At 34.1% G+C, this 55000-nt stretch overlaps 5 protein-coding genes across 5 annotated transcripts in view; all 5 read right to left on the bottom strand.

Annotated features, from left to right (window-relative positions):
- Positions 1–9793: 9793 nt before the first annotated feature.
- On the bottom strand, positions 9794–13141 carry LOC137644334 (uncharacterized). The gene is made up of 6 exons (XM_068377325.1): positions 13096–13141; positions 11714–11788; positions 11121–11267; positions 10820–10920; positions 10363–10521; positions 9794–9895 (listed from the first exon to the last, which is right to left on the bottom strand). Exons 2-6 carry the CDS (start codon positions 11778–11780, stop codon positions 9839–9841), a joined length of 531 nt encoding a protein of 176 aa, XP_068233426.1. The 5' UTR covers positions 11781–11788; positions 13096–13141; the 3' UTR covers positions 9794–9838.
- An 8622-nt stretch (positions 13142–21763) lies between these two features.
- On the bottom strand, positions 21764–25259 carry LOC137644327 (uncharacterized). The gene is made up of 6 exons (XM_068377318.1): positions 25195–25259; positions 23813–23887; positions 23224–23370; positions 22924–23024; positions 22422–22580; positions 21764–21954 (listed from the first exon to the last, which is right to left on the bottom strand). Exons 2-6 carry the CDS (start codon positions 23877–23879, stop codon positions 21898–21900), a joined length of 531 nt encoding a protein of 176 aa, XP_068233419.1. The 5' UTR covers positions 23880–23887; positions 25195–25259; the 3' UTR covers positions 21764–21897.
- Positions 25260–34517: 9258 nt separating this feature from the next.
- On the bottom strand, positions 34518–37337 carry LOC137644318 (uncharacterized). The gene is made up of 5 exons (XM_068377310.1): positions 37278–37337; positions 35945–36019; positions 35347–35493; positions 35047–35147; positions 34518–34703 (listed from the first exon to the last, which is right to left on the bottom strand). The coding sequence occupies exons 2-5, from the start codon at positions 36009–36011 to the stop codon at positions 34533–34535; spliced, it is 486 nt and encodes a 161-aa protein (XP_068233411.1). The 5' UTR covers positions 36012–36019; positions 37278–37337; the 3' UTR covers positions 34518–34532.
- Positions 37338–44601: 7264 nt separating this feature from the next.
- LOC137638536 (uncharacterized) lies at positions 44602–48106 on the bottom strand. The gene is made up of 6 exons (XM_068370668.1): positions 47968–48106; positions 46694–46768; positions 46097–46243; positions 45787–45887; positions 45284–45448; positions 44602–44816 (listed from the first exon to the last, which is right to left on the bottom strand). The coding sequence occupies exons 1-6, from the start codon at positions 48104–48106 to the stop codon at positions 44760–44762; spliced, it is 684 nt and encodes a 227-aa protein (XP_068226769.1). The 3' UTR covers positions 44602–44759.
- Positions 48107–53846: 5740 nt separating this feature from the next.
- The window catches only part of LOC137644306 (uncharacterized), a 34018-nt gene continuing 32864 nt past the window's right edge, over positions 53847–55000 (bottom strand). Inside the window, exons 5-6 of the mRNA XM_068377297.1 lie at positions 54529–54693; positions 53847–54061 (exon numbers count right to left, since the gene is read on the bottom strand). Coding sequence (XP_068233398.1) covers positions 54005–54061; positions 54529–54693 — 222 coding nt within the window. The 3' untranslated portion in view covers positions 53847–54004. The remainder of the gene's footprint in view (positions 54062–54528; positions 54694–55000) is intronic.

Here is a 55000-nt window from a genome sequence, read left to right as displayed (position 1 = left end):
CATCTGGACAGGGGCTGTCTCAGTTTTCACCAGCTGCCCTACTGAGACAGACGTCGAGAGGGACCAGCCACGGGAGTTGTTGCTGTCCGGGGGCAAGGCAGTCAGCTTCCTCTCTGCCCAGGCCCTCACTTAGTGGGCGAACTGGATCCTGCGCTGAAGAAATTCCATCCTGACCCGGCTCCCCAAGAAGATTCCATATAGTGAAGCCTGTCTTCTCAGGAACTCTCCAGCGCCGGGAGAGTCCCTCTTCCCAGAGGACTTAGTTGCTGACACCCTCTAGAAGTGGCGTAAGACTAACAAAGATGCCTTTCTTCACAGGGCCACCACGGGGAAGCCTGCTTGCTCTCGCCCCAGAGACTCCCGTCCTAGGCCGCCGTACCGGTCCCAGCTCGCCCAGCTTAAGGCAGAACCTACAACGAGTGGATGGACGTCAACAACATGGCCCTCCTTGGGGTCCCCCCTCTGCTGTCACCTCCTCCTGCACCAGACCTCCATCAGTCGAAGACCCCGCTAAGGCCGTTTCTCCAAGAGGAGATAGGAAGAGATGCTCGCCATCCCTTCAGATTCCACAGGTTGGGGGTTGCATCTCACAGAAGTAGTGGAACTGGGCTAAACACGGGGCCGACCCTTGGATGGTTCAAGTCCTGAGGGAATGCTTCTGTATCCTCTTCCAGGGCGACTTTCCTCCCCTCATCAAAGGGCGGGACGCCCCCTCCCTCCAGCAAAAGGATCAGCTACGGAGGGGAGCACTGGAAGAGGACGTGGAAGAGATGTTGCGAAAGGGGCCCCTGCAAAAGGTGAATGGTTAGACACTAGGCATTTTCAGTCGCCTCTTCTTAGTGGAGAAGCCCATGGGCGGCTGGAGGCTAGTGATAGACCTTTCTTTCCTCAATGCGTTCATCCACAGGACATCCTCCAGAATGGAGACACCACGAACTGTCCTGGCAGCCATCAGAGAAAGGGATTACATGCTGGCCTCGAACCTGAAAGATGCTTATTTCCAGATTCTGGTACATCCTGCCAGCAGGAAATTCCTCCGAGTCAAGTGGGGGAATGACATCCTCCAGCTCCAGACCCTCAGATGTCCCCGTCAACGAGAATGGTGTACTTGGGGAGGGAAATGTGCACAGTGCACAGTGGAAGCCAGGGCATTTCCCGCCAAGGAATGTCTCGACCGCCTGGACGAAGTCGCTACACTGTTCCTGAGGGGCGATGCAAAACCCTTGGTAGATTGGCAAAGACTAGTGGGGCACCTAGTGTCCCTGGAGAAGCTGATGCTGCATGGCAGGCTCAAGATCCACCCAGTCCAGTGGGACCTAAAGTCCAAGTAGGGTTCAACCAACAAGTTCTTCCCATCCCACTCAACCAGGGAGGCACTCCTGTGGTGGACAGACCGGGCTAACAACTAGAAAGGTGTCTCACTGCGGGACCCTCCTCCAGAGCTGCTCTTATTCACGGATGCTTCCAAGGAAGGATGGAGATCACACCTACTCCAGGAGACCCGGTCGGGAACCTGGACCCCCGAGGAGAAGGCTCTCCATATCTATGAGCTGGAACTTCGAGCCGTCCAGAGAGCACTCCAGTCATTTGAATGTCTAATACAAGGGAGGGGGTAGCTCTCATGTGCGACACTGCTACAGTGGTTGCATACATCAGGAAGTAGGGGGCCTCAATTCTTGGGCACTGTACAGTCTGATCTCAGAGATCCTGGGATGGGCCACAGAGAGAGGGTTGTCAGTGACAGCGAGGTTCATCCCAGGGGAAAGGAATGTGGTGGTGGATGACCTAAGCAGAAGAGGCCAGGTCCTAAGCACAGAACGGTCCCTGCACCTGGACATGGCAAGTCACCTGATTAATATGTGGGGCTCCCCCTTCCTAGATCTATTTTCAATAAGACTCAACGCTAAGCTCCCTGTATTCGTTACTCTGGTGCCAGACCTGACAGCAGTCATGGAGGATGCCTTCCAGCACCCGTGGTACGTCCTGGACGCCTATGCTTTCCCCCCCTTCAGCCTGCTCCATCAAGTCTTGAATAGGTTGAGGGAAGCAAAAGGAGCAAAGCTTACCCTGGTGGCTCCGTGGTGGCCGGACAGGAAGTGGTTTAGGGACCTGCTGGAACTAGCGAATGAAGAACCATGGCCTCTTCCTCTCAGGGAAGACCTCCTGAGGCAGCCCCACTTCAAAAGGTTTCACGACATGCTGGAAAATCTCTCCCTTTGTGGTTGGAGGTTATCCAGCGTCTCCTGAGTTGAGAGGGCTTCTCCCGGAGGGCAGTGTCGCAGATGACGGGCTATCTAAGGGCATCGTCGACAGCCATTTACCAAACGAAATGGGCCTTGTATGGGAAGTGGTGCCAGAAGAAAGACATCAGGCCCCTCAAAGCATCCATCCCGCAGATAGCTGACTTCCTGCTGCACCCCAGGTTGGATGTAGGCCTCTCGATCCTAGCTGTGAAGGGATACCGAGCAGCGTTAGGCCAAGTATTTGCTCTCAAGGGGTTGAATTTAGGAGCATCAAGACAACGGACCATGCTCATCAGGAGCTTTGAACAGGCCTGTCCTCCACAGCTTCTGAAGCTCCTATAGTGGGACCTGTCCAGGGTGTTGGAGTTCCTGAAGGGACCCCCTTCCTTTGTAGCTAAGACCCAGAACTCTGCGGTAGTTGATCCCCGGTTCCAGGAGTTTTTGGTTCCCTGTATTCCTTAGTCGGACCTTGAAAAAGACCTGCTTCTGTACCCTGTTCGAGTCCTGAGGAAGTACCTGACCAGAACTGCTAGGCTGAGGCCAGCTATCAAGAGCCTGGTTGTCTCTACTGGCAAGGTGAAGAAACCAGAGACAATCAGGAGGGTCTATGGTGCGGCAGGAGTCGACCGTCCAAAATCTACGAAGCCCCACGGAATTTGGGGCATTGGAACCTCTTTAGTCTTCCAAAAACATGGCAGTCGCTCAGGTACTGAAAGCAGGAGTCTAGAAACGCCAGTCTACGTTCACTTCACAATATCTGCAGGACTGCACATTCAGGTCATTCGGTGTCTCCAAAATTGGCTCCATCGTGGCTGCACAACAATGGATTTAACCATGACTGGAACCCTGGTTGAGTGGTAGCGTTTCATATACCCTATCCCCTCTCCCCTCTTCAAGCCCTGACGAAGCATCTGACGGGAATGGTGTTACGAGCCTAGTCTGCATCCCTGTAGGGGAGGTGTTCTTGTTGGTGGGTCATATCTTATTGTTTCCGTTGGCCTCCTTATTCATTTCTCCCCCTTTCCACCTGTTTCCCATTCTCACTTCTTAAGTATGAATCTCCAAAGGAAGTTCCGAGTAAATATATCGCAACAGAATAAATAACAAATTTTAAATAATTTGTAGTTTTCCTGGCTATACTTACGAGGAACTTCCGTTTCACTGCCCGCCTGTCCGTCCCCTCATGGTTCATGGGTGGAAATTTAGAGGATTTCTTCTTCAGATTCGTACTGGCGATTATTCCCGGCCTTGACCCGGGTCGGGTGATTGTAGGAATTGTGAGTACTGCTAGATGTATGATATTGGGGGAGAACTAGGGAGGCCTATTGGGAAATTCTGGTCAGTATGGGGGCTAACGCCCCAGATCTCCTAAGAAAGATCCTTGTAAGTATAGCTAGGAAAAATACAAATTACTTCAAATTTGTTATATATATACACAATATATTTATACATATATAATCTTATGCATATATATAATTATATATATATATATATATATATATATATATATATATATATATATATATATATATATATATATAATGTCAAATATTAAAAAAAAAATTAGTTACGAATCCATGGTAAGCATTTCTATAAATTAAAATATTTGGTAATCGAGTTCATTGTTTCTTTATATTAGAAGATAGAAGACAGGAGAAAATTTCTGGTGTGTGGTTGTGTTTCCCTTGTTTATATATATATATATATATATATATATATATATATATATATATATATATATATATATATATATATATATATATATATATTCGCTTTGTGCTATTCTCCAAGGATCAGGAAGATATAGCATTTATGATTGTTGTGATATGGGCTGAATTGAAGAAGGCGCCCTGTTACAAAGTAGACGTAGGCGTCTCCGCTTACGCGTGCGCCACCTAGTGGCGACTTAAAACTGCTGGTACCCCAATGAAGCTGCCTCGTTGATTGCTGTGATCTATGATTTTTAAAATGAAATTGGCAGTTAAAAGCCAATTTCATAGGGGTAATTTTATTGAAATAAAAGTTATGTGTTGTCATATCCATTAACTTTATTTCAGAAAATTATTCTGCATCTCTAAAGCAACTGCCCTTGTAACTATTTACTACCCTCTTTTCTGTAAATGACTTTTAAAATTTGGTTGGTTTCTTTCCATATCAAATTTACTCTTTAGAAAGTGAATTCGATTTAATGTATATCAGAAGATTGATGCAAAGAGATTATAGTCATCTTTAGATTTTACTTCTTGAACCAAGTAATTTTTGCTAAACTCATTTTTTTTTTTTTAATGACAAAGTGCTATTCCTATTCATTCATTCTATTATGTTTTACCCTGTTCGATTATTTCATATTATGTTTGTAACTCGGCAAGATGGTTCTTTTAGAATATATCATTTGTGACTACACAGTAAGTTAGTCCTTTAGTAGTTATGTTGTCGGCGCATTGCATTCGGAACCTTGAAATTCATTTTATCCTTATCGTCTCCGTAATAATTTTGTTTTTTGTCGTGTCAGTTTTGGATTGTATTGTGCATTTACAGTCATTCTTTTATTTTATTTTTCTCATGTGACTTCCATTCTGTCAGTATTTTGTTCTATTTAAAGTCATGGTTCCTAAGAGTATTTTAGATGATTACTTATTTGATTTATCTTGGCCATTTTCATCTGTATTGTTTATTTATAATAAGACAATTGCTTCTGGCACTACCACTACTGTATGTAGATAGTCTATAAGGGTTGATTTATGAGGCTGTTATCCAAATGAATATGTTTTTTTTATAACATGCCTTCACATTTTCCAAAACGTCAAGTGGGAATTTTCCTGTTCTGCAGTGTGATTTAACAAATGTACTGAACTTTGATGGTCACTACCTTCAATTGTCCCATTGTTTCAGTCTCGCAGAGAGAGAGAGAGAGAGAGAGAGAGAGAGAGAGAGAGAGAGAGAGAGAGAGAGAGAGACGGGGGTTTTTGGGAATGTCACAGAGAACAGAAAAAATATAAAAATCCAGAAGTAGTAAGTGGACGAAAATGATTACTTTTGGCTTCCTGCTCCCGTTGTTTTTTTGGTATACTCCCAGGATGTAATACTTACGTCATTCGTATGAAAGGATTAAAGGCGTTGTAATGATTTGCAAATTCACTATTGTTCGCCTTTTAATTAACTTTATTATGTATGGGAGTCTTTTCCCATGTTCCTGAATGTTATATTCGTTCATTTTAAAAGAATATCTTATCACATGAAGAATAATTGGTTGACTTGCAGGTCAACCTAGTGTGACAGTTTCCTTGGAAGTGAGACTGTTGCTTTTAGTTTTCTGTCACATTTCTGAGAGGTTGTTTATTGTAGGTGGTTTTGTACGTTCTTATTTATAAGAAAAAAAATCAAACGTCAGTCTCTGTCCTTCAGATGCGGTCTATGAATTGTTGAATGTTGAAATAAAGGGCGGAAGTATGGGCAATATTTCACATTCTGAAATAGATGTTACCTTTGTAGTATGACAATAGACTTCGTTGTCGGTCGCCATCTTTTCTGAGCATCAGAGTTAAATGACCGGAAGTGTGCGTCCGTTACTTGACGCCCCATATGGCGCCTTCCAGCATGACTTGCATATGTGAAAATGGAAGGGAGAAAGGTAATAAATATTTAATCAGAAATGTCCCAGTCCAATGACTCGTAGTGGAAACTGTTTTGTATCCTGAAGCTTTTTCTAACGAAAGGCTTCGTTAAGATTATACTTGGATTATGTGTAGCTCTTTTTGATGATTCGTTTAATTTGCATAAACTTGTATTTACAGTTATTAAAGATGAAGTTGAAATAATCCGATTATTTCTTTCAAATTAAGTAACACTCGTAGTATAATTTTGTCGCCCCATGTGTATGGGATATTGTCATTTTTATACGGTTTACAGCTAAATAATTCCCAATACTGGATTCTCTAACAACGTTTGCTGTCTGCATTACTGTAAGGGCACTTATTCAACTACGGTATTGCATGATTTTACTACATTTGTATTAGTTTTGTAACATATCCTTAATGGCCTTAGATTTACAATGTTGGCGATATACAGAGAGAGAGAGAGAGAGAGAGAGAGAGAGAGAGAGAGAGAGAGAGAGAGAGAGAGAGAGATTGGTAGGCCAAGCATACTGACTGATTTCACTTATGTGTTTTTGATGGTACTCGTTTGGGCAGATGGCCGTTAAATTTCCCACTTAGATATTACTGGTGTAAAATCATCTTAATAGACTTTAAATTACAGCACCAAAGAAGAGTATAACATAAGTGATAGTGATTAGACAGTGTACGTGTGTGAAGTTAATTTCTGAACAGGTTTTTAATACTTCCATGCTAAAACCTTACTACTATATTTTTCAAACATACCATTAGATTCAGTAGAAGTCAAGCTCTTAGGAAACGTATGGTGTTTTTCTCTTCCTTGATTGTCTAGTACTCCTGACAGTGAGGCATTTGTTGCACCTTAAAAAAAAAGAAATAGATAACAGATAATTGACGCTCGAGGTGACGATGGCAGATTCATCCTTACCAAGAGTTTTTGGCAGGGTGTTTTGTACTATGCTAGCGGTATTTTTTAATATATTTCAGAAGCAGAAAGATATTTAACTTTTATAAGGACATCTTCGCTTTAATGGTTTTAAATTAAATTTCCCTTTTTCCGTTTATATATAACAAAGGATATCGGCGTCAATGACCTTCGATATCAGGATGCCAGAAAACTTTAAATCAATCAAGCAGTCTGTTCAAACCTCTTTTAAAGATTATTTTGAAATTTCTGGACGAAAACTTTCTTTGTCCTATTATTGTGGTCAGTTTTGAATATTACTCTCATGCCTAGTCTTTTAAAGTCCATGTACTGCATAGTATTCTCGATTGCTCGATCCAATTAAATAGCAGAATCAATGGAATTTCAGAAGTTCAGACTTTGTGGACAGTGTGTCTATATTGTTATTCATCTTTTCATGTTCTAATTCTTGTTATTTCTCTCTTACAGTTTGGGCTTCTCGTTACTCTCAGCAATGTGCTGTTTTTATTGTCGGTCTCTTGGTTTGTAGCGTTGTTTTTCAAATAAGGTTTCATCTTGGCAAATAATAATACCATTAATAATGATAATTATAATTCAAGATGACTCAAATATATTGTGACCAAAAATCAAAATGTTTGCTATTATAGAAAATTAGTACTAAGGAGATCACGTGATGATATAATGTAACTTCGTTACTCTCTTGAGTATAATGAATAACGAAGTTAAATTCTGAAATTTCTGTTTCCCAACAAAAGAAGAAAACATATTTTCTTGTGCGGAATAGATAAGAAACGACACTTGGTGTCCGGTATGGAAAAAATTTAAAACAAACATATTCTTTCATACACAGCAATTCGGAAGGAGTAGAAATGATATGTAATTTTTTTTTCTATGAAAGGGAAAATTAAAGTTTTATACATTGACCCTTTCTGTTTGGAAACAGAATTAAACCACGACTGCTTCGATGGAATTTTCAGATATAAAAAACAATACGAATAATTTACGTACATTTTTATATAAAAAAATACTTGATGGAATTCATACGTATTTCATTAGATTGTGACATATTGGGGTTCACATTCAAGGAACTATATTTCGACGGAAAATGTTAAAAAATAATTATATTTTGGTAAAGGGAGGAATATATGGCATTTACTTATGATTCCACTGGACAGGAAAGCTGCCTTGTGGGTGTTCGAATATTATTTTGGATTTCAGTGATCAGTATCCTGTGCTGAAGATTCATAGTGATTTTATAAGAAATACTTGAGATGCCTGACATTATTTTGCTGGGGCTCTCGTCTCTCTATGTTAATGGCAGCCAGTTTCCTTGGATGGAAAAGTAATGCACACGTTGACCTTTGGGACGTTGGTTGTGTTCACGCGAAGTTCAAGGATGATCCATTTTTGGTCTATTGTTTGTGTGGATCATTTGATTCAGGTAATGTTAATTTTCCTTCTATATAATAGTGATTTTGTGTGTCGTATGAGGCTATGAACGATGAGATCTATTCTCTTCCCCAAAATACAGTTGGTTTTATTTCTTTCCATTAACATTTATGAAATTCGATCTAACCGCTCTTTCTCTTTACTACGTTTTGGAAGAAATATTGAATATCAATACGATGATAAATGCTTTCCTCCTCAGAACCCTTACTGTTTTGTCTCCCCAAGTACACTTTACCATTCACGTGGACCATAAACAGGTTGTTGAGTTTTTGTTTTGCATCTTGGTATATTTTTCATCATTTTTCATTTTTGTACAGAATGTCCAAAATTTATATCAAAACTAATTTGACTTGGACATTCTTGAGATTCATTTGTGTATGCAAAAGGAGAAGAACGTGTTTCCCCTAGTCTTGATGCCTTTTCGAGCATAACCTTTTCCAACATCATCTTTAGACCGCTATTAAGTTTCTTAATCAAGTTATTAAGCATAAGATGATGAGGCGCAAGTTTTCAGACTTTCCGGTGAAATGTACTGTACTTACTAATAACCTTTATTATCTGAATTGAAATGTAAACACATCCCAGGAAAAAAATTCTGTATGCACACCCTACAGATTATTTGTAATAGACCGACGGAAACCCTTCATTTCAATAGGCTGCAATGTAATGCTTTTGTTAAGGTAAGGTTCATCGTCGAACATTGCTAGTTTACACTTACTTTTCTTATTGGTCATAGGTTCCAAAGGTTTTACTAATGCCACGACTACTCACTTAAAGTGAGGTTATACTCATTTTTCCTCAGTACAGTTTATTGACAAATATCACATGTTTGATAGTGATGCTTAATGGTATCAAATGTATCGGTAAATTGACGAAAATGGACATTGAAGTTGGTTGATTTAGGATTCCTTTCGAAACTCAGCAAGGTTATGATAATATACATTATATTCAATTTTAGCGAAAACATTTAAATCTTTTCAAACCAAGTGCCTCAGCTACTGTCTTTTTCTAATGATCCCTAACAATAATTATTAGAAATTGTATTATTTTGTATATATTAACAATCCACAATAATGCTGGAAATTAAATTTATTGCAAAGAGAACGTGATTTAATTTTCAAGAGTATAAAATGATTGATAGTATCTACTGTATATAGTTTAATTTCTTATGTAAAAATGAAATTTATCCATGAATCAGCATATAGTTTCAAGTGTAAAGAAAATGATTCTTCATTTATTTTCCCATTCCTTCAAACCTGTTTATTAACAGATTTAATTTAATTAAGATTATTAAGAAAATATTTATTTGGAAAATATCTGTTAGTATTATTTTGCCAGGCAGCTGTTGCATCTACTTGCAATGGTACAAATTTGCTTTTTGTCGTTTATGTATGTTGAAGGATCCGAGTGTTTTTTCATTCCCATATCTGTTCTGGTTTGAAAAGGATAATCGAAAGTCTTACAGGTAGTAATGCCAAAATTTAATGAGATATAAATTGTTTTTCATTTAAAATATTTTTCAACTTCCAATGAGCATCTAATATAGAAATTCTAGATTAAAATGGCCATAGTTGTAATGTCGCTGATTCTTGTGGGAGAGATCCTCACTATGCAGCCAAGGCATCCACGCAGGCAGATGACATGCATTTGATGAATTCGCGCATCTGTTGAAAGAAAACAAATTGAAATGCAGCATATATTCGTATTTCCTTTAGGAATACTTTGTTTTGTCTAAGTATTAGATAAAAGAAGTTTATTCGTTGATTTCACAATTATATAATGATTATAAAGTAACATTTTGGTTTTAATATATGAAATATTACCCTGGGTTATTTACTAGAGTACTTCGACTTATTATAAAGTCAAAGCCATTGCGCTTTTAAGATTAATGGACCATCGGTGTTAAGGTTATTTTTTCTTCAAAGTCCCGACGTGAGTTATTTTCATTATTTGATTTGATTACATAGTTTAATATATCATCATATCTAGGTTGATGAGAAATCGAAAGTTAAATTTATGATCTTAAAGATTAAGTTTACTCTGATGCCTAATCTAGAATCAATAAACGTAAGGTAATGACAAAGTAACAGATTTAGTGAGTGAGAAAGTGGGACTTCTCTTATCCATTTACCTGGAGTTGATCTCCTCCATTGTCTGTGATACATGTTGGCACAGCATCGACGATGGTCTGAACTTGAGCCGATGTAATTTCATCTCCTTTGTTGGCATTGATCTTTTCGGTCAACTCAGATTGCATGGCAGTAACGCTGATTTGTCCTGCATCGTCCATCTGAAACAAGTCGAGCAATTGACTGACTAAATCTGAAGGGATCCAGTCATTCCATTATCAAATATCAGCATCGTTGGACTTTCGTGGATGTGATGTGCTTCTTAAATGCTAGAAGTTTTGTAGGGAATCTGTTGGGGAAGGAGGTGGAATTCTACTATCCTTCTATTTTCCTTCATGGTTCACGTAGAAGCTCTGTGACGACTTAATTTCGAAAGCAATTTGAATTTTTTTTTTTTTTTTCAAAAGAGGTCGATCAAACTTCTAAAAACCTTAATGATCATATGAGCCAAATACTTACTATTCCTGATATGCGGAGCATGTTGTTTCTCACACAATCCTTGAATTCTTGTGGCATGTTTTCAAGTAGATGATGAGGATGACGGTGGTTTTTGCCATTTCCTGGAATATAGAAGTGTTTTTTTTATTTATTTATTTCTGTATAAGCTTTATACTAATGCCACAACAACAGTGGAGCTGAGTGCTGACATATTGATAGGATGAGCTTATGAAACTTTAGCGTATTTGTTTATCAGGTCTTTGCATCATATCCTACTGGTGTTTATTTATTTTCTAACACAAAAGGAAAAACAATAGTTTACCTGATTCAGTGGGGACTGTGGTGGATAGCTCTGTCTCACAGGCTGCAATGGCTTCAGTCATAGGGCCTCCCGTTTCTGCTGTTTCTCTTGGAGGCTTCATGAGTTTGCGGCACTTGCATTCAGTGCTGTTAGGAGGGCAAGGTCGGTCTGAAATGGCACATTTAATTTTGTTTAGAAAGTTTCATAGATACTAAAACGAACAGAGAGAGAGAGAGAGAGAGAGAGAGAGAGAGAGAGAGAGAGAGAGAGAGAGAGAAGTGTGTTACAGTCTTAGAATGAAAATATAGATAAAGAATTGGATTCATGAAATACAAATGTAAGGGACTGTTACCTGATTAGGAACCTAAGGATTGCGACTTATCATATTGAGATTTATTCATTTGTTATGTAATTATTTTTTTTAAAGATTTCATAAAAAAATACAATTAAATCGTCTTATTGGAATATGAAGGTTAAATGGTGAAATAAAATTATTTAGTTGACAAAAGAATTTTGATTTTACGTTTTTATAGAAAGAAACTCTCATCATCACGAGGTATAGATAAAGATGAAAGAATCTCGTTTTGGTTGAATAAAAGAAGTGGCTTCATTACCATGTCCGCCTGGATGAGCGTTAACGCTCACAGCCACCAAAAGCACTAGAGCCACTGCCACTTTCATCTTGGAAACTGAAAAAGAAGGAACATACATTTTAATTCATTATAACATCCATGATAAATAAAGTAAAGATTTTTTTTTTTTTTTGCAGATAAATTGTAAATCTATAAATAAACAGAATTTTTATATTCCTCAGAAAATGTTTACTTCTAATCATTAGTACATAATATGTATTGATTGTTATATTATATCCATGGATCATGGACCCTATAAACAGGTAAATTACGTTGCCTCTCTCAATTGTTTTTTTGAAGAGCGAATGTTCGGCACCTGCACAGAACCAGTACAAAAAGAGGGACGATTCAGTGGCAAAAGCCCTCCACTGGAGCCTGTGCAAGAAACCTCAGCTACCTTGCAGTAATAAGTGGTACGAGCATCAACTCGAGGGAGTGATAGAAAACGATCAGGCAAAGATCCTCTGGGACTCTGGTATCAGAACAGATAGGGTGATACGGGCAAATAGACCAGACGTGACGTTGATTGACAAAATCAAGAAGAAAGTATCACTCATTGATGTTGCAGTACCATGGGACTCCATAGTTAAAGAGAAAAAGAGGTAAAAAATGGATAAGTATCAAGAACTGAAAATAGAAATAAGAAGGATATGGGATATGCCAGTGGAAATTGTAACCCCTAGGCACGATCCCAAGATCCCTGAAAAGGAATCTAGATAAACTAAAGACTTAAGTATCTTCAGGACTCGTGCAGAAGTGTGTGATCCTAAAAACGGCGGACATAATAAGAAAAGTGATGAACTCCTAAGGTGGCAGGATGCTACCCGGAACCCTACATTATAAATACCACCCAGTTGAAATGACTGTGATAGAAAAAGAACAATAATAATAAAAGTTATAATAAAGATAATAATGATAATAATATGAATGTTATTGAGACAATTGTGGCATTATCCAAGATATTAGAGATCACAAAGCAATCATTCAAAGATAGAGAGAGATTACTAAGGGGTGTTTTAAAAGTGAAGAGTGTATTTCCCTTTTATCAAGAGTTAAGACAAATAAAAGATCTATAATTATTTACTTGGCCGAAAAATTAGAGTTAGTGTTCCGAATTGCATGATATATATCAGTTCATGTTATATTGTTCATGAGCTCCAAATATATGATTTTAACCTTTTAAGAGTAGTGGAGCTATGGTGGATTTCGGTTGATATCGATTTCAGAGAGGAACCTTGGAAACACAATTCGGAATTCTTCGAACGTTTGCTGGAAATTAAAACTTGAACAGCAATAAAGAAACAATAGAGTACGTTAGATTACTTTCTGCTGCTTCAGTAAAATCATAGTTAACATCACTTTACCTGATGTTGCTGGAACTTCTTGGGTTGGGACAGATCTCGTTCCTTCCAAAGACTGGTGTAACAAGGATGGGTTGCGAAGGACTTTATATACCTGGTAGAGTCATTATCTTTTCTACTAGGCCTGGCACTGCGCATGCGCGTTTGGTTGGGAGGGGAGGTTGGGGGGGGGGGGAGTGGGGCCAACGGAAAAACAAAGAGAGGTGGGGGATAATGGCATGTACTTTGTCCATAGTCATCGGAAGCTCTTAAGGGTAAACTGCAATATCATTGATGCATCATTCGTCACCATTTATTATATGCAGTTTTTTTTTGTATTTTTAGAACAACTTGATAAAAGTGTTTAAGTTCGAATGTTTGCGTCATGTAATTACTTTATTTATGTGTGTGTGTATATATATATATATATATATATATATATATATATATATATATATATTTATATGTATATATATATTTATATGTATATATATATTTATATGTATATATATATATTATATATATATAATAATATATATATATATATATATATATATTTATATATATATATTTATATTTATATTATATGTATTATATATACACACACACATACATATATATATATATATATATATATATATATATATATATATATATATATATTTATATTTATAATATATATATACATATACACATATTTATGTATGTAATCCATTATTGGTCTACTGCAGAACAAAGGCCTTAGCCATGCCCTTCCACTTGCGTCTGTTTAGGGTCATTCTTTGCCAGTCTATACCCGCAAATTTTATTAGTTCCTCAATCTATTGTCTTGTCTTCCTATCCTTGCTTCTTTTGCAATCCATAGGGACCCATCGTGTTATTCTTAATGTCCATCTATTATCTTTCATTCTTATCATATGTCCATTTCGTTTTCTTACATGTTTGATTATCCTCTACTTTAGTTTGCTCTCGTATTCATATTTGTTTTTTTTTTTCTGTTAGTCCCATCAGTATTGTTTCCAAAGCTCTTTGAGTTGAAAATAGTGTATGCTCTAAGGCATCAGTAAGGCTCCAAGTTTCTGATGCATAAGTTAATACTGGTAGGACCATCTGATTAAATACTTTTCATTTCAGAGAAAATAGCAATTTACTTTTCATAATCTCATTTTGTTTACCAAAAGCTCTCCATTCCATGTTTATTCCTTTTTCAGTTTCGGTCCTTAGGAAACACGTACATTCATTAATAGTCTCTAGAGATTCGTCTTTAACCCTCATTTGTTGTCTCTCTACATTTCCATTGAACACAATCTCAGTTTTACTCATTCATTTTTAGTCTTACAGCTCTGCTATCTCTATTCAAATCTTCTATTATCTTCTGGAATTCCTCAATAAATCACTATATAATGTAAAACTATGTCATTTGCAAATCTCTTAAGTTGTTAAGTTATTCACCATTAATTATGATATCCTACATTTTCCAAATCTGAATTCTTCAAAACAACCGGAATTTTCTCATATCTGTAAAGATAATTAGAATGTTTAAATATAAGATTTGTCTTTTTCTTGTCTTTGAAGGGCTTTCATTACTGCTGAAGTTTTCACAGAATCAAATACTTTCTCATAGTCTATAAATGCCATGCATAGTGGTTTGTCATATTCTTTTTGATTTTATAATTAGCTGGTTAATTGCATGGATATTGTCAGTTGTTGAATACCTGCCTCTAAAGCCGGCCTGCTCTCTCTTTGTAAATATTTTATATATTACTGAGAGTAGACTTATTGGGTGGTATTTTTTTCGTGTCTTTTGTGTCTCCCTTTTTGTGAATTAGTATAATTATAATGTTTATCTCAGGTATAGTTATAGAGCATTCTTGTATACATTTTTTGTAAAGTTCAGCCAGTTTTACTACTATGAAATCTCCTCCATCTATTATTATTATATTTAATTTTAGGCCATCTTCTCCTGTGGCTTTACCTTTTTTTCATGCCTTTTAATGCTTTCTTTTCTTCTTCTACTGTTACTTTTGGTACTGCCTCAGGTGTTTAATTATTTTTATTGGCAAAGTTATTTCTTATATCACTATTGTATATCATTGTATAGAAGTCCTCTGCAATTTATATTACTGCATCTATTTTTCTGATAATATTTCCATATTCATCCTTTAAAGCAAATATCTGTTGGTACCCTGTTCTTTTCAGTAACTTGATGCTTCTTCCTTTCTTCAGGGTTTACTTATTTTTAGTATGTTTGTGTTTACTAATGTCTTGGGTTTTTAATTTCATTGTTTTGAATAGTTCTGCTAATCCTATTTCATCTGTCTTGTATTTTACCCTCTTTTCAAATCTTTTCTTTATTAGGTTTTTATTCTTTTCTGATTAGTTTCCTTGGTATTATATAAGAATTTTTCCTCCTTCTTTTTCTGTTGATTCCAATACAAATTTTGTTAAATTAATGTTCATTGATTTTTTTTACTTGCTTGTATTGCAAAAAGGTGTTCATGATCTTTAGATTGTATTTTTACAGCAAACTATATATATATATATATATATATATATATATATATATATATATACAGTATATATAATATATATATATATATATATATATATATATATATATATATATATCTTGAAGTGGTACATTATCCACATAACTTCTCGGTCCTTTGCTCTTTTTGGCACGCTTGTGCCTAATGAGCACCAACTAATGAATAATATTCCAGTTTCCAGAGCATTATTTAATATGACTCATTATTTAAAAAGTAAGGACATACTAACGCGTTAATCCATTGAAAGAGATATAAGGTTAATTTGACACACACACACACACATATATATATATATATATATATATATATATATATATATATATATATATATATATATATATAATGCTTTTTATTCCTAAATATGTACAGTAGGTAGAATAAAGTGGCCGCTTTTATCTGACATGTGCGCAATTTCTTATTAATACAGTCACTTTGTGGAGGAGTAATTTTCATTTATTTTTATTTTTTGTTTTTTGCCAAATCCTGAGAGAGAGAGAGAGAGAGAGAGAGAGAGAGAGAGAGAGAGAGAGAGAGAGAGAGAGAGAGAGAGAGAGAGAGAGAGATAGTGTATTGATTGTTTGTTGTGAGAAACACTGTTGGTATAAATGCGATTGTTTGTTTATGTTTTTAGTTAGGTTACGACAGAGGTGAATGTCTTGGGTGAATGGCTTTTTTTATCTGACTGCAGCAAGAGGCAGTAGTGTGAATGTTGGATTACTAGTTACTATTATTTTTCTTTACCAGCGAGGAAGTGATTAATTATTTATTTTGAACCGTAATTCCTCCTTATAGTACTTATTCCTTTGGAGAGACTTTCTTTGAATGTGAATTTGATTGTTGACGACCTGGCTTATAATAAAGAAGTTGACACAACTGCTCAGATTTAGATGATTGTTGATGACCCGGACCGAATTTACTTCAGATTGCTGTTGATGATGATGATGATGATGACGATGATATGTAGGACCTCAATCAGGGAGGTAGTTGTGGCAAATTGCCACACAGTGGATTTTTAACCACAAAGCTGTGCTCGTGTGCCGTAAAGACAGTCCGGCTTGGGTGTGGCGACAGTGTTGGTGTCCCATATTTATAAACTCACGCATTTTGTGTTGGGGTGCACGTAAATTTTAAGGTTTGTTAGGTGGTTTTTTGTTTATTTGAATGTTACGGTTTTTTGTATATTTAGTATTAAAGTTTTTGATTAGCTTTAAGTGATATTATTTTGATTGTGGATGGTTTATTTATTTTTAGTTTGTAAGAAATATAGTATTAAGGTTATGGATAGTTTTTATGTCCTTTTTGTTCAAGAGTCCCGCTGCTGATAACGTAAGGGGAAAGTTTGTGTTGAGGAGACTATTGTCACTTACAGTGATTCAAGGGTGTTGGGGTTGTCCTTGCAACATCCCGCCACAACTACATATACTCTGACTGCTACGTGTAAATGAAAGTTAGAAATAAATGAAGACGCTTTCAGCCTCCTTGGTAAGACTCAGACTAAATATAGCGGGGACATGTGAAGAATAAATCTACTAAAACATCTCAACTTTTACTCCCGTATTGTGGTCGGGAACCTTTCATGTTTTGTGTCTTTGTATCAAGATGATTTCAGCACCAGAAGATAATATAATGTAGATTCTACAGCTCTTATTACTTGCTGCCAGCCGCAGGGGGAAAGTAGTGGTCCTATTTCACATTCTGAAATATATGTTAATTTAATGTTCGAAGGCGTCCGCCATTTTTTCGGAACATTAGAGTTAAGGACTGGAAGTGTGTGTCCGTGACTTTATTCCCATATGAGCCCCTTTGCATGACTTGCGTTTATAGACAATAGGAAGAGAGATGGTGGTTAGGAGACACTTGATCAGAAATGATGTCGCAGTCCACTGACTTTTAGTGGGACCTGTTATGTAACCCGAGATTTTTTTTTTTTTTTTTTAACCAAAATCATAGTTAAGATTATACTTGGATTAGGTATAACTCTTCTTTGTGACGATTCATTTTATTTGCACCAACTTGTATTTACAGTTATTAAAGATGAAGTTAGAAGTATCAGATTATTTAATTTTAATTTATTACCCGAAATATAATCAATTCTCACATTATATATTGGATTTTTGTTATCCTTTTACAGTTTCCAGTCAAATAATTCCAAATATGGGATTCTCTAACAACGTTCATTGTCTCTATTGTTGTATGGGCACTTACTCGGCTATAGGGCATTACATACTTTACTTAATTTTTATCAGTTATGTAACATATCCTTAATGTGGTCTGTATGCAAAGAGAAGAGAGAGAGAGAGAGAGAGAGAGAGAGAGAGAGAGAGAGAGAGAGAGGGAGAGAGAGAGAGAGAGATTGGTAGGCCAAGCATACAGACTGATTTCACTTATGTGTTTTTGATAGTACTCGTTTGGGCAGATGGCCGTTAAATTTCCCACTTAGATATTACTGGTGTAAAATCATGTTAATATACATTTAATTAGAGTACCAAAGAAGAGTATTATATAAGTGAGAGTGATTAGACAGTGTACGTGTGTGACGTTAATTTTTTTCTTAACAGGTTTATAAGACTTCCATGGTAAAACCTTACTACTATATTTTTCAAACATACCATTAGATTCAGTAGAAGTCAAGATCTTAGGAAACGTATGGTGTTTTTCCTTTCTTGTTTAGTACTCCTGACAGTGAGGCATTTGTTGCACCTTTAAAAAAAAGAAATAAACAGATAATTGACGCTCGAAGTGACGATGGCAGATTCAACCTTACCAAGAGGTTTTGGCAGGATGTGTTGTACTATGCTAGCGGTATTTTTTAGATATATTTCAGAAGCAAGTCTTCTTAAAGCTATTTAACTTTTATTAGGAGATCTTCACTTTTATGGTTTCAAATTGAATTTCCTTTTTTCCGTTTATCTATAACAAAGGATATCGGTGTCAATGACCTTCAGGATGCCAGAAAACTCCAAATCAATCAAGCTGGCAGTTTAAAACACAAAGCTGGTTTAAAGATTATTTTGGACTTTCTGGAGGAAAATTTTCATTATCCTCCTATTGTGCCCTGTTTTGAATATTAATCTTATGCCTGGTCTTTTAAAGTCCCTGTACTGCAGAGTATTCTCGATTGCTCGGTCCAATCAAATAGTAGAATTAATGGAATTTCAGAAGTTCCGACTATGAGGACATTGTATTTTTATTCTTTTTATTCATATTTTCATTTCCTAATTCTTATTTCTCACTTAAAGTTTGTTCTTTCCGCAATGTGCTGTTTTTATTGTCGGGCTCATGATTTGTAACGTTGTTTTTCAAATGAGGTTGCATCTTGGCAAATAATAATACCATTAATAATGATAATTAGAATTCAAGATGACTCAAATATATTGTACCAAAAATCAAAATGTTCGCTATTATAGAAAATTAGGACTAAGGAGATCACGTGATGATATAATGTAACTTCGTTACTCCGTTGAGTATAATGAATAACGAAGTTAAATTCTGAAATTTCTGTTTCCCAACAAAAGAAGAAAACATATTTTCTTGTGCGGAATTGATAAGAAAGGACACTTGGCGTCCGGTATGGAAAAGATGTTAAACATAAACATGTTCTTTCATACACAACAATTCGGAAGGAGTACAAATGAAATGTATTTTTTTCCTATGAAAGGGAAAATTAAAGTTTTATACATTTACCCTCTCTGTTTGGAAAAACTGAATTACACCACGACTGCTTCGATGGAAATGTCAGATATAAAATACAATACGAATAATTTATGCACATTTTTATATACAAAATACTTAATGGAATGCATATGTATTTCATTAGATTGTGACATATTAGGGTTTATATTCAAGGAACTATATTTTAACGGAAAAATATAAAAAAAATTGTGTTTTTTGGTAGAAGGAGGCATACATGGCATTTGTTTATGATTCCACTACACTGGTAAGTAGCGTTGTGTGTGTTCAAATATTTTGGATTTCAGTGATCAGTATCCTTTGCTGAAGAGTCATCTTGATTTTATGCAAAATACTTGAGATGACTGACAGTATTATGTTTGGGCCCTCGTCTCTCTATGTTAATGGCAGCCAATTCCCTTGGATGGAAAAGTAATGCCCACGTTGACCTTTGAGACGTTGGTTGTGTTCACGCGAAGTTCAAGGATGATCAAATCTTGCTCTATTGTTTGTGTGGATCATTTGATTCAGGTAATGTTAATTTTCCTTCCATGTAATAGTGATTTTGTGTCTCGTTTGAGGCTATGAATAATGAGATCCATTTCTTCCCCAAAAATACAGTTAATTTTATTGCTTTCCATTAGCATTTATACAATTCGATCTAAAGGCTCTTTCTCTTTACTACTTTTAAGAAGAAATATTGAATGTCAATACAGTGATTAATGCTTTCTTCCTCAGAACCCTTACTGTTTTGTCTCCCCAAGTACACTTTACCATTCACGTGGACCATAAACAGGTGGTTGAGTTTTTGTTTTGCATCTTGGTATATTTTTCATCATTTTTCATTTTTGTACAGAATGTCCAAAATTTATATCAAAACTAATTTGACTTGGACATTCTTGAGATTCATTTGTGTATGCAAAAGGAGAAGAACGTGTTTCCCCTAGTCTTGATGCCTTTTCGAGCATAACCTTTTCCAACATCATCTTTAGACCGCTATTAAGTTTCTTAATCAAGTTATTAAGCATAAGATGATGAGGCGCAAGTTTTCAGACTTTCCGGTGAAATGTACTGTACTTACTAATAACCTTTATTATCTGAATTGAAATGTAAACACATCCCAGGAAAAGAATTCTGTATGCACACCCTACAGATTATTTGCAATAGACTGACGGAAACCCTTCATTTCAATAGACTGCAATGTAATTCTTTTGTTAAGGTAAGGTTCATCGTCGAACATTGCTAGTTTACACTTACTTTTCTTATTGGTCATAGGTTCCAAAGGTTTTACTAATGCCACGACTACTCACTTAAAGTGAGGTTATACTCATTTTTCCTCAGTACAGTTTATTGACAAATATCACATGTTTGATAGTGATGCTTAATGGTATCAAATGTATCGGTAAATTGACGAAAATGGACATTGAAGTTGGTTGATTTAGGATTCCTTTTGAACCTCAGCAAGTTTATGATAAGATACATTATATTCAATTTCAGTGAAAACATTTAAATCTTTTCAAACCAAGTGCCTCAGCTACTGTCTTTTTCTAATGATCCCTAACAATAATTATTAGAAATTGTATTATTTTGTATATATTAACAATCTACAATAATGCTGGAAATTAAATTTATTACAAAGAGAACGCGATTTAATTTTCAAGAGTATAAAATGATTGATAATTTCTATATAGTTTAATTTCTTATGTAAAAATGAAATTTATCCATGAATCAGCAGTTAGATTCAAGTGTAAAGAAAATGATTCATCATTTATTTTCCCATTCCTTAATTTCTTATGTAAAAATGAAATTTATCCATGAATCAGCAGTTAGTTTCAAGTGTAAAGAAAATGATTCTTCATTTATTTTCCCATTCCTTAATTTCTTATGTAAAAATGAAATTTATCCATGAATCAGCAGTTAGTTTCAAGTGTAAAGAAAATGATTCATCATTTATTTTCCCATTCCTTAATTTCTTATGTAAAAATGAAATTTATCCATGAATCAGCAGTTAGTTTCAAGTGTAAAGAAAATGATTCTTCATTTATTTTCCCATTCCTTAATTTCTTATGTAAAAATGAAATTTATCCATGAATCAGCAGTTAGTTTCAAGTGTAAAGAAAATGATTCATCATTTATTTTCCCATTCCTTAATTTCTTATGTAAAAATGAAATTTATCCATGAATCAGCAGTTAGTTTCAAGTGTAAAGAAAATGATTCTTCATTTATTTTCCCATTCCTTCAAACCTGTTTATTAACAGATTTAATATAATTAAGATTATTAAGAAAATATTTATTTGGAAAATATCTGTTAGTATTATTTTGCCAGGCATCTGTTGCATCTTCTTGCAATGGTACAAATTTGCTTTTTGTCATTTATGTATGTTGAAGGATCCGAGTGTTTTTTCATTCCCATATCTGTTCTGGTTTGAAAAGGATAATCGAAAGTCTTACATGTAGTAATGCCAAAATTTAATGAGATATAAATTGTTTTTCATTTAAAATATTTTTCAACTTCCAATGAGCATCTAATATAGAAATTCTAGATTAACACATAAGACCAAATGGCCATAGTTATAATGTCGCTGATTCTTGTGGGAGAGATCCTCACTATGCAGCCAAGGCATCCACGCAGGCAGATGACATGCATTTGATGAATTCGCGCATCTGTTGAAAGAAAACAAATTGAAATACAGCATATATTAGTATTTCCTTCAGGAATACTTTGTTTTGTCTAAGTAATTGATAAAAGAAGTTTAATCGTTGATTTCACAATGACATAATGATTATAAAGTAACATTTTGGTTTTAATATATGAAATATTACCCTGGGTTTTTTTACTAGAGTACTTCGACTTATTACATAGTCAAAGCCATTGCTCTTTAAAGATTAATGGACCATCGGTGTTGAGGTTATTTTTCTTCAAAGTCCCGACGTGAGTTATTTTCATTATTTGATTTGATTACATAGTTTAATATATCATCATATCTAGGTTGATGAGAAATCGAAAGTTAAGTTTATGATCTCAAATATTAAGTTTACTGTGATTCCTATTCTAGAATCAATGAACGTAAGATAATGACAAAGTAACAGATTTAGTGAGTGAGAAAGTGGGACTTCTCTTATCCATTTACCTGGAGTTGATCTCCTCCATTGTCTGTGATACATGTTGGCACAGCATCGACGATGGTCTGAACTTGAGCCGATGTAATTTCATCTCCTTTGTTGGCATTGATCTTTTCGGTCAACTCAGATTGCATGGCAGTAACGCTGATTTGTCCTGCATCGTCCATCTGAAACAAGTCGAGCAATTGACTGATTAAATCTGAAGGGATACAGCCATTCCGTTATCAAATATCAGCATCGTTGGACTTTCGTGGATGTGATGTGCTTTTAAATGCTAGAAGTTTTGTAGGGAATCTGTTGGGGAAGGAGGTGGAATTCTACTATCTTTCTATTTTCCTTTATGTTTTACGTAGAAGCTCTGTGACGACTTAATATCGAAAGCAATCACTTGCAATTCGATTTTTTTCTATTTTTTATTTTTTTTATTTATTTATTTATTTATTTTTTTTTGTCAAAAGAAGTCGATCAAACTTCCAAATACCTTAATGATCCATTGAGCCAAATACTTACTATTCCTGATATGCGGAGCATGTTGTCTCTCACACAATCCTTGAATTCTTGTGGCATGTTTTCTAGTAGATGATGAGGATGACGGTGGTTTTTGCCATTTCCTGGAATATGGAAGTATTTTATTTATTTATTTATTTCTATATAATCTGTATAATGTCACAACAACAGTGGTCAACTGATTGCTGACATATTGATAGGATGATCTTATGAAACTTTAGCATATTTGTTTATCAGGTCTTTGCATCATATCTTACTGGCGTGTATTTATTTTCTAACACAAAAGGAAAAACAATAGTTTACCTGATCCAGTGGGGACTTGGGTGGATAGCTCTGTCTCACAGGCTGAAATGGCTTCAGTCATAGGGCCTCCCGTTTCTGGTGTTTCTTTTGGAGGCTTCATGAGTTTGCGGCACTTGCATTCAGTGCTGTTAGGAGGGCAAGGCCGGTCTGAAATGCCACATTTGATTATGTTTAGAATTTTTTATAGATACTAAATTGAACAGAGAGAGAGAGAGAGAGAGAGAGAGAGAGAAAGAGAGAGAGAGAGAGAGAGAGAGTTACTGTCTTAGAATGAAAATATAGACAAAGAATTGGATTCATGAAATACAAATGTAAGGAAGTATTACCTAAGGATTGCAACTTCTCATATTGAGATTCATTCATTTATTATATAATTCTTTTTAGAGATTTCAGAAAAAAGACAATTAAATCATCTTATTGGAAAATGAAGGATTTTTATCCAGGTTAAATGGTGAAATAAAATTATTTAGTTGACAAAAAAATTTTAATTTTACGTTTTTATAGAAAGGAACTCTCATCATCATTATCGAGGTACAAATAAAGGTGAAATAAACTAGTTTTGGTTCACTAAAAGAAGTGGCTTCATTACCATGTCCGCCTGGATGAGCGTTAACGCTCACAGCCACCAAAAGCACAAGAGCCACTGCCACTTTCATCCTGGAAACTGAAAAAAAAAGGAACATACATTTTAAGTCATTATAACAACCATGATAAATAAAGTAAAGATTTTTTTGCAGATAAATTGTAGATCTATAAATAAACAGAATTTCATATTCCTTAGAAAATGTTTACTTCTAATCATTAGTTCATAATATGTATTGATTTTTATATTATATCCATGGATTATGGACCTTATAAACAGGTAAATTACGTTGCCTCTCAATTGTTTTTTGAAGAGTGAATGTCCGGCACCTGCACAGAACCAGTACAAAAAATGGCATGATCCAATGGCAAAAGCTCTCCACTGGAGCCTGTGCAAGAAACCTCAGCTACCTTACAGTAATAAGTGGTACGAGCATAAACCCGAGGGAGTGATAGAAAACGATCAGGCAAAGATCCTCTGGGACTCGGAACAGATAGGGTGAAACGGGCAAATAGACCAGACGTGACGTTGATTGACAAAATCAAGAAGAAAGTATCTCTCATTGATGTTGCAGTACCATGGGACTCCATAGTTAAAGAGAAAAAGAGGGGAATAAATGGATAAGTATCAAGAACTGAAAATAGAAATAAGAAGGATATGTGATATGCCAGTGGAAATTGTAACCCCTAATCATAGGAGCACTAGGCACGATCCCAAGATCCCTGAAAAGGAATCTAGATAAACTAAAGACTAGAGTATCTCCAGGACTCGTGCAGAAGAGAGTGATCCTGAAAACGGCGGACATAATAAGAAAAGTGAGGCACTCCTAAGGAGGCAGGATGCAACCCAGAACCCTACATTATAAATACCACCCAGTTGGAATGACTGTGATAGAAAAAGAATAATAACAATAAAAATAATACTAAAGATAATAATGATAATAATATGAATGTTATTGAGTCAATTGTGGCATTATCCAAGATATTAGAGATCACATAGCATTCATTCAAAGCCAGAGAGAGAGATTACTAAGGGGTATTTTAAAAGTGAAGAGTGTATTTCCCTTTTATCAAGAGTTGAAACAAATAAAAGATCTATAATTAATTTCTTGGCCGAAAAATTAGAGTTACTGTTCCGAATTGCATGATATATATCAGTTCATTTTATATTGTTCGTGACTTCCAAATATATGATTTTAACCTTCTAAGAGTAGTGGAGCTATGGTGGATTTCGGTTGATATCGATTTGAGAGAGGAACCTTCGAAACACAATTCGGAATTCTTTGAACCTTTGCTGGAAATTAAAACTTGAACAGCAATAAAGAAACAATAGAGTACGTTAGATTACTTTCTGCTGCTTCAGTAAAATCATAGTTAACATCACTTTACCTGATATTGCTGGAACTTCTTGGGTTGGTTTGTTACAGATCTCGTTCCTTCCAAAGACTGGTGTAACAAGGATGGGTTGCGAAGGACTTTATATACCTGGTAGAGTCATTATCTTTTCTACTACGCCTGGCACTGCGCATGCGTGTTTGGTAGGGAAAAGGGGGGGGGGGGGAGTGGGGCCAACGGAAAGACAAAGAGAGGTGGGGGATAATGGCATGTAGTTTGTCCATAGCCATCGGAAGCTCTTAAGGGTAAACTGCAATATCATTGATGCATCATTCGTCACCATTTATTATATGCAGTTTTTCTTGTATTTTTAGAACGACTTGATAAAAATGTTTGATTTCGAATGTTTGCGTCATATAATTACTTTATTTATGTGTGTATGTATGTATAATATTATATGTATCTATACATATACACATTTTTTGTATGTAATCCATTATTGGTCTACTGCAGAACAAAGGCCTTAGCCATACCCTTCCACTTGCGTCTGTTTAGGGTCATTCTTTGCCAGTCTATACCTGCAAATTTTCTTAGTTCCTCAATCTATTGTCTTCTCTTCCTATCCTTGCTTCTTTTGCAATCCATAGGGACCCATTGTGTTATTCTTAATGTCCATCTATTATCTTTCATTCTTTTTATATATATCCATTTCTTTTTCTTGCATGTTAGATTATCCTCTACTTTAGTTTGCTCTCGTATTCATATTTTTTTTTTCTGTTAGTCCCATCAGTATTGTTTCCAAAGCTCTTTGAGTTGTAAATAGTGTTTGCTCAAAGGCTTCAGTAAGGCTCCAAGTTTCTGATGCATAAGTTAATACTGGTAGGACCTTCTGATTAAATACTTTTCATTTTAGAGAAAATAGCAATTTACTTTTCATAATCTCATTTTGTTTACCAAAAGCTCTCTATCCCGTGTTTATTCCTTTTTTACTTTCGGTCCTTAGGAAACATTTACCGTGTCTTGAGTACGTATATTCATTAATAGTCTTTAGAGATTCGTCTTTAACCCTCATTTGTTGTCTCTCTACATTTTCATTGCACACAATCTCAGTTTTACTCATTCATTTTTAGTCTTACAGCTCTGCTATCTCTATTCAAATCTTCTATTATCTTCTGGAATTCCTCAATAAATCACAATATAATGTAAAACTATGTCATTTGCAAATCTCCTAACTTGTTAAGTTATTCACCATTAATTATGATATCCTACATTTTCCAAATCTGAATTCCTCAAAACAACCGGAATTTTCTCATATCTGTAAAGAGGATTAGAATGTTTAAATATAAGATTTGTCTTTTTCTTGTCTTTGAAGGGCTTTCATTACTGCTGAAGTTTTCACAGAATCAAATACTTTCTCATAGTCTATAAATGCCATGCATAGTGGTTTGTCATATTCTTTTTGATTTTCTAATTAGCTGGTTAATTACTTGGATATTGTCAATTGTTTTATATATTACTGAGAGTAGACTTATTGGGTGGTATTTTTTTCGTGTCTTTTGTGTCTCCCTTTTTATGAATTAGTGTAATTATAATGTTTATCTCAGGTATAGTTATAGAGCATTCTTGTATACATTTTTTGTAAAGTTCAGCCAGTTTTACTACTATGAAATCTCCTCCATCTATTATTATTATATTTAATGTTAGGCCATCTTCTCCTGTGGCTTTACCTTTTTTTCATGCCATTTAATGCTTTCTTTTCTTCTCTTACTGTTACCTTTGGTATTGCCTCAGGTGTTTAATTATTTTTATTGGCAAACTTATTTATTATATCACTATTGTATATCATTTTATAGAAGTCCTCTGCAATTTATATTACTGCATCTATTTAACTGATATTTCCATATTCATCCTTTAAAGCAAATATCTGTTGGCACCCTGTTCCAAGTCTTCTTTTCAGTAACTCTATGCTTCTTCCTTTCTTCAGGGTTTACTTATTTTTAGTATGTTTGTGTTTACTAATGTCTTGGGTTTTTAATTTTATTGTTTTGAATAGTTCTGCTAATTCTATTTCATCTGTCTTGTATTTTCCCCTCTTTTCAAATCTTTTCTTTATTAGGTTTTTGGTCTTTTCTGATTAGTTTCCTTGGTATTATATAAGAATTTTTCCTCCTACTTTTTGTGTTGATTCCAATACAAATTTTGTTAAATTAATGTTCTTTGATGTTTTTTACTTGTTTGTATTGTAAAAAGGTGTTAATGATCTTTAGATTGTATTTTTACAGCAAACTATATATATATATATATATATATATATATATATATATATATATATATATATATATATACATATATATATATATATATATATATATATATATATATATATACATATATATATATACACACATATATATATATATATATATATATATATATATATATATATACATATATATATATATGATAAATTTTTGCACATTTGAACGTGTTTCTTTCATATTTCAAATAAGCCATATATATTAATACATTAAAGTCTGGATTCTCTTAACGACCTCGGGATCAGAGCCCCAGGCGGAACCGCCCAAAGTCTATAATATCGGAACGGCGGGGATTTGAACCCTCGTCCAGGATATCTCTATGCCAGTGACAATACCATATATTAATACATTAAAGTCTGGATTCTCTTAACGACCTCAGGATCAGAGCCCCAGGCGGAACCGCCCAAAGACTATAATATCGGACCGGCGGGGATTTGAACCCTCGTCCAGGATATCTGTATGCCAGTGACCATACCACTCAGTGGTATGGTCACTGGCATACAGATATCCTGGACGAGGGTTCGAAACCCCGCCGGTCCGATATTATAGCCCAAAGACTATAATATCGGACTGGCGGGGATTTGAACCCTCGTCCAGGATATCTCTATGCCAGTGACCATACCACTCAGTGGTATTGTCACTGGCATACAGATATCTTAGACGAGGGTTCAAATCCCCGCCGGTCCGATATTATAGTCTTTGGGCGGTTCCGCCTGGGGCTCTGATCCCGAGGTCGTTAAGAGAATCCAGACTTTAATGTATTAATATATATGGCTTATTTGAAATATATATATATATATATATATATATATATATATATATATATATATATATATATATATATATATATATATATATATATATCTTGAAGTGGTACAATATCCACATAACTTCTCGGTCCTTTGCTCTTTTTGGCACGCTTGTGCCTAATGAGCACCAATTAATGAATAATATTCCAGATTCCAGAGCATTATTTAATATGACTCATTATTTAAAAAGTAAGGACATACTAATGCGTTAATCCATTGAAAGAGATATAAGGTTAATTTGACACACACACACACACATATATATATATATATATATATATATATATATATATATATATATATATATATGTATGTATATATATAATGCTTTTTATTCCTGAATATGTACAGTAGGTAGAATCAAGTAGCCGCTTTTATCTGACATGTGCGCAATTTGTTATTAATAGTCACTTTGTGGAGGAGTAATTTTCATTTATTTTTATTTTTTGTTTTTTGCCAAATCCTCAGAGAGAGAGAGAGAGAGAGAGAGAGAGAGAGAGAGAGAGAGAGAGAGAGAGAGAGAGAGAGAGAGAGAGAGAGAGAGTGTATTGATTGTTTGTTGTGAGAAAGACTGTTGGTATAAATGCGATTGTTTGTTTATGTTTTTAGTTAGGTTACGACAGAGGTGAATGTCTTGGGTGAATGGCTTTTTTTATCTGACTGCAGCAAGAGGCAGTAGTGTGAATGTTGGATTACTAGTTACTATTATTTTTCTTTACCAGCGAGGAAGTGATTAATTATTTATTTTGAACCGTAATTCCTCCTTATAGTACTTATTCCTTTGGAGAGACTTTCTTTGAATGTGAATTTGATTGTTGACGACCTGGCTTATAATAAGGAAGTTGACACGACTGCTCAGATTTAGATGATTGTTGATGACCCAGACCGAATTTACTTCAGATTGCTGTTGATGATGATGATGATGATGATGATATCTAGGACCTCAATCAGGGAGGTAGTTGTGGCAAATTGCCACACAGTGGATTTTTAACCACAAAGCTGTGGTAGTGTGTCGACAGTGTTGGTGTCCCATAATATTTATAAACACACGCCTTTTGTGTTGGGGTGCACGTAAATTTTAAGATTTGTTAGGTGGGTTTTTTGTTTATTTGAATGTTACGTTTTTTTGTATATTTAGTATTAAAGTTTTTGATTAGCTTTAAGTGATATTATTTTGATTGTGGATGGTTTATTTATTTTTAGTTTGTAAGAAATATAGTATTAAGGTTATGGATTGTTTTTATGTCCTTTTTGTCCAAGAGTCCCGCTGCTGATAACGTAAGGGGAAAGTTTGTGTTGAGGAGACTATTGTCACTTAAAGTGATTCAAGGGTGTTGGGGTTGTCCTTGCAACATCCCGCTACAACTTCATATACCCTGACTGCTACGTGTAAATGAAAGTTAGAAATAAATGAAGAAGCTTTCAGCCTCCTTGGCAAGACTCAGACTTAATATAGCGGGGACATGTGAAGAATAAATCTACTAAAACATCTCAACTTTTACTCCCGTATTGTGGTCTGGAACCTTTCATTTTTTGTGTCTTTTTATCAAGATGATTTCAGCACCAGAAGATAATATAATGTAGATTCTACAGCTCTTATTACTTGCTGCCAGCCGCAGGGGGAAAGTAGTGGTCCTATTTCACATTCTGAAATATATGTTAATTTAATGTTCGAAGGCGTCCGCCATGTTTTCGGAACATTAGAGTTAAGGACCGGAAGTGTGTGTCCGTGACTTTATTCCCATATGAGCCCCATTGCATGACTTGCGTTTATAGACAATAGGAAAGAGATGGTGGTTTGGAGACACTTGATCAGAAATGATGTCGCAGTCCATTGAGTTTTAGTGGGACCTGTTATGTAACCCGAGTTTTTTTTTTTTTTTTTTTTACCAAAATCATAGTTAAGATTTTACTTGGATTAGGTGTAACTCTTCTTTGTGATGATTCATTTTATTTGCACCAACTTGTATTTACAGTTATTAAAGGTGAAGTTAGAAGTATCGGATTATGAAATTTTAATTTAGTACCTGAAATATAATCAATTCTCCCATTATATATTGGAATTTAATCATCCTTTTACGGTTTCCAGTCAAATAACCACCAATACGGGGTTTTCTAACAACGTTCGTTGTCTGTATTGTTGTATGGGCACTTGCTCGGCTATACGGCATTACATACTTTACTTGATTTTTATCAGTTATGTAACATATCCTTAATTTGGTCTGTATGCAGAGAGAGAGAGAGAGAGAGAGAGAGAGAGAGAGAGAGAGAGAGAGAGAGAGAGAGAGAGAGATTGGTAGGCCAAGCATACTGACTGATTTCACTTATGTGTTTTTGATAGTACTCGTTTGGGCAGATGGCCGTTAAATTTCCCACTTAGATATTACTGGTGTAAAATCATGTTAATATCCATTTAATTAGAGTACCAAAGAAGAGTATTACATAAGTGATAGTGATTAGACAGTGTACGTGTGTGAAGTTAATTTCTGAGCAGGTTTTTAATACTTCCATGGTAAAACTTTACTACTATATTTTTCAAACATACCATTAGATTCAGTAGAAGTCAAGCTCTTAGGAATTGTATGTTGTTTTTCTCTTCCTTGATTGTCTAGTACTCCTGACAGTGAGGCATTTGTTGCACCTTAAAAAAAAAGAAATAGATAACTGATGATTGACGCTCGAGGTGACGAGGGCAGGTTCATCCTTACCAAGAGTTTTTGCAGGATGTGTTTTACTATGCTAGCGGTATTTTTAGATATATTTCAGAAGCAGGTCTTCTTAAAGCTATTTAACTATTATTAGGAGATCTTCACTTTTATGGTTTCAAATTGAATTTCCTTTTTTCCGTTTACCTATAACAAAGGATATCGGCGTCAATGACCTTCGATTTCAGGATGCCAGAAAACTCCAAATCAAGCAAGCTGGCAGTTTAAAACACAAAGTTGGTTTAAAGATTATTTTGAACTTTCTGGAGGAAAATTTTCATTATCCTCCTATTGTGCCCTGTTTTGAAGATTACTCTCATGCCTGGTCTTTTAAAGTCCCTGTACTGCAGAGTATTCTCGATTGCTCCGTCCAATCAAATAGTAGAATTAATGGAATTTCAGAAGTTCAGACTATGAGGACATTGTATTCTTATTCTTGTTATTCATATTTTCATTTCCTAATTCTTATTTCTCACTTAAAGTTTGTTCTTTCCGCAATGTGCTGTTTTTATTGTCGGGCTCATGATTTGTAACGTTGTTTTTCAAATGAGGTTGCATCTTGGCAAGTAATAATACCATTAAAAATGATAATCAGAATTCAAGATGACTCAAATATATTGTACCAAAAATCAAAATGTTTGCTATTATAGAAAATTAGTACTAAGGAGATCACGTGATGATATAATGTAACTTCGTTACTCTCTTGAGTATAATGAATAACGAAGTTAAAGTCTGAAATTTTCTGTTTCCCAGCAAAAGAAGAAAATCTATTTTCTTGTGCGGAATAGATAAGAAAGGACACTTGGCGTCCGGTATGGAAAAGATGTAAAACATAAACATGTTCTTTCATACATAAAAATTCGGAAGGAGTAAAAATTATATGTATTTTTTTTTTGTATGAAAGGGGAAATTAAAGTTTTATACATTGACCCTTTCTGTTTGGAAACAGAAGTAAACCACGACTGCTTCGATGGAAATTTCAGATATAAAAATCAATACGAATAATTTACTTCCATTTTTATATACAAAATACTTAATGGAGTTCATACGTATTTCACTAGATTGTGACATATTAGGGTTCACATTCAAGGAACTATATTTCGATGGAAAATGGAAAGGGAGGAATATATGGCATTTACTTATGATTCCACTGGACTGGAAAGCTGCCTTGTGGGTGTTCGAATGTTATTTTCGATTTCAGGGATCAGTATCCTGTGCTGAAGATTCATAGTGATTTTATAAGAAATACTTGAGATGCCTGACATTATTTTGCAGGGGCTCTCGTCTCTTTATGTTAATGGCAGCCAGTTCCCTTGGATGGAAAAGTAATGTACACGTTGACCTTTGGGACGTTGGTTGTGTTCACATGAAGTTCAAGGATGATCAAGTTTTGCTCTATTGTTTTCGTGGATCATTTGATTCAGGTAATGCTAATTTTCCTCCTATGTAATAGTGATTTTGTGTCTCGTATGAGGCTATGAACGATGAGATCCATTTCCTTCCCAAGAATACAGTTGGTTTTATTTCTTTCCATTAACATTTATACAATTCGATCTAACGGCTCTTTCTCTTTACTACGTTTTGGAAGAAATATTGAATATCAATACGATGATAAATGCTTTCCTCCTCAGAACCCTTACTGTTTTGTCTCCCCAAGTACACTTTACCATTCACGTGGACCATAAACAGGTGGTTGAGTTTTTGTTTTGTATCTTGGTATATTTTTCATCATTTTTCATTTTTGTACAGAATGTCCAAAATTTATATCAAAACTAATTTGACTTGGACTTTCTTGAGATTCATTTGTGTATGCTAAAGGAAAAGAACGTGTTTCCCCTCGCCTTGATGCCGTTTCGAACATAACCTTTTCCAACATCATCTTTAGACCGCTATTAAGTTTCTTAATCAAGTTATTAAGCATAAGATGATGAGGCGCAAGTTTTCAGACTTTTCGGTGAAATGTACTGTACTTACTAATAACCATTATTATCTGAATTGAAATGTAAACATATCCCAGGAAAAGAATTCTGTATGCACACCCTACAGATTATTTGCAATAGACTGACGGAAACCCTTCATTTCAATAGACTGCAATGTAATTCTTTTGTTAAGGTAAGGTTCATCGTCGAACATTGCTAGTTTACACTTAATTTTGTTATTGGTCTTAGGTTCCAAAGGTTTTACTAATGCCACGACTACTCACTTAAAGTGAGGTTATACTCATTTTTCCTCAGTACAGTTTATTGACAAATATCACATGTTTGATAGTGATGCTTAATGGTATCAAATGTATCGGTAAATTGACGAAAATGGACATTGAAGTTGGTTGATTTAGGATTCCTTTCGAAACTCAGCAAGGTTATGATAAGATACATTATATTCAATTTCAGCGAAAACATTTAAATCTTTTCAAACCAAGTGCCTCAGCTACTGTCTTTTTCTAATGATCCCTAACAATAATTATTAGAAATTGTATTATTTTGTATATATTAACAATCTACAATAATGCTGGAAATTAAATTTATTACAAAGAGAACGTGATTTAATTTTCAAGAGTATAAAATGATTGATAGTATCTACTGTATATAGTTTAATTTCTTATGTAAAAATGAAATTTATCCATGAATCAGCAGTTAGATTCAAGTGTAAAGAAAATGATTCATCATTTATTTTCCCATTCCTTCAAACCTGTTTATTAACAGATTTAATGTAATTAAGATTATTAAGAAAATATTTATTTGGAAAATATCTGTTAGTATTATTTTGCCAGGCATCTGTTGCATCTACTTGCAATGGTACAAATTTGCTTTTTGTCGTTTATGTATGTTGAAGGATCCGAGTGTTTTTTCATTCCCATATCTGTTCTGGTTTGAAAAGGATAATCGAAAGTCTTACATGTAGTAATGCCAAAATTTAATGAGATATAAATTGTTTTTCATTTAAAATATTTTTCAACTTCCAATGAGCATCTAATATAGAAATTCTAGATTAACACAAGACCAAATGGCCATAGTTGTAATGTCGCTGATTCTTGTGGGAGAGTTCCTCACTATGCAGCCAAGGCATCCACGCAGGCAGATGACATGCATTTGATGAATTGCGCATCTGTTGAAAGAAAACAAATTGAAATGCAGCATATATTCGTATTTCCTTTAGGAATACTTTGTTTTGTCTAAGTAATAGATAAAAGAAGTTTATTCGTTGATTTCACAATTACATAATGATTATAAAGTAACATTTTGGTTTTAATATATGAAATATTACCCTGGGTTATTTACTAGAGTACTTCGACTTATTATAAAGTCAAAGCCATTGCGCTTTAAAGATTAATGGACCATCGGTGTTAAGGTTTTTTTTTCTTCAAAGTCCCGACGTGAGTTATTTTCATTATTTGATTTGATTACATAGTTTAATATATCATGATATCTAGGTTGATGAGAAATCGAAAGTTAAGTTTATGATCTTAAATATTAAGTTTACTCTGATGCCTATTCTGAAATCAATGAACGTAAGGTAATGACAAAGTAACAGATTTAGTGAGTGAGAAAGTGGGACTTCTCTTATCCATTTACCTGGAGTTGATCTCCTCCATTGTCTGTGATACATGTTGGCACAGCATCGACGATGGTCTGAACTTGAGCCGATGTAATTTCATCTCCTTTGTTGGCATTGATCTTTTCGGTCAACTCAGATTGCATGGCAGTAACGCTGATTTGTCCTGCATCGTCCATCTGAAACGAGTCGAGCAATTGACTGATTAAATCTGAAGGGATCCAGTCATTCCATTATCAAATATCAGCATCGTTGGACTTTCGTGGATGTGATTTTTAAATGCTAGAAGTTTTGTAGGGAATCTGTTGGGGAAGGAGGTGGAATTCTACTATCTTTCTATTTTCCTTCATGTTTTACGTAGAAGCTCTGTGACGACTTAATATCGAAAGCAATCACTTGCAATTTTATTTTTTTTTTATTTTTCATTTTGATTATTTATTTATTTATTTATTTTTTTCTTTTGTCAAAAGAAGTCGATCAAACTTCCAAATACCTTAATGATCCATTGAGCCAAATACTTACTATTCCTGATATGCGGAGCATGTTGTCTCTCACACAATCCTTGAATTCTTGTGGCATGTTTTCAAGTAGATGATGAGGATGACGGTGGTTTTTGCCATTTCCTGGAATATGGAAGTGGTTTTTTATTTATTTATTTCTGTATAATCTGTATACTAATGTTACAACAACAGTGGAGCTGAGTACTGACATATTGATAGGATGATCTTATGAAACTTTAGCGTATCTGTTTATCAGGTCTTTGCATCATATCCTTCTGATTTTTATTTATTTGCTAACGCAAAAGGAAAAACAATAGTTTACCTGATTCAGTGGGGACTGTGGTGGATAGCTCTGTCTCACAGGCTGCAATGGCTTCAGTCATAGGGCCTCCCGTTTCTGGTGTTTCTTTTGGAGGCTTCATGAGTTTGCGGCACTTGCATTCAGTGCTGTTAGGAGGGCAAGGCCGGTCTGAAATGCCACATTTGATTATGTTTAGAATTTTTTATAGATACTAAATTGAACAGAGAGAGAGAGAGAGAGAGAGAGAGAGAGAGAGAGAGAGAGAGAGAGAGAGTGTGTGTGTGAGTTGCTGTCTTAGAATGAAAATATAGACAAAGAATTGAATTCATGAAATACAAATGTAAGGAAGTATTACCTAAGGATTGCAACTTCTCATATTGAGATTCATTCATTTGTTATATAATTTTTTTTTAGAGATTTCAGGAAAAAGACAATTAAATCATCTTATTGGAAAATGAAGGATTTTTATCCAGGTTAAATGGTGAAATAAAATTATTTAGTTGACAAAAGAATTTTGATTTTACGTTTTTATAGAAAGGAACTCTCATCATCATTACCGAGGTATAAATAAAGGTGAAATAAACTAGTTTTGGTTCAATAAAAGAAGTGGCTTCATTACCATGTCCGCCTGGATGAGCGTTAACGCTCACAGCCACCAAAAGCACAAGAGCCACTGCCACTTTCATCCTGGAAACTGAAAAAGAAGGAACATACATTTTAAATCATTATAACAACCATGATAAATAAATATTTTTTTGCAGATAAATTGTAAATCTATAAAAAATAGAATTGAGATATTCCTTAGAAAATGTTTACTTCTAATCATTAGTACATAATATGTCCATGGATTATGGACCCTATAAGCAGGTAAATTACGTTGCCTCTCTCAATTATTTTTTTTTTTTTTTGAAGAGCGAATGTCTGGCACCTGCACAGAACCAGTACAAAAAATGGCATGATTCAGTGGCAAAAGCCCTCCACTGGAGCCTGTGCAAGAAACCTCAACTACCTTGCAGTAATAAGTAGTAAGAGCATAAACCCGAGGGAGTGATAGTAAACGATCAGGCAAAGATCCTCTGGGACTCTGGTATCAGAACAGATAGGGTGATACGGGCAAATAGACCAGACGTGACGTTGATTGACAAAATCAAGATGTTGCAGTACCATGGGACTCCAGAGTTAAAGAGAAAAAGAGGGAAAAAAATGGATAAGTATCAAGACTTGAAAATAGAAATAAGAATGATAGGATATGCCAGTGGAAATTGTACCCATAATCATAGGAACGATCCCAAGATCCCTGAAAAGGAATCTAGATAAACTAAAGACTGGAGTATCTCCAGGACTCGTGCAGAAAAGTGTGATCCTAAAAACGGCGGACATAATAAGAAAAGTGACGCACTCCTAAGGAGGCAGGATGCAACCCGGAACCCTACATTATAAATACCACCCAGTTGAAATGACTGTGATAGAAAAAGAATAATAATAATATAAATAATAATAATGATAAAAATATGAATGTTATTGAGTCAATTGTGGCATTATCCAAGATATTAGAGATCACACAGCATTCATTCAAAGCCAAAGAGAGATTACTAAGGGGTGTTTTAAAAGTGAAGAGTGTATTTCCCTTTTATCAAGATTTAAGACAAATAAAAGATCTATAATTGATTACTTGGCCGAAAAATTAGAGTTAGTGTTCCGAATTGCATGATATATATCAGTTCATGTTATATTGTTCATGAGCTTCAAAAATATAATTTTAACCTTCAAAGAGTAGTGGAGCTATGGTGGATTTTGGTTGATATCGATTTAAGTGAGGAACCTTAGAAACACAATTCGGAATTCTTCGAACCTTTGCTGGAAATTAAAACTTGAACAGCAATGAAGAAACAATAGAGTACGTTAGATTACTTTCTGCTGCTTCAGTAAAATCATAGTTAACATCACTTTACCTGATGTTGCTGGAACTTCTTGGGTTGGGACAGATCTCGTTCCTTCCAAAGACTGGTGTAACAAGGATGGGTTGCGAAGGACTTTATATACCTGGTAGAGTCATTATCTTTTCTACTACGCCTGGCACTGCGCATGCGTGTTTGGTAGGGAGGAGGGGGGGGGGAGTGGGACCAACGGAAAGACAAAGAGAGGTGGGGAATAATGGCATGTACTTTGTCCATAGCCATCGGAAGCTCTTAAGGGTAAACTGCAATATCATTGATGCATCATTCGTCACCATTTATTATATGCAGTTTTTCTTGTATTTTTAAAACGACTTGATAAAAAATTTGAGTTCGAATGTTTGGGTCATATAATTACTTTATTTATGTGTATATATATATATATATATATTTATATTATATATATATATTATATAATGTATAAATATATATATATTATATGTATATATATATATATATATATATATATATATATATATATAATATATAATATATATTTATATATATATATATTATATATATGTGTATTTTATATTATATACATATATGAATATGTATATATAATATATATATATATATATATATATATATATATATATATATATATACAAATACACATATTCATGTATGTAATCCATTATTGGTCAACTGTAGAACAAAGGCCTTAGCCATGCCCTTCCACTTGCGTCTGTTTAGGGTCATTCTTTGCCATTCTATACCTGCAAATTTTCTTAGTTCCTCAATCTATTGTCTTCTCTTCCTATCCTTGCTTCTTTTGCAATCCATAGGGACCCATCGTGTAATTCTTAATGTTCATCTATTATCTTTCATTCTCATTATATATCCATTTCTTTTTCTTGCATGTTAGATTATCCTCTACTTTAGTTTGCTCTCGTGTTCATATTTTTTCTTTACTGTTAGTTCCATCATTATTGTTTCCAAAGCTCTTTGAGTTGTAAATAGTGTATGCTCTAAGGCTTCAGTAAAGCTCCAAGTTTCTGATGTATAAGTTAATACTGGTAGGATCATCTGATTCAATACTTTTCATTGTAGAGAAGGAGGTAATTTACTTTTCATAATCTCATTTTGTTTACCAAATGCTCTCCATCCCATGTTTATCCCTTTTTTAGTTTCGATCCTTAGGAAACATTTACCGTGTCTTGAGTACGTATATTCATTTATAGTTTCTAGAGATTCTTTTTTAACCCTCATTTGTTGTCTCTCTCCATTTTCATTGAACACAATATCAGTTTTACTCATATTCATTTTTAGTCTTACAGCTCTGCTATCTCTATTCAAATCTTCTATTATCTTCTGGAATTCCTCAATAAATCACTATATAATATAAAACTATGTCATTTGCAAATCTCTAAATTGTTAAGGTATTCACCATTAATGTTGATATCCTACATTTTCCAAATCTGAATTCTTTAAAACAATCGGAATTTTCTCATATCTGTAAATATAATTAGAATGTTTAAATATAAGATTTGTCTTTTTCTTATCTTTGAAGGGCTTTCATTACTGCTGAAGTTTTCACAGAATCAAATACTTTCTCATAGTCTATAAATGCCATGCATTGTGGTTTGTCATATTCTTTTTGATTTTCTAATTAGCTGGTTAATTACTTGGATATTGTCAATTGTTGAATACCTGCTTCTAAAGCCGGCCTGCTCTCTCTTTGTAAATATTTTATATATCACTGAGAGTAGACTTATTGGGTGGTATTTTTTTCGTGTCTTTTGTGTCTCCCTTTTTTTTGAATTAGTATAATGATGATGTTTATCTCAGGTATAGGTATAGAGCATTCTTGCATATATTTTGTGAAAAGTTCAGCCAGTTTTACTGCTATGAAATCTCCTCCATCTATTATTATTATATTTATTGTTAGGCCATCTTCTCCTGTGGCTTTACCTTTTTTCATGCCTCTTAAGATTTGTCTTTTTACTTCTCCTACTGTTACTTTTGATACTGCCTCAGGTGTTTAATTATTTTTATTGGCAAAGTTTTTTCTTATACCACTATTGTATATCATTGTATAGAAGTCCTCTGCAATTTATATTACTGCATTTATTTTGCTTATAATGTTTCCATTTTCATCTTTTAAAGCAAATATCTGCAAGAACCTTGTTCCAAGTCTTCTTTTCAGTAACTCAATGCTTCTTCCTTTCTTCAGGGTTTACTTATTTTTAGTATGTTTATGTTTACTAATGTCTTGGTGTTTTAGTTTGTTTATTGGTTTGGATAGTTCTGCTAATTTTATTTCATCTCTCTTAGCTTTTACCCTCATTTCCAATCTTTTCTTTATTAGGTTTTTGGTCTTTTCTGGTTAGTTTCCTTGGTATTATTTAAGAATTTTTCCATCTACGTCTTGAGCTGATTCCAATACAAATTTTGTTAAATTAATGTTAATTGATTATTATTACTTGCTTGCATTGAAAAAAGGTGTTCATGACCTTTAGATTGTATTTTTATTGCAAACTTTATACATATATATATATATATATATATATATATATATATATATATATATATATATATATCTTGAAGTGGTACAATATCCACATAACTTCTCGGTCCTTTGCTCTTTTTGGCACGCTTGTGCCTAATGAGCACCAATTAATGAATAATATTCCAGTTTCCAGAGCACTATTTAATATGACATTCATTATTTAAGAACTAAGGACATATGCGCTAATCCATTGAAAAAGATACAAGGTTAATTTAACATATATATATATATATATATATATATATATATATATATATATATATATATATATATATATATATATATTCCAAATTGTTTTATTTGCCACTATAGCTTAAACATTCCGGCTTTTACTGGATAATGCTTTTTATGCCTAAATATGTACAGTAGGTAGAATTCAAGTGGCCGCTTTTATCTGATAAGTACGCATTTTCTTATTATCACAGTGACTCCATATACTCTGACTGCTATGTGTAAATGAAAGTTAGGTTTTAATGAAGAAACTTTCAGCCTCCTTGGCAAGACTCAGACTAAATATAGCGGGGACATGTGAAGAATAAATCCACTAAAACATCTCAACTTTTACTCCCGTGTTGTGGTCTGGAACCTTTCATGTTTTGTGTCTTTGTATCAAGATGATTTTAGCACCAGAAGATAATATAATGTAGATTCTGCAGCTCTTATTACTTGCTGCCAGCCGCAGGGGGAAAGTAATGGTCCTATTTCACATTCTGAAATATATGTTAATTTAGTGTTCGTAGTGCGCCCGCCATCTTTTCGGAACATTAGAGTTAAGGGCCGGAAGTGTGTGTCCGTGACTTTATTCCCATATGAGCCCCTTTGCATGACTTGCGTCTATAGACAATAGGAAGAGAGATGGTGGTTAGGAGACACTTGATCAGAAATGATGTCGCAGTCCATTGACTTTTAGTGGGACCTGTTATGTAACCTGAGTTTTTTTTTTTTTTAACCAAAATCATAGTTAAGATTTTACTTGGATTAGGTATAACTCTTCCCTGTGATGAATCATTTTATTTGCACCAACTTGTATTTACAGTTATTAAAGATGAAGTTAGAAGTATCGGATTATTTAATTTTAATTTATTACCCGAAATATAATCAATTCTACCATTATATATTGGATTTTTGTTATCCTTTTACAGTTTCCAGTCAAATAATTCCAAATACGGGATTCTCCAACAACGTTCATTGTCTGTATTGTTGTATGGGCACTTACTCGGCTATACGGCATTACATACTTTACTTAATTTTTATCAGTTATGTAACATATCCTTAATGTGGTCTGTATGCAAAGAGAGAGAGAGAGAGAGAGAGAGAGAGAGAGAGAGAGAGAGAGAGAGAGATTGGTAGGCCAAGCATACAGACTGATTTCACTTATGTGTTTTTGATAGTACTCGTTTGGGCAGATGGCCGTTAGTTATTACTGGTGTAAAATCATGTTAATATACATTTAATTAGAGTACCAAAGAAGAGTATTACATAAGCGATAGTGATTAGACAGTGTACGTGTGTGACGTTAATTTTTTTCTTAACAGGTTTATAAGACTTCCATGGTAAAACCTTACTACTATATTTTTCAAACATACCATTAGATTCAGTAGAAGTCAAGCTCTTAGGAAACGTATGGTGTTTTTCTCTTCCTTGATTGTTTAGTACTCCTGACAGTGAAGCATTTGTTGCACCTTAAAAAAAAAAGAAATAGATAACAGATAATTGACGCTCGAGGTGACGATGGCAGATTCATCCTTACCAAGAGTTTTTGCAGGATGAGTTTTATTATGCTAGCAGTATTTTTAGATATATTTCAGAAGCAGGTCTTCTTAAAGCTATTTAACTTTTATTAGGAGATCTTCACTGTTATGGGTTCAAATTTAATTTCCTTCTTTCCGTTTATCTATGATAAAGGATATCGGCGTCAATGACCTTCGATTTCAGGGTGCCAGAAAACTCCAAATCAATCAAGCTGGCAGTTTGAAACACAAAGCTGGTTTAAAGATTACTTTGAACTTTCTGGAGGGAAATTTTCATTATCCTCCGATTGTGTCCTGTTTTGAATATTAATCTTATGCCTGGTCTTTTAAAGTCCCTGTACTGCAGAGTATTCTCGATTGCTCGGTCCAATCAAGTAGTAGAATTGATGGAATTTCAGAAGTTCAGACTATGAGGACATTGTATTTTTATTCTTTTTATTCATATTTTCATTTCCTAATTCTTATTTCCCACTTAAAGTTTGTTCTTTTCGTTACTCTCCGCAATGTGCTGTTTTTATTGTCGGGCTCATGATTTGTAACGTTGTTTTTCAAATGAGGTTGCATCTTGGCAAGTAATAGTACCATTAATAATGATAATTAGAATTCAAGATGACTCAAATATATTGTACCAAAAATCAAAATGTTTGCTATTATAGAAAATTAGGACTAAGGAGATCACGTGATGATATAATGTAACTTCGTTACTCTGTTGAGTATAATGAATAACGAAGTTAAAGTCTGAAATTTCTGTTTCCCAACAAAAGAAGAAAACATATTTTCTTGTGCAGAATAGATAAGAAAGGACACTTGGCGTCCGGTATGGAAAAGATGTTAAACATAAACATGTTCTTTCATACATAACGATTCGGAAGGAGTACAAATGAAATGTATTTTTTTCCTATGAAAGGGAAAATTAAAGTATCATACATCGACCCTTTCTGAAACAGAAGTAAACCACGACTGCTTCGATGGAAATTTCAGATATAAAAAACAATACGAATAATTTACGTACATTTTTATATACAAAATACTTAATGGAATTCATACGTATTTCAATAGATTTTAACATATTAGGGTTTACATTCATGGAACTATATTTCGACTGAAATTTTTTTGGAAATAATTATTTTTGGTAAAAGGAGGTATATATTGCATTTACTTATGATTCCACGGCACTTGTAAGCGGCGTTGTGGATGTTCAAATGTCATTTTCGATTTTGGTGATCAGTATCCTGTGCTGAAGATTCATAGTGATTTTATAAGAAATACTTGAGATGCCTGACATTATTTTGCAGGGGCTCTCGTCTCTCTATGTTAATGGCAGCCAGTTCCCTTGGACTGAAAAGTAATGCACACGTTGACCTTTGGGACGTTGGTTGTGTTCACGCGAAGTTGTAGGATGATCCATTTTTGCTCTATTGTTTGTGTAGATCATTTGATTCAGGTAATGCTAATTTTCCTACCATGCAATAGTGATTTTGTGTGTCATATGAGGTTATGAATGATGAGATCCATTTTCTTCCCAAGAATACATAGTTTTATTGCTTTCCTTGAACATTTATATAATTCGACCTAACCGCTGTTTCTCTTTACTATTATTATTATTATTATTATTATTATTATTATTATTATTATTATTATTATTATTATTATTTTTTTTTTTTTTTTTTTTTTTTTTTTTTTTTTTTTTTTTTTGCTAAGCTACAACCCTAGTTGGAAAAGCAAATTGGATAAGCCCTCGAAGAGATATTGAATGGCCATACGATGATAAATGCTTTTTTCCTCAGATCCTTTACGATTTTGTCTCCCCCAGTGCACTTTTACCATTCACGTGGACCATGAACAGGTGGTTAAGTTTTTGTTTTGCATCTCGGTATATTTTTCCTCATTTTTCTTCTTTGCACATTTTTTTCTTCTTTGCACAGAATGTCCAAAATTTATATCAAAACTAATTTGACTTAGACTTTTTTGAGGTTCATTTCTGCATGCAAGAGGAAAAGAAAGTATTTTCTCCCTAGTGTCGATGCCTTTTCGAGTATAACGTTTTTCAACAATATCTTGAGACTGTCATTAAATTTCTTAGTCAAGTTATTAAGCATAAGATGATGAGGTGCAGGTTTTCAGACTTTTCTGTGAAATGTTTTGTACCTACTAACATCCATTATTCATCTGAATTGAAATGTAAACACATCCCAGAAATAAAAAAAATAAAAAAAAATCTAAATGCACACCCTACAGAATATTTCTAGTAGAGCGTCGGAAACCTTTCGTTTTGATGGACAATAATGTAATGGTTTCTTTAAGATAAGTTTTATCGTCAAACATTGCTAGTTTACACTTACTTTTCTTATTGGTCATAGTTTCCATGGGTTTTACCAATGCTACAACTACTCACTTGAAGTGTAGTTCCATTCATTTTTCCTCAGTACTGTTTTTTTTTTTTTTATAAATATTGCATGATTGATAGTGATGGTTAATGGTCTCAATTGTGTTAGTAAATTGATGAAAATGGACATTGAAGTTGGTTGATGTAGGATTCCTTTTGAACCTCAGCAAGGTTATGATAAGATACATTATATTCAGTTTCAGAAAAAATTATCATATATAGTGACTGGCTACTGTCTTTTTCTAATGACCCTTAGCAATAATTATTTGAAATTATTTTGTATATATTAATAATCTACAGTAATACTGAAAATTAATTATTTACAAAGAGAACGTGACTTAATTTTCAAGAGTATAAAATAATTGGTAGTATCTATATAGTTTAATTTCCTATGTAAAAATGAAATTTATCCATGAATCAGCAGTTAGATTCGAGTGTAAAGAAAATTATTCATAATTTATTTTCCCATTCCTTCAAACCTATTTATTAACAGATTTAATGCAATTAAGATTATTAAGAAAATATCTGTTTGAATTATTTTGCTAGGCATCTGTTGTATCTACTTGCACTGGTACCAATCTGCTGTTTGGCGTTTATGTATGTTGGAGGATCAGAGTGTTTTTTTCATTTCCATATCTGTTCTGGTTGAAAAGGATAATCGAAAGTCTTACATGTAATAATGCCAAAATTTAATGAGATATAAATTGTTTTTCATTTGAAATACTTTTCAACTTCCAATGAGCATCTAATATAGAAATTGCAGATTAATACGTAACACCAAATGGCCATAGTTGTAATGTCGCTGATTCTTGTGGTCGGATAGATCCTCACTATGCAGCCAAGACATCCACGCAGGCAGATGTCATGCAATGGAGGAATTCGCGCATCTGTTGGAAGAAAACAAATTGAAATGCAGCATATATTCTTATTTCCTTTAGGAATACTTTGTTTTGTCTAAGTAATAGATAAAAGAAGTTTATTCGTTGATTTCACAATGACATAATGATTATAAAGTAACATTTTGGTTTTAATATATGAAATATTACCCTGGGTTTTTTACTAGAGTACTTCAACTTATTACATAGTCAAAGCCATTGCGCTTTAAAGATTAATGGACCATCGGTGTTAAGGTTATTTTTTCTTCAAAGTCCCGACGTGAGTTATTTTCATTATTTGATTTGATTACATAGTTTAATATATCATGATATCTAGGTTGATGAGAAATCGAAAGTTAAGTTTATGATCTTAAATATTAAGTTTACTCTGATGCCTATTCTGAAATCAATGAACGTAAGGTAATGACAAAGTAACAGATTTAGTGAGTGAGAAAGTGGGACATCTCTTATCCATTTACCTGGAGTTGATCTCCTCCATTGTCTGCGATACATGTTGGCACAGCATCGACGATGGTCTGAACTTGAGCCGATGTAATTTCATCTCCTTTGTTGGCGTTGGCATTGATCTTTTCGGTCAACTCAGATTGCATGGCAGTAACGCTGATTTGTCCTGCATCGTCCATCTGAAACGAGTGGCGCAATTGACTGATTAAATCTGAAGTGATACAGGCATTCCGTTATCAAATATCAGCATCGTTGGACTTTCGTGGATGTGATGTGCTTTTAAATACTAGAAGTTTTGTAGGGAATCTCTTGGGGAAGGAGGTGGAATTCTACTATCTTTCTATTTTCCTTCATGTTTTACGTAGAAGCTCTGTGACGACTTAATATCGAAAGCAATCACTTGCAATTTTATTTTTTTTTATTTCTATTTATTTATTTATTTATTTTTTTTTTTTTTGTCAAAATAAGTCGATCCAACTTTTAAAAACCTTAATAATCCATTGAGCCAAATACTTACTATTCCTAATATGCGGAGCACGTTGTCTCTCGCACAATCCTTGAATTCTTGTGGCATGTTTTTAAGTAGATGATGAGGAGGAAGGGGTCTTTTGCCATCTCCTGGAATATGGAAGTGTTTTTTTTTTTTTTAATTTATTTATTTCTATATAATCTTTATAATAATGTCACAACAACAATGGACAGCTGAGTGCTGACATATTGATAGGATGATCTTATGAAACTTTAGCGTATTTGTTTATCAGGTCTTTGCTTCATATCCTTCTGATTTTTATTTATTTTCTAACACAAAAGGAAAAACAATAGTTTACCTGATCCAATGGGGACTTGGGTGGATAGCTCTGTCTCACAGGCTGCAATGGCTTCAGTCATAGGGCCTCCCGTTTCTGGTGTTTCTTTTGGAGGCTTCATGAGTTTGCGGCACTTGCATTCAGTGCTGTTAGGAGGGCAAGGCCGGTCTGAAATGCCACATTTGATTATGTTTAGAATTTTTTATAGATACTAAGTTGAACAGAGAGAGAGAGAGAGAGAGAGAGAGAGAGAGAGAGAGAGAGAGAGAGAGAGAGAGAGAGAGAGAGAGAGAAGAGTGTTACAGTCTTAGAGTGAAAATATAAACAAAGAATTGGATTCATGAAATACAAATGTAAGGAACTATTACCTAATTAGGAGCCTAAGGATTGTCACTTTTGTTATCTTTTAAAGATTTCAGAAAAAAAAAGACGATTGAATTTTCATATTGGAAGACGAAGGATTTTTATCCATAGTAAATGGTGAAATAAGATTATTTATTTAGTTGACAAAAAAATTTTAATTTTATGTTTTTAAAGAAAGGAACTCTCATCATCTCGAGGTATAAATAAAGGTGAAATAAACTAGTTTTGGTTGAATAAAAGAAGTGGCTTCATTACCATGTCCGCCTGGATGAGCGTTAACGCTCACAGCCACCAAAAGCACAAGAGCCACTGCCACTTTCATCCTGGAAACTGAAAAAGAAGGAACATACATTTTAAGTCATTATAACAACCATGATAAATATATATTTTTTTGCAGATAAATTGTAAATCTATAAATAAATAGCATTGTGATATTCCTTAGAAAATGTTTACTTCTAATCATTAGTACATAATATGTATTGATTGTTATATCCATGGATTATGGACCCTATAAACAGGTAAATTACGTTCCCTCTCTCAATTGTTTTTTTTTTTTTTTTTTTTGAAGAGTGAATGTCCGGCACCTGCACAGAACCAGTACAAAAAGTGGCATGATTCAGTGGCAAAAGCCCTCCACTGGAGCCTGTGCAAGAAACCTCAGCTACCTTGCAGTAATAAGTGGTACGAGCACCAACCCGAGGGAGTGAGAAAACGATCAGGCAAAGATCCTCTGGGACTCTGGCATCAGAACAGATAGGGTGAAACGGGCAAACAGACCAGACGTGACGTTGATTGACAAACTCAAGAAGAAAGTATCTCTCATTGATGTTGCAGTACCATGGGACTCCAGAGTTAAAGAGAAAAAGAGGGAAAAAATGGATAAGTATCAAGAACTGAACTTAAAAATAAGAAGGATATGTGATATGCCAGTGGAACTTGTAACCCATAATCATAGGAGCACTAGGCACGATCCCAAGATCCCTGAAAAGGAATCTAGATAAGCTAGAGACTGAAGTATGTCTAGGACTCGTGCAGGAGAGTGTGATCGTAAAATCGGTGCACATAATAAGAAAAGTAATGAACTCTTAAGGAGGCAGGATGCAACCCAGAATCCTCATTTTAAATACCACCCAGTTGAAATGACTGTGATAGAAAACATTCATAGCCAGAGAGATATTAGTATGGGATGTTTTAAAAGAGAAGAGTGAATTTGCCTTTTATCAAGAGTTAAGACAAATGAAAAATTACTTGGCCGAAAAATTTAGAGTTAGTGTTTCGAATTGCATGATATATATTAGTTCATGTTGTATTGTTCATGAGCTCCAAATATATGATTTTAACCTTGTAAGAGTAGTTGAGCTATGGTGGATTCAGGAAGATATCGATTTGAGAGAGGAACCTTAGAAACACAATTCGGAATTTATCGAACCTTTGCTGGTAATGGAAACTTGAACAGCAATGAAGAAACAATATTGTACGTTAGATTACTTTCTGCTGCTTCAGTAAAATCACAGTTAACATCACTTTACCTGATATTGCTGGAACTTCTTGGTTGGTTTGGGACAGATCTCGTTCCTTCCAAAGACTGGTGTAACAAGGATGGGTTGCAAAGGACTTTATATACCTGGTAGAGTCATTATCTTTTCTACTACGCCTGGCACAGCGCATGCATGTTTGGTAGGGAAGGGGGGGGGGGGGGAGTGGGGCCAACGGATAGACAAAGAGACGTGGGCGATAATGGCATGTAGTTTGCTCATCGTCATGGGAAGCTCTTAAGCGTAAACTGCAGTATCATTGATACATCATTCGTCACCATTTATTATATGCAGTTTTTCTTGTATTTTTAGAACGACTTGATAAAAATGTTTGATTTCGAATGTTTGCGTCATATAATTACTTTATCTATATATATATATATATATATATATATATATATATATATATATATATATATATATATATATATGAATGTAATCCATTATTGGTCAACTGCAGAACAAAGGCCTTAGCCATGCCCTTCCACTTGCGTCTGTTTATGGTCATTCTTTGCCAGTCTATACCTGCAATTTTTTTTAGTTCCTCAATCTATTGTCTTCTCTGCCTATCCTTAATTCTTTTGCAATCCATAGGGACCCATCGTGTAATTCTTAATGTTCATCTATTATCTTTCATTCTCATTATATATCCATTTCTTTTTCTTGCATGTTAGATTATCCTCTACTTTAGTTTGCTCTCGTGTTCATATTTTTTCTTTACTGTTAGTTCCATCATTATTGTTTCCAAAGCTCTTTGAGTTGTAAATAGTGTATGCTCTAAGGCTTCAGTAAAGCTCCAAGTTTCTGATGCATAAGTTAATACTGATAGGACCATCTGATTCAATACTTTTCATTGTAGAGAAGGTGGTAATTTATCTTTCATAATTTTATTTTGTTTACCAAAAGCTCTCCATCCCATGTTTACCCTTTTTTAGTTTCGGTCCTTAGGAAACATTTACCGTGTCTTGAGTACGTATATTCATTAATAGTCTCTAGAGATTCTTTTTTAACCTTCATTTGTTGTCTCTCTCTATTTTCATTGAACACAATATCAGTTTTACTCATTCATTTTAGTCTTACAGCTCTGCTATCTCTATTCAAATCTTCTATTATCTTCTGGAATTCCTCAATAAATCACTATATAATGTAAAACTATGTCATTTGCAAATCTCTAAATTGTTAAGGTATTCACCATTAATGTTGATATCCTACATTTTCCAAATCTGAATTCTTTAAAACAATCGGAATTTTCTCATATCTGTAAATATAATTAGAATGTTTAAATATAAGATTTGTCTTTTTCTTATCTTTGAAGGGCTTTCATTACTGCTGAAGTTTTCACAGAATCAAATACTTTCTCATAGTCTATAAATGCCATGCATTGTGGTTTGTCATATTCTTTTTGATTTTCTAATTAGCTGGTTAATTACTTGGATATTGTCAATTGTTGAATACCTGCTTCTAAAGCCGGCCTGCTCTCTCTTTGTAAATATTTTATATATCACTGAGAGTAGACTTATTGGGTGGTATTTTTTTCGTGTCTTTTGTGTCTCCCTTTTTTTTGAATTAGTATAATGATGATGTTTATCTCAGGTATAGGTATAGAGCATTCTTGCATATATTTTGTGAAAAGTTCAGCCAGTTTTACTACTATGAAATCTCCTCCATCTATTATTATTATTGTATCTATTGTTAGGCCATCTTCTCCTGTGGCTTTACCTTTTTTCATGCCATTTAATGCTTTCTTATCTTCTCCTATTGTTAATTTTGGTACTGCCTCAGGTGTTTAATTATTTTTATTGGCAGAGTTATTTCTTATATCACTATTGTATATCATTGTATAGAAGTCCCCTGCAATTTATATTACTGCATCTATTTTGCTGATAATATTTCCATTTTCATGCTTTAAAGCAAATATCTGTTGGAACCTTTTTCCAAGTCTTCTTTTCAGAAACTTGATGCTTCTTCCTTTCTTCAGTGTTTACTTAATTTTAGTATGTCTGTGTTTACTAAAGTCTTGGTGTTTTAGTTTGTTTATTGTTTTGGATAGTTCTGCTAATTTTATTTCATCTCTCTTAGCTTTTACCCTCATTTCCAATCTTTTCTTTATTAGGTTTTTGTTTTTTTCTGATTAGTTTCCATGGTATTATTTAAGAATTTTTCCATCTACGTCTTGAGCTGATTCCAATAAAAATTTTGTTAAATTAATGTTCATCGATTTTTTTTCTTGCTTGCATTAAGAAAAGGTGTTCATGATCTTTAGATTTTATTTTTACAGCAAACTATATATATATATATATATATATATATATATATATATATATGTATATATTATATATATATATATGTATATATTATATATGTATTTATATATATATATATATATATATATATATATATATATATGTATATATTATATATATATATATATGTATATATTATATATGTATTATATATATATATATATATATATATATATATATATATATATATATATATATATATATCTTGAAGTGGTAGAATAAAGTGGCCGCTTTTATCTGACATGTGCGCAATTTCTTATTAATAGTCACTTTGTGGAGGAGTAATTTTCATTTATTTTTATTTTTTGTTTTTTGCCAAATCCTTAGAGAGAGAGAGAGAGAGAGAGAGAGAGAGAGAGAGAGAGAGAGAGAGTGTGTGTCAGTGTATTGATTGTTTGTTGTGAGAAAGACTGTTGGTATAAATGCGATTGTTTGTTTATGTTTTTAGTTAGGTTACGACAGAGGTGAATGTCTTGGGTGAATGGCTTTTTTTATGTGACTGCAGCAAGAGGCAGTAGTGTGAATGCTGGATTTTTATTTACTATTATTTTTCTTTACCAGCGAGGAAGTGATTAATTCAATTTTTTTGAACCGTAATTCCTCCTTATAGTACTTATTCCTTTGGAGAGATTTTTTTTGGATGTGAATTTGATTGTTGACGACCTAGCTTATAATAAGGAAGCTGACACGACTGCTCAGATTTAGATGATTGCTGATGACCCGGACCGAATTTACTTCAGATTGCTGTTGATGATGATGATGATGATGATGATGATGATATCTAGGACCTCAATCAGGGAGGTAGTTGTGGCAAATTGCCACACAGTGGATTTTTAACCACAAAGCTGTGGTAGTGTGCCGTAAAGACAGTCCTGCTTGTGTGTGGCGACAGTGTTGGTGTCCCATAATATTTCTAAACACACGCATTTTGTGTTGGGATGCACGTAAATTTTAAGATTTGTTAGGTGGGTTTTTTGTTTATTTGAATGTTACGTTTTTTGTATATTTAGTATTAAAGTTTTTGATTAGTTTTAAGTGATATTTTTTTCATTGTGGATGGTTTATTTATTTTTAGTTTGTAAGAAATATAGTATTAAGGTTATGGATTGTTTTTATGTCCTTTTTGTCCAAGAGTCCCGCTGCTGATAACGTAAGGGGAAAGTTTGTGTTGATGAGACTATTGTCACTTAAAGTGATTCAAGGGTGTTGGGGTTGTCCTTGCAACATCCCGCCACAACTTCATATACTCTGACTGCTACGTGTAAATGAAAGTTAGAAATAAAGTCTGAAATTTTCTGTTTCCCAGCAAAAGAAGAAAACATATTTTCTTGTGCGGAATAGATAAGAAAGGACACTTGGCGTCCGGTATGGGAAAGATGTAAAACATAAACATGTTCTTTCATACATAAAAATTCGAAAGGAGTAGAAATGATATGTATTTATTTTTTCTATGAAAGGGAAAATTAAAGTTTTATACATTGACCCTTTCTGAAACAGAAGTAAACCACGACTGCTTTGATGGAAATTTCAGATATAAAAAACAATACGAATAATTTACGTACATTTTTATATACAAAATACTTAATGGAATTCATACGTATTTCAATAGATTTTAACATATTAGGGTTTACATTCATGGAACTATATTTCGACTGAACATTTTTTGAAAATAATTATTTTTGGTAAAAGGAGGTATATATTGCATTTACTTATGATTCCACGGCACTTGTAAGCGGCGTTGTGGATGTAAAAATGTCATTTTCGATTTTGGTGATCAGTATCCTGTGCTGAAGATTCATAGTGATTTTATATGAAATACCTGAGATGCCTGACATTATTTTCAGGGGCTCTCGTCTCTCTATGTTAATGGCAGCCAGTTCCCTTGGACTGAAAAGTAATGCACACGTTGACCTTTGGGACGTTGGTTGTGTTCACGCGAAGTTGTAGGATGATCCATTTTTGCTCTATTGTTTGTGTAGATCATTTGATTCAGGTAATGCTAATTTTCCTACCATGCAATAGTGATTTTGTGTGTCATATGAGGTTATGAATGATGAGATCCATTTTCTTCCCAAGAATACATAGTTTTATTGCTTTCCTTGAACATTTATATAATTCGACCTAACCGCTGTTTCTCTTTACTATTATTATTATTATTATTATTTTTTTTTTTTTTTTTTTTTTTTTTTTTGCTAAGCTACAACCCTAGTTGGAAAAGCAAATTGGATAAGCCCTCGAAGAGATATTGAATGGCCATACGATGATAAATGCTTTTTTCCTCAGATCCTTTACGATTTTGTCTCCCCCAGTGCACTTTTACCATTCACGTGGACCATGAACAGGTGGTTAAGTTTTTGTTTTGCATCTCGGTATATTTTTCCTCATTTTTCTTCTTTGCACATTTTTTTCTTCTTTGCACAGAATGTCCAAAATTTATATCAAAACTAATTTGACTTAGACTTTTTTGAGGTTCATTTCTGCATGCAAGAGAAAAAGAAAGTATTTTCTCCCTAGTGTCGATGCCTTTTCGAGTATAACGTTTTTCAACAATATCTTGAGACTGTCATTAAATTTCTTAGTCAAGTTATTAAGCATAAGATGATGAGGTGCAGGTTTTCAGACTTTTCAGTGAAATGTTTTGTACCTACTAACATCCATTATTCATCTGAATTGAAATGTAAACACATCCCAGAAATAAAAAAAATAAAAAAAAATCTAAATGCACACCCTACAGAATATTTCTAGTAGAGCGTCGGAAACCTTTCGTTTTGATGGACAATAATGTAATGGTTTCTTTAAGATAAGTTTTATCGTCAAACATTGCTAGTTTACACTTACTTTTCTTATTGGTCATAGTTTCCATGGGTTTTACCAATGCTACAACTACTCACTTGAAGTGTAGTTCCATTCATTTTTCCTCAGTACTGTTTTTTTTTTTTTTTATAAATATTGCATGATTGATAGTGATGGTTAATGGTCTCAATTGTGTTAGTAAATTGATGAAAATGGACATTGAAGTTGGTTGATGTAGGATTCCTTTTGAACCTCAGCAAGGTTATGATAAGATACATTATATTCAGTTTCAGAAAAAATTATCATATATAGTGACTGGCTACTGTCTTTTTCTAATGACCCTTAGCAATAATTATTTGAAATTATTTTGTATATATTAATAATCTACAGTAATACTGAAAATTAATTATTTACAAAGAGAACGTGACTTAATTTTCAAGAGTATAAAATAATTGGTAGTATCTATATAGTTTAATTTCCTATGTAAAAATGAAATTTATCCATGAATCAGCAGTTAGATTCGAGTGTAAAGAAAATTATTCATAATTTATTTTCCCATTCCTTCAAACCTATTTACTAAGAGATTTAATGCAATTAAGATTATTAAGAAAATATTTATTTAGAAAATATTTGTTTGAATTATTTTGCTAGGCATCTGTTGTATCTACTTGCACTGGTACCAATCTGCTGTTTGGCGTTTATGTATGTTGGAGGATCAGAGTGTTTTTTTCATTTCCATATCTGTTCTGGTTGAAAAGGATAATCGAAAGTCTTACATGTAATAATGCCAAAATTTAATGAGATATAAATTGTTTTTCATTTGAAATACTTTTCAACTTCCAATGAGCATCTAATATAGAAATTGCAGATTAATACGTAACACCAAATGGCCATAGTTGTAATGTCGCTGATTCTTGTGGTCGGATAGATCCTCACTATGCAGCCAAGACATCCACGCAGGCAGATGTCATGCAATGGAGGAATTCATGCATCTGTTGGAAGAAAACAAATTGAAATGCAGCATATATTCTTATTTCCTTTAGGAATACTTTGTTTTGTCTAAGTAATAGATAAAAGAAGTTTATTCGTTGATTTCACAATGACATAATGATTATAAAGTAACATTTTGGTTTTAATATATGAAATATTACCCTGGGTTTTTTACTAGAGTACTTCAACTTATTACATAGTCAAAGCCATTGCGCTTTAAAGATTAATGGACCATCGGTGTTAAGGTTATTTTTTCTTCAAAGTCCCGACGTGAGTTATTTTCATTATTTGATTTGATTACATAGTTTAATATATCATGATATCTAGGTTGATGAGAAATCGAAAGTTAAGTTTATGATCTTAAATATTAAGTTTACTCTGATGCCTATTCTGAAATCAATGAACGTAAGGTAATGACAAAGTAACAGATTTAGTGAGTGAGAAAGTGGGACATCTCTTATCCATTTACCTGGAGTTGATCTCCTCCATTGTCTGCGATACATGTTGGCACAGCATCGACGATGGTCTGAACTTGAGCCGATGTAATTTCATCTCCTTTGTTGGCGTTGGCATTGATCTTTTCGGTCAACTCAGATTGCATGGCAGTAACGCTGATTTGTCCTGCATCGTCCATCTGAAACGAGTGGCGCAATTGACTGATTAAATCTGAAGTGATACAGGCATTCCGTTATCAAATATCAGCATCGTTGGACTTTCGTGGATGTGATGTGCTTTTAAATACTAGAAGTTTTGTAGGGAATCTCTTGGGGAAGGAGGTGGAATTCTACTATCTTTCTATTTTCCTTCATGTTTTACGTAGAAGCTCTGTGACGACTTAATATCGAAAGCAATCACTTGCAATTTTATTTTTTTTTATTTCTATTTATTTATTTATTTATTTTTTTTTTTTTTGTCAAAATAAGTCGATCCAACTTTTAAAA

Source organism: Palaemon carinicauda, chromosome 1 (genome assembly GCF_036898095.1).
Source record: "Palaemon carinicauda isolate YSFRI2023 chromosome 1, ASM3689809v2, whole genome shotgun sequence".
In the NCBI taxonomy this organism is placed as follows: Eukaryota; Metazoa; Arthropoda; class Malacostraca; order Decapoda; family Palaemonidae; genus Palaemon; species Palaemon carinicauda.
This window is presented reverse-complemented; position numbering and strand designations above follow the sequence as displayed.

Coding starts and splice junctions, on each gene's coding strand:
- LOC137638536 (XM_068370668.1), bottom strand. CDS start 48,106: ATGCGCTGTGCCAGGCGTAGTAGAAAAGATAATGACTCTACCAGGTAT. Junction 45,449..45,786: donor TGCTCCGCATATTAGGAATA/GTAAGTATTTGG, acceptor CACTCGTTTCAG/ATGGACGATGCAGGACAAAT. Junction 44,817..45,283: donor ATGGAGGAGATCAACTCCAG/GTAAATGGATAA, acceptor TTCTTCCAACAG/ATGCGCGAATTCCTCCATTG.
- LOC137644327 (XM_068377318.1), bottom strand. CDS start 23,879: ATGAAAGTGGCAGTGGCTCTTGTGCTTTTGGTGGCTGTGAGCGTTAAC. Junction 23,371..23,812: donor CGCTCATCCAGGCGGACATG/GTAATGAAGCCA, acceptor GTGGCATTTCAG/ACCGGCCTTGCCCTCCTAAC. Junction 22,581..22,923: donor TGCTCCGCATATCAGGAATA/GTAAGTATTTGG, acceptor GACTTGTTTCAG/ATGGACGATGCAGGACAAAT.
- LOC137644318 (XM_068377310.1), bottom strand. CDS start 36,011: ATGAAAGTGGCAGTGGCTCTTGTGCTTTTGGTGGCTGTGAGCGTTAAC. Junction 35,148..35,346: donor CACAGTCCCCACTGAATCAG/GTAAACTATTGT, acceptor TCCATATTCCAG/GAAATGGCAAAAACCACCGT. Junction 34,704..35,046: donor TGCTCCGCATATCAGGAATA/GTAAGTATTTGG, acceptor GACTCGTTTCAG/ATGGACGATGCAGGACAAAT.
- LOC137644334 (XM_068377325.1), bottom strand. CDS start 11,780: ATGAAAGTGGCAGTGGCTCTAGTGCTTTTGGTGGCTGTGAGCGTTAAC. Junction 10,522..10,819: donor TGCTCCGCATATCAGGAATA/GTAAGTATTTGG, acceptor GACTTGTTTCAG/ATGGACGATGCAGGACAAAT. Junction 9,896..10,362: donor ATGGAGGAGATCAACTCCAG/GTAAATGGATAA, acceptor TTCTTTCAACAG/ATGCGCGAATTCATCAAATG.